Source organism: Acartia tonsa, chromosome 1 (genome assembly GCF_053477335.1).
Source record: "Acartia tonsa isolate MP-2025a chromosome 1, ASM5347733v1, whole genome shotgun sequence".
NCBI classification, from domain to species: domain Eukaryota; kingdom Metazoa; phylum Arthropoda; class Copepoda; order Calanoida; family Acartiidae; genus Acartia; species Acartia tonsa.
Window position 1 is genome coordinate 28,946,748 of NC_137260.1, and position 71,480 is coordinate 29,018,227.

At 30.2% G+C, this 71,480-nt stretch overlaps 6 protein-coding genes across 8 annotated transcripts; 4 read left to right on the forward strand and 2 right to left on the reverse strand.

The window, feature by feature from the left end:
* The first annotated feature begins 3,225 nt into the window (after window positions 1-3,225).
* Window positions 3,226-6,425, forward strand: LOC145317078 (uncharacterized). Its single transcript, XM_080157967.1, has 3 exons — window positions 3,226-3,352; window positions 3,869-4,009; window positions 4,471-6,425. Exons 1-3 carry the CDS (start codon window positions 3,227-3,229, stop codon window positions 4,606-4,608), a joined length of 405 nt encoding a protein of 134 aa, XP_080014093.1. The 5' UTR covers window position 3,226; the 3' UTR covers window positions 4,609-6,425.
* A 2,314-nt stretch (window positions 6,426-8,739) lies between these two features.
* On the forward strand, window positions 8,740-15,244 carry LOC145317084 (tektin-B1). Its single transcript, XM_080157980.1, has 11 exons — window positions 8,740-8,963; window positions 9,199-9,316; window positions 10,237-10,362; window positions 10,527-10,613; window positions 10,981-11,081; window positions 12,019-12,150; window positions 12,545-12,635; window positions 13,226-13,449; window positions 13,784-13,870; window positions 14,156-14,257; window positions 14,737-15,244. The coding sequence occupies exons 1-11, from the start codon at window positions 8,752-8,754 to the stop codon at window positions 14,768-14,770; spliced, it is 1,314 nt and encodes a 437-aa protein (XP_080014106.1). The 5' UTR covers window positions 8,740-8,751; the 3' UTR covers window positions 14,771-15,244.
* On the reverse strand, window positions 15,160-20,995 carry LOC145317088 (dnaJ homolog subfamily B member 9-like). Its single transcript, XM_080157993.1, has 6 exons — window positions 20,873-20,995; window positions 18,615-18,730; window positions 17,785-17,859; window positions 17,469-17,547; window positions 16,796-16,921; window positions 15,160-16,449 (listed from the first exon to the last, which is right to left on the reverse strand). The coding sequence occupies exons 1-6, from the start codon at window positions 20,942-20,944 to the stop codon at window positions 16,222-16,224; spliced, it is 696 nt and encodes a 231-aa protein (XP_080014119.1). The 5' UTR covers window positions 20,945-20,995; the 3' UTR covers window positions 15,160-16,221.
* Window positions 20,996-26,110: 5,115 nt separating this feature from the next.
* LOC145317098 (putative N-acetylgalactosaminyltransferase 9) lies at window positions 26,111-36,025 on the forward strand. The gene is made up of 18 exons (XM_080158005.1): window positions 26,111-26,395; window positions 27,432-27,533; window positions 28,005-28,102; window positions 28,269-28,363; window positions 28,604-28,744; window positions 29,059-29,158; window positions 29,616-29,707; window positions 30,091-30,174; window positions 30,576-30,693; window positions 31,005-31,065; window positions 31,379-31,493; window positions 31,782-31,942; window positions 32,239-32,292; window positions 32,696-32,759; window positions 33,014-33,114; window positions 33,497-33,644; window positions 33,891-34,031; window positions 34,540-36,025. The coding sequence occupies exons 1-18, from the start codon at window positions 26,271-26,273 to the stop codon at window positions 34,771-34,773; spliced, it is 2,034 nt and encodes a 677-aa protein (XP_080014131.1). The 5' UTR covers window positions 26,111-26,270; the 3' UTR covers window positions 34,774-36,025.
* A 246-nt stretch (window positions 36,026-36,271) lies between these two features.
* On the reverse strand, window positions 36,272-42,136 carry LOC145317108 (dynein regulatory complex subunit 3-like). Its single transcript, XM_080158015.1, has 17 exons — window positions 41,897-42,136; window positions 41,412-41,491; window positions 41,042-41,089; window positions 40,819-40,908; window positions 40,387-40,502; window positions 40,111-40,203; window positions 39,811-39,950; window positions 39,515-39,615; window positions 39,295-39,374; window positions 38,975-39,056; window positions 38,530-38,623; window positions 37,974-38,080; window positions 37,820-37,898; window positions 37,481-37,591; window positions 37,168-37,254; window positions 36,723-36,817; window positions 36,272-36,497 (listed from the first exon to the last, which is right to left on the reverse strand). Exons 1-17 carry the CDS (start codon window positions 41,990-41,992, stop codon window positions 36,389-36,391), a joined length of 1,608 nt encoding a protein of 535 aa, XP_080014141.1. The 5' UTR covers window positions 41,993-42,136; the 3' UTR covers window positions 36,272-36,388.
* A 2,893-nt stretch (window positions 42,137-45,029) lies between these two features.
* LOC145317118 (uncharacterized) lies at window positions 45,030-50,878 on the forward strand. 3 transcript variants are annotated; one of them, XM_080158022.1, is made up of 8 exons: window positions 45,030-45,169; window positions 46,334-46,423; window positions 46,838-46,897; window positions 47,252-47,350; window positions 47,577-47,638; window positions 48,573-48,631; window positions 49,228-49,265; window positions 50,551-50,878. In XM_080158022.1, exons 1-8 carry the CDS (start codon window positions 45,086-45,088, stop codon window positions 50,611-50,613), a joined length of 555 nt encoding a protein of 184 aa, XP_080014148.1. In that variant the 5' UTR covers window positions 45,030-45,085; the 3' UTR covers window positions 50,614-50,878. The 3 variants fall into 3 exon arrangements, with proteins under 3 accessions (XP_080014148.1, XP_080014154.1, XP_080014162.1); XM_080158028.1 differs by having other exon boundaries at window positions 47,577-47,618; window positions 48,571-48,631; XM_080158036.1 differs by lacking the exon at window positions 46,838-46,897.
* The last annotated feature ends 20,602 nt before the right edge of the window (window positions 50,879-71,480 follow it).

A 71,480-nucleotide genomic window follows, 5' to 3' on the forward strand; every position in this document is an offset into this window, starting at 1 on the left:
GGTAACTAGGGGATGACGAAAGTGTTGCCTGTACAACAAAATACAATAGGCCATTTTTTCATTTTGTATTTTTTCACTTTTTTTCAATTTTGCTTACAATGGATTCATAATATTTTTCTGATTCTAAAGGTATATATGAACCCATATTTTTTTTTCCTGTGAAATGATAAAATTAAGTTCAAAGTTTTTATTCTCGTGGGTTTAAAAAAATCAATTTTTTCCATAATTACCTGACAAAATTCAAAAAGTAAGGTTTCAAATTAAAGATCTTACTATTTTTGTTTATAATGGCCATTTTTTTCCTTTTTTTTGTTGCGTTTTAGTACCTTAAAATCGACTTAATTTTTTTAAAAAAACTTAAATTACTTAAAAAATAAGAGGTCTACAAAAAAACCACTTGCATATCTGAATTCTATGAAAAATTTTACATCTACTACTTACTAAAAGAACCGGCTAGCTATCTTAAATAAAAAGTGAAAAAGTTGATACACCTTCTTTAAAGACAAACAAAAACATTGCATAATTTTTAAGCATAAAAGTAGGTGACATCCTGTATCTTATGCACCTAATGAATCTACCTTTAAAATTTAGATGAATATTTGACCTTGGCAATAGAAAGCATTACATTACAATTACAAAGATAAAAAAGTCACAGAAAAGTGGGGAGAAAGGGAGAAAGAGAGAGAGAGAGAGAGAGAGAGAGAAAAAAAGAACAGAAATATTGATACCATAATGATATAAGGATGAATAAAGTGAAAAAGATACAGAGAGACAGTGTGAGTGAAAATAATAAATGAAGGAAAATAGATAAAATTAAGAATTCTAAATGAAATGAAGAAAGAAGATATGCTGGAGAAATTGTAAAAATAGCTTTCTCTCCCTCAAACATTCTTACTCCTTTCAGGTATTTATTCAAAATTACTTTTTTTTCCTAAAATAGCAGGACTCAAAGACTACTTGAATTTCAGGGAAGATTTTAATTTGATCACATAAATTTGTGTGGACCTTTAAATCACTTAAAATAATATTAAACATTAAGCCAAATTAAACATTAAAGGATGCAGCCAATATTCTTAGCTGAAGACAGACATAGTTATAGGGTATATGTACTACTAAAGTGGCTATATATTAATTCGTTGTTTTATAAGAATTTCAAATAGAAATATAATTTTGAAGGTCTTATAAACACTATTACATACATTTCTTTTCAAGTCTCAAATGCTTTGCTTTCTGCTACTACGGTCTACTTATTAGTGAGCTTAGCTCCTCTAAAACTAATAATTTCCTTTCACTCCTAACCTGTTCCAAATTGTTTGTTATTAAGTCAATATAAGTATGTAGTTTTAAAGTCATTAGACTATCAATATGTTGATATTATGTCAGCCATATAAAGCTATATAGTCGACATAAAACCCTTAAAATTGCATATCGATTAAATTCCAACATCTTTGACATGGTGTGTACTTTTCGGAGAGGGGGGGGGGGGGGTAGGAGGGGAGATTTTACTGGACATACATATCAATATACATTCTGTGTCACTTCAGCAGATGAGATGAATCGAATAATGTGCGCTTTAGTTAACTTTCAATTTAATGTTTTTGTGACGACTTTTAAATATTCATTCTTGTTTTTAAAAATTCACAGCTCAGTCATATTTCCAAAGAATTCACATTAAAGATAGATAATCGGTCCATGGATACAAAGATAGACCCATAAAAGATAAAATAGGTTTTCCTATAATTTTTATGTTTATAATCTTTAAATTTGATAGATTAAAGTTGTAGGAAAGAAAATTTAGCTGCCACACCTCTGCGTCTCTGAGATCTGATGGACACTTTTAAGTTAATTCTGTAAGAAAAGTTTTATCTAAAAGAATAGTTATTTGGCCTTTGGCTAACAAAACTGCTATCAATTTTATGATTTTTATTTGAATATTCGTGGGAAAATGTCTATAATACCATGCAATATATAATTTTTTAGTAAATCTGATAACCAGTTCTAATCCAGCGGATACTAATCTGTTTCGAAGCCATACTGGACAAATTGTTACTCTATAGTACTGTGGTCAAATTCCTTATTCATTAGGTATAAGAGGAAAGTCATAATGAAAAGAAAACATTAATTGTAATTGTAATAAACGACTTTGCGCAGCTGTAAGTTTATTCAATTTATCCTAAAGGGGCTTAGGCTTAGCAAGGCTGAGGTGGTTTCGGTTGAGTGTGGTTTAGGCTTAGTGAGGCTATAGGTTGCTGCGGCCTAGGGTAGCTAAGTTAAAATATGCCCTGAGACAAAATTAGTACATAGAAGGTAAAACTAGATAAAGATTTATTGAATTATATGAGGAAAAACAGTATTTCTGTCTTTATAAGAGAATCATAAAAAGAGAAAAGAATAATGAAATTAAGGCCTTTAAATTGACCGTCAATTTAGAAGTATTTCTGTCTGTCAAAAATCTGTCTAACCGCAAGACTTGGTTATCCTTAACATTCAAGATTTCCCGAAAATAATTTTATTGATTAATTCAAGTGGCGTAGTCGTACATATATATATAAAAGAAATATCAAATTATTCAAGCAAAACAGCATTGCTGCGTGCGTCTATTAGTCTAAAGTATCTCTATTGTTGCGCGCATAAATGCCTTTCTTACGTTCACCCACGCACAGACAAAGGCCTACGCACAGAACATTTGGTTTAGTGAGAGTGATGGGGATGGTTAAACCAGTCTTCACATTCTACCTGCTTTGTTTAGCCCATCGTTGCTGCAGCTTTTGCTTACATAAAGTTAGACAGTTCTATTTTACGTTTAACATATGATTTATTTGTTTAAAGTTGCATATGTTTGGATTTTGATATTATTTTATTGGTTTATTTATAGAAATTTGCCTTTAAATAGTTTAAAGTGAAAATAATATAGTTAATTTTATAGTTTGAAAATCTGAAAAGTAAATCATTATCTTATTATATAAAGTAGCAAGATTTTTTGTATGTAGCTTAGAGTTTCAGTTACTAAAATGATTTTTAGGGAAACTTCACTTAGTTCCCTGGATAGTTTTAGGCTATTTTATAATTAGATTTAATCCTTCTTTACTGATCATAATTATATCAAGGTATTCTTTAATAGTAAAACGATGTATCTATTCTTATTTTATCAAACGTAGCAATTTTCTTTATTTGCAATAGTTTATTTATATGCCAATTAAAGCAACTTTGTGTTATTTCAGCAACAATGTTACCCCTAAAATTGTTAGCTCCCCTTGTATTGGTTTGTGTACATACTTGTTATGGCGGAGATTTAAACAGACAAGCCATTATATTCAACGAAGGATCCCCTGACGTTTTTTACTGTCCACAGGTTATATATTTAATATATTTATTACAGCTAACGACTAAGCGTCTCTATAACCTCTACAACTAAGGTATGTTTGTATATTCGTTTTTGTAATTTATGTCAATCAAAAGCTGAATTGGCTTTTGCGTATATTCTTGTTTAATGCAAATTGCTTAATCTTAAATGAGCTATCTACAAAAATAAATATTTAATAATTTAATGAAATCGTCTGCCAAAAATTGACTTGTATGAGCTTCGTTTTTTCTAGACTTAAGCATCATTGCTTCTTACTAATTTTAAAGTAACAACAAAATGTTCCTACTTCTGCCTAAACGTGAGTCGGTAATATTAAGAGAGATTTCTAGAGATATCCTGTAATCAATGAGTTGTATGTCGTCTGTAGTATGTTGTCTAATATTAATACCAATGAATGTTTTGCTACATGGCCTGGCAAATCATTGAAATATAACTGTGTGTTCCTATCTGCCTCTATATATTATCCATTCATTCATCCACCAACCTAATAATAATATATTACAGGAGAAGCCAATCTCGATAGACTCGATGATAGTGAAGAGTAGAGCTATGAAGAAGTTATGTGAGTATGAGGGAAGACCTTTGCCAGATGATTACAAGTCTGACTGCTGGAATGACGTCGATGAAACCGAGTATGCCTGCCAGGTAAATAGTTTTTTTTTACACAAATTGGATTTAATTGTTATTTTTTTATACTGGAATAGTTAGTTATCCCATCGTATTATAACAGCTTTCCGCGGATATGGAAATGAACAATTATAAGATTTAAACCAGTTTTTATAAATGTAGAAAACTGGATAAAATACGACGCAATGTATAATTTTTCAGTATGGCTGATAACCGATTCTAATCCACAGGATATTAATCTGTTTCGAAGCGATACTGGAAAAGTTTTCAATTTATAACCTGTTTATTAGGCCGTTTATTTATCTAACTTTACAGGTATATATTTGTTTTATCATATTATAGTAAGTATTTTTTTAATTGTCAAATAATTATTTCCTAAATCTTAACTTTTAAATTTATAGGAAGTCTGTCTATTTATCTTCATAAAATAGTTTTATGAAATTAAATAAAACTTATTATAAACTATAATATTTGTCTAGGAAAAGAAAAGAATTGAGCTAAGATTGAAGCCTCCTGGTCACGAGAACGCTATAGTGGACAACTATGTCCCCATCTACAGGGAGGGCAAGTTCAAGATTAGAAAGCCAGAAGATGTCGAGTTATCCAAGATTTTCTAAAAAAAATTGTTTGGATATATAATAGTTACTTAACGCATCGTATTATTGACAGTTTTTCCGCTGATAGTAAAATGAAATATTTATGGGATTAATTACAATTTTTCTAGCCCGTGTGGGCTCCTTTCTTTTTTATAGTGAAAAACTGTGTATGATACGATACATGATTTTTTATTGCAAATTCCCTTAAAACTTAAAGATTTAAAATGTATAAATGTTTCAACTTTTAGCAATTTCCATGTTGTTGATAATATATTTATCTAGACAAAACAAAACAAGATAAAAGTGTGTTTAGAAAATCTATTTACCAATATTTCGTTTATAGGGTCAATCTGGTAAATATTTTCCCCCTAATATGTTTGCTCTATATTTTTCTGAATACTCATTAAATCACACACAACAAAAGCATAAACGGAATTGAATTTTAATTACCGAATTTTTTGTCCTAATTGAGATATAAAGAAGTTTTGTCATGCCTCGAAAACATTTTTACTCGGCCGCTATAAAGCCTGTGTAACAAGGATTAAAACTTTCATTAAATAATTCGGGATAAACAAGTTTTAGAACAAATACAATTTTTATGCGGATTTAGATCACGAATGGTATCGCTCCTTTCTTCGCCTTTTCAGATGACACCTTTAGACTTTTCTTCATGACTACTATATAAAAAAAGATAACTTTTATATGTCAAAATTTACAATTTATTGCACTAACAGACAGATAAACACACCCTAAGTATAGAAAAGCTTCGCTTCTAACAAGATTAAGGTTAGCAAAGCAAAGAAAAGAAAGGGCGCAAAAAAACAACTTGTTGTTCCTCCCAACATTAATTTATGTTTTTCTTTAGATCTCTGAAAGCAAATAAAATTCGTCGGCTTATGGCCGCGTGTAAATAATACATTTTCTTTAGGGCATTTTTACCACGCTCTAGTAGTGTATTTTATTTTTAATTGTTCTGATTTTTTTGCTTGTGAAAGTTAATCTTTTATATGAATATGAAGAAAATACAGGAGATGGCTGAAAGATGTAAACATTTAAAGTGTATATTTCAAAGAAGGGATATCACATCTTTAGAAAAGGCGTTTTTAGTATAAGAAAATAATTTTGTTATGTTTTACAGAAAAATATTTCATTTTGATTCTCTTACAATTTCACATGTGACTAGCAGACAAATTGGGGAAAAAACTTTTTTAGTTGCATATCCTTACAGTCCATGTTGACCTAATGTTGTTGTGTGTAGATTTTGTTAACCTAGATAGTATTTGCAAATTTATTAGCATTTTTTATCATTTAAAAACACAAGGTTTAATCCTTTTTATGGCAGAAACTGGGCGTGTATACATTTTTGGAATTGTCCTAAATTCCTGGGAATACTATCTCTTATCTTACCTTTAATGATTCAATTGAAATGGTTTATTCTTTTTTTTTAACTCACGTAATTTATATTCTTTCCTTATTAAATGCTTTGTTTACTTCAAATTTTTGCTCAAAATATTTTCAATGTTTCTATAAATTTTGCTTTCTTTTTTATATTTTGACCTTGTAGTAAAGTTAAACAATATTCGTTTTTTACACACTTTTAAGTCAAATTATATTTTAATGAACTACTTAATTTTCATATTTGAAATTTTTTTTCTGTACTTTACTTACTCAATTATATTTTATGTTAACTTTTACTAAATTGTTTGTAAATAATTTGTTATTAACCTATTAACTAGTCATATTAATTTTAGTTAATTTACTAATTTTAATGTCTATATTTGTATTGAACTTACCATTATTTTGTAACTGTGATAGAATTAATAAAAATAATTAGAATACTTTTTATAATTTATTTGAGGAGCTACTCTGCAAGTCACTTGGTTGGTCAGTCAGTTAATTTTGTTTTTCATACTTTCATACTTACGTTACAAAATAATTTTTCCGATAATTGTTAGCTTCAAAACCTTTCTAAAGGAAAGTTTTTCTATAATTAAGGTCGGTCCGTCCGTCAGTAACGGTTAGCTCTTTTCGTTAATTTAAACAGGTTATGATTGTCCTATCGATTTCACACTTTGCATGATGATTCTTATCAGTTAGGAACGACCTAGAAAGCGCTGCAACTCTTTAATCGTTACCAGAAAGTCCGTGCGTTCCGTAAAGCATGCTGACTTTTTACTTTTTAACAACTAATTTTTCTATGATAAAATTATCTGATTCGTCTGATTTTTTGTATACTATTTCCTATTACAAGGTACAATGCTATAAGCGAAGCATCTCTATAATCAAGTCCTAAAAGTGTAGGTATATCCTTAAACAATATTATGTATTTGCAACTTCACTTACAAGGCCTTTTGTATATTATGCATTAATTCTGCTTATTCAGTTCAGACACTCTAAAAGTATTAATGCTCGTTTGTTCTTCCATCTAAGAGCTTTGCTTTTATGGATGTTGTCATCCATGTTTTTTTTTACTTTTTCTTTTTTTTCGTAATAATCAACCATTTTGAGACTGAAGATTGTCCAAATTAAAACGGCATACTAACTGGTGGCGGATGTGGCTGCCAATCCTTTCTATTTAGTCTATTGATGAAAGTTGCTTAAAGTTAGTTATAGCAAGTTTAGTATTATTAGAAAATCAAGGATATCATACTAACATGTTATAGTGTTAACAAGGTCAATAACATATGTTATACAAAACCTATCCCATAATGAACAACAATCAGATATTAGTCCAAATTGAATTTCAGGGATAAATATTGCATAACAGCTTAATATTCGTTGTATTGTGTCAGCACACAAATGTCAATTATGTGGCATTCTAGTAGAAAGAGTGACTATTTTTGACTCATTATTAGCATGTTGTAATAACATCTAATTTACCTCCTATTTTCTTGTTATTATCACAAACTATTACTATGGTATGTTTATGGCCTTGAGAAAGAAGATTCAATTGACAAACGTCATAAAGGAACCTGATAAACAAAAGTTCTAATGGTATAAAAGACATAATGGTAAAAATACCTGATGTAACAAGAGATCTAACTATGCATTCTTATCATAATCTTATGTAAATATTATATTTAACAGAAATAAAAATAAACACATTAATTTCTACCCTTAAAAAACTATCCTGGAAATGTAAGGGATATTTTATTTATCAACAGCTGAGCTGTAGAACAATTGCCATGGAAAAGCCCATTGATCAAACACTCTAAACCAATAAGGGGAATATATTTCTCTTTAAAAAGAATTGAATAAAAGAAGAAATTTTATCAAACATACTATTAATTAAATGATATGATATTTATAAAAATTTGAATTAAAAATATATTTAGAAAATAAAATAATTGCAGATTGCAATAATAATATTATTTTAATGGTATTTTGACGTTTAAGCAATTAACATTTAATAAACAGTCATATTAATACAGATTCATTAATCGAAGTAATATGGTAAATATTTACCAAGCATTTTGTTGAGTAATGTTTAATAAAAAAAAGACTTTGATTGCACGACCTTGTTTAGTAAACCAAACCATTTGGAAATTTCGAATTAAGTTGTCCGTTTATCGGCCTGGGTATTTCCCCATCATTCTACAATTAAATCCCAGCTTACATTAGCAGCAGTTTGCATCACTTAACGTAGAAAAACATAAACGCGACAACCCACCGATAACAGACATTTTGTCCTAAGCTATTTTATATAATTGGTTTAATTGCTGGAACGCAATATTCCATTTTTGTAAGGAATGTTCTAGTTCTTGAGAGCAGCAGACACTAGAGCAGCCATTTTGACAAAAATTTTAGTACCATTCAATTATTCATTTATTTTATACATTTTGATGTACTTTTCTGTCATTTTTATCATATTTTTTTATAGTAAAGTGTACAGTTATAAAAAGAAACCTGTTCGCATTTGTTAAAACATTTGTGTTAATCTATTTTTATTAATATTGATGAAATAAATGAATATAAATCAACATGTTGCTAAAGTCAAAAAACCATTAAAAATTTATATTTCTCACATTGCATTGAAAACAAATAAACTTTTAAACAAATTATAATAATGATCTAATGAAGTAACTTAATTAATAATGGATTTAGTTTTAGTACTTAATATTTTTTTCTTTTTCTTAAATTAAAGCTTTTTAGAGAAGCCTGAATATGTCAAGTACAATTACCCGCACCGTGGAGCGTCCTGTTGGCCGCTATGCACCTCCAGACTGGCACGCCAGGAACAACAAGCTTTCAGATGTGTCGAGGAACACACGGGACTACAGTCACGCACTGCGCCAGGAGGCTAAGCAGCTTAGGATCGATGCAGAGGCCAAAACGAAGTGGTTCAACTATGAGAATAATGTCAAGCTTAATGAAAGGTGAAAATAGAATTAGATTAAGATAACCCCAAAAAAGGAAATAAGTAGTTTAGTAGAAAGAAGAATGGGTTTATATATGTTAGGTATATTCTTTTTTCCTGAAAAACCTATTTCGCCTTTGAATTTTCGCTAATCAAAGTTAACACTTAATATTTTGATTGTCGATAGTCATTCATAAAATGCAGGAAATTTAAGGAATTAGTGAAAATAGTGGTTACAGGAATTTATTTTTTAGAGTTCGGAACATTACTGAATGGAGAGACAAGTTAGATCAATGTTTGAGAGATTTGAACCTGGAGATATCTGTACAGAAGGATGCTAAAGAGGCCTGTGAACGGGCTCTGGAGGCCAAGGTAACCTGAATTCTTATACCTAACTTGCAATAAGACATACTATGTCATTAAAGATTATAACATTTATGGTCTTATGTTAGAAATAGGTTATCAAACCAAGTAAAAGTTAATAAATCATAAATATCAATTGTCAATAATGGGGTCATATACTATGAAGTACATAGTACATTCCCCTAGTCTCCGGCCTATAACTGCAGTTGAAAGGTAAAGAGTTAAAAAGTTTGAAACTAAGGGCTTAAAAATAGTCTACAACCTGGTAATTCGTAAGAAAAGCATTGTATTATAACCTTCTCCTTATTAAAATAATGAAATATGTAGTTAAAACAAGGATGACAACATCCATAAATGCTAAGCTCTATAACGGTATGACAGCCGAGTTTCAGAACTGAATATACAAAATATAAATATATAAGTTTTGACAAAATTCTACGTAAATATGTTGCAAAACTTCTTAAATACAGAGTACTGGTTAAGGACATACTGTCATTTTTTGGACTTGACTATAGAGATGCTTCGATTATAATATTGTACCTTATTATAATAGGAATCAGTACTCCAAAACTCAGATGAATCGGATTATTATATCACATAAAAAATTGTTATTAAAAAAGTAAAAAATTTACATATTTCAAATGGACGTGAGGAACATTCTGATAACGATTACAGAGTTGCTACGCTTCCTAAATCGTACCTAACTGCTTCAGGAATCATCATGCAAGGTTTGAAATCGATAGGACAATTCTAACATGCCTAATTTAACAAAAACAGCTATCCGTTACGGACGTACCTACCCTAATTATAGAAGAGCTTAGCTTTCAAAAAATAAAAAAAAATAAAAAACTCTTCGGTTTAGTAGACATATTTCTTTGAATAAATCTTTTTTTTAACAACAAAAAATCACTAAACAATTACCTTTTCAGAACCTGCCACTTGAAATAGCCCTGGAGAATATCAACACTCGCGAGGAGAGACAAGAGTTTGATGTGGTTAAAGATGAAGTTGAGGCTCAGCTTAACAATGAAGTTCAGCTCATTGAAAATATCAAGGTCAGCATAAACCCTGAATACTTTAGTTTCCAAATTAACGTTACCTATAACGAAAAGAAAAAACTTAGAGTGCCTTTTTTTATACACAATGTACTACATTACATGCTTTAGTTCATCCATTGAACAACATAATACCTGTGTAACATTTTTGTTCTTGTTATTAGGATAAGCTGAAGACTAAATGTGAAGAAGCTTGGGACTGTTTGGCGAGGCTGGAGGAATGCAGGGAGGTTGTAGAGCTAGATCTTAAGGTAATCACATTTGGAACCCATTTATAACATTATTATCTAATTGAAGAAGTATAAAATATAAATTAAATGAAACTTGAAATTGCTGAAAATTAGGATAATTATGTAATAAAAAGTTTGGATAAATTTTTTTTGTATGTAACCTAATGGAAGGGGCCTCGGGGGTATGAATGGAGAAAAAATAGTATTCCTAAAATTGAAAAATGAAGATGAAGATAAAAATGAAATGTTTATAAAAGTAAATTTTTGTTGAACTAAATAATTAATTCAAAATAGACTTAGTGTCTCCTTTTGAACTAACTTGTTCAAAAATGAATGAATGTTATTATTCTAATTTAAAAACACCGAAATTACTTATTGATTAATCTAGGATAAAAACGATGCCTTGGATATAGACATGAAGCAACTTGACCTGACAGAAGCATCTGCAAATATCAGCCACAAGCCAGATGCAACCAGGATTCCCAAGGGGTCAGTATTGATTTGTATTTTGTTCAACCTTTATTTTTTAGTTATTTTATCCATTTTTAAGGTTTGTATTATGATATTATTACTTTAAAAGACTTTTAGCTACTATACAAGTTTTGAAAATTAGTTGGTTGGTATTTCAGTTGGAAATATACATTACATTATCTATAATACAAAGTAGCTCTCCGTCCGTCTGAAGCTTAAGATCTCAGTAACCACTGAACCGATCGGATTTTACTCTTCAGGGTATATACCTAATGGTCCTATGGTCGTTTTAAGAAATTTTCTTTTGGGGGGGGGGAACACCCACAACCATCCCAAAAATGAAAATCCCCCCCCAAAAAAAAAAAAAATTCTGGGGAAACTACTTCACATAAAATTAGCAGTACCAGAAATACATTTTTTTTCAATTACCTCATGGGGCAAAGCCCCTAGAGGCTAGGGGCGAAGCCGCTAGTAGGTAGATAAACTATTAAACATATTACTTAATCATATGTAAAGACACGTGAATGTGCATTAGAAAACATACAATTCAAAGGGAACTTAATTATGAAATTGAGTTTCTACAAACCTTTTGATTTGAATATAAATTAAAATTTTATGGTGAAATTTAGGAACTTGGCCCATACAATTTTAAATTGCTTACACTTTTCATAATGTGTACAATTTGGTGGAAGCATGAAAATTTATTATCAGGACCAGGTCTGTTCAATTTTATCATAAAAAATATTATAGAAAAATACACATGCTGCTCAAGGACATTCAAGCTTTTTTGTGGATCGGTGGGGCGGGAGAGTAAAATGGCTCGAAAGTTTCAGACCCCTCCTTAAAATTTAGGGTTTTAGGGACCTTGGGATAATAATATCTAGCAATTTTAAGGACGCCCTTTGTGCTACTGGTGAAAAGTAGGAAAAACCCAGTTAATTTAACACTTCTTTAGGAGTGTTATGCCAGAGACTTGGTTCACCCACTCTGAGAGCAACAAGATGAAGGCAGAGGCGGCCATGGCGGAGAGCCAGAGGCTCAGGGAGATGATCTTCCATACCATTGAGCAGACAAGCAATGATCTTAGGTATTTCAATTCTATTCAGCAATCAATATCAATTTCACAGAAAAACTTGTAAAAAGATTTATGATATTTTGGATGAAATACATTTAAGAGTATTCTTAGATTAACAAGGAGATATAATAATTTATTCAGTTTTCTTGCATTTTTATGTTACAAAATTTGATTACAATCATATTTTAATCTAGCTTTTCGGGTTCTTGGCCAACTATCTATCTATCTTGGCCAAATTTAATAAAATAAAGATTTTCTCTGTAACAAACAATTTCATTTATATTTGGATCTAAAATCTGTACTTTACATATCTTTTTTAATCAATAATTGAACATATACATTTATAAAAACTAAATGAAAACTGTGATAAATTAAGCCAATGCTAAATCTTAATATTTTGTTGTAGAGTGCAACAAGATGCCACCAACTTTGACTTCCGTAAGCGTCATTATGAGATGAAGAGAGCTAAGGAGGAGCTAGAATACCAGATGAAGACTGTAAGTTTTAATTTTTTAAATCAAAGTTTTTTACACTTAAGTTTCCTCCGTTTTTATACCCACGTCAATATCGTATTGCAATAATGGATAATTTAGAAATTTTAGAATTGTTAAATAGATTAAAGACTTGATAAGATGATATCTGTAACAGTGCATCAACTCTACACATATTATCAATATTGATAGAAAGTCGAAGTATTCTTGGGAAGATTAGGCAAAACGGTATAAGCTAAGCCTTTTTATAAACAGATCTAAATATGTACGTATTTCCAGTGGTTTTAATAAATGTTGTCATCCTTGTTTTATAATTGTCGAAGCTACCCTGTTACTTGGGAATACGCTTTACTTATGGACATAATAAGCATTCAGATGGTAAGGAAAGAAAAAACTTTTTTGTAAAGATTTTAGACAGTTAATTCAGCATATGTTAATGCAGCCTTCAATTTTTTATCAAGCTTCAGTAAACAAATTTCATGACACTCTAGAACATAAGGGTTTTCCTTAACAGCTTTGATTCAGTTCGTGCCGTTATAAAAATTTATGATTTGTAACTATTCTCTAAACTAAGCATCATTTTTTTTAAATTTCAGACACGACAGGAAATAGAGGAGCAGGAGAACAACATCCGAGACATGGAGCTAGCCATCAAGGCCAAGACCAACCCACTGAAGCTGGCTGAGACGAGGCTGGAGAACAGGACAAACAGACCCCACGTGGAGCTATGCTCTGATGAACCTATGCATGGTCTTATTCAAGAGGTTGAAACACTCAAGGAAACTATTCATAGGCTCACTGAGAAGCTGGACCATTCTAGGTAATATAATTATATAGTAGATTTACTGTAATTCAAAATTGTAATTTTAACAAAAATCCACCCTTTGTAGATTTTAATAATTGGTGCAAAAGTTTAGACACTAATAATCAATATATTATAAAGATTATATAAGTTTTTTAGCCATCTAACTAGAAAACGTGTCAATAAAACTTTGAAGACTAGTATAATTTAAAGTCTAATGTACTCTCCCTCCACTTCATACACTCCCTCCACTTCAAATTTGTTTCAAATTGAACAGAGAAACCCTTCCGATAGAAAATTAAAGATAATAAAAAAATAATGAAGTTTAATCTATCTTAACCTATTTTAACAGGGAAACCTTGACAGAACTTGAAGCTCATCTGCACAAGCTAGAGGAAGATCATAAGAACAAGCAACTTGCTCTAAGTCTTGATCAAAGGTAGCAATTTCTTGGCTAGTCTATAATTTACTTTGTCTGTCAGCCAGTCTGTCCGTTCGTATGTCAGTTAGTTATCCGTCACCCAATCAGACCGTAACTCGATAAAGAGCTGATTTTTTCAGTAAAGATTTCTATGGCCATTGTTTTGTCGTTCATGCTTCTAAAGATATGGAAACTTATCTTATCATAAAGGATTTTTAATTTATTTTGCAAATTTTTTTTTGACAACTAAACATCTGCTATATGACCCTGTCATGTATATTGTGACCCTGGTTTGTAATATAGATGCATGGATACAAGAAAGAGGCTGAGCAACCATGATAGAGAGATCAAATCTCAGTTTGATAACAACCAGAAGTTGACCGGAATTCTTAGACAAAATACAAGGTAATAAATGTTTTAATTTTAGAAGCGTTACTATTCCAAAACTAATGTAATTTCGTCTAATGTTTTTATTGCAGCATCAGCAGATAGAATAGTAAATTGAATAATTTCGTTACGGCCGCAGATTTTTGATTTCTCTCATTCTGTTTCTGATTAGAGTCAGGTATAAAGTATAACCAACAAGCGAAATAAATCTTTAAAAATATTTGGGGGGAATATGGAATTGGAGAGGTCATCATTTTTTATCGACTACGAGTCATCAACTTTATTCCATTTGAAATTATCGAAAATCTGGATATTTTATGGGGGGTAAAACTTGGTTTTTGTTGTATATGACCATGGATGATCGTATGCACCAATATCTAAGGACTACATTAGCAACCTAAATTGACGACAAAAAATCCCTGTCACAATATCAAAATATTCTATATCCTTATCTATATAGTATTTCTAATTAAACTATGTTTAATTTTATTTTTTAGATTCTTGGAGAATTCGAAGCATGCTAAATATTAAAAACAGATGTTAATATGATAAAAATATGCTATGGTCATATTCTTTAAACAGACCAGAAGCCATATTCACAAAATTTCCATTCTTATTAGGAACAAATTTTTCCTTCTATCTTGTCTTGTGATTACAAATATTCATGAAAACTGCGTTTAGAATTGCAACTGCCATCTTTGATTCTTTGTACATTTTCATTCATATTATAAGTAGTAGTAATTACAGTTCATTTGAACTGGAAGTAGAAATGCTATATCAGACTTCAATCAATGTCAAAGCACGAAAAAAGTAAAAAGTAAAAATTCTGATTATTCCTACTTCCCCTTCAATTTCACTGTATAATGTATGTTTTACTGTATTTTACTGTAGTTAAGCATTCGGGGTGATAAAACAATTAATTGATGAATAACATTTATTATTGTATGTAATTGTATTTGTGCTTTAAAATCAAAATATGTGTGAATAAATACTGTTTTTAGAAAATAATAATTTTATTGCAATTTCATTATTTACAAGAATATCATTAAAACTCAATTTGGTACAAAAGACAGAAGTTCTTTAAAGCAGAATTGGAAGGATATTCGTTTTTTTCATTGGGTGCGGCGTTATCCTTAATAAATCTGCAAAAAGTCCTTATTCTATTTTGATTTAAAACCAAATTTTAAAATGTTAACAGATGCTTATCAAATATGACGACATTTAAAATAGAAAAACTGATAAAAACAACATTTTTTTATTATGCTAGTAAAGATTGATGGGTTAAAATGTTTCTTCTTTTTATTTCGAAGGTAACTTAGTTTCTATGGATTGTGGATAGTTTCTATAATCAAAAATAAGATTAAACCACGATGGCTTCATTACTTTCATGGGTCTAAGAGCCAATAAACTTTGACTTATTAAAATAGAAACTTTAAAAAGATCACACATTCTAAATTTGAAAAGGCGAATTCATAATCTGCAATTTACAATCTTTAGAAAAAGACCAAGTATCTTATGCTGTTTAAGTAGAAAATTTAGATAGGGTTGGATATGCAAAGGAAGATATTATTTTGATCATTTTTGATGGCTGCTTACTGGCAAACGACTGGCCGAATATCGTGGATTTGCGTGAACCATAGGGCCGTAAAAAAAACAAAAACTCTATAAAGCATATTTTAAAAATGATAAAACGGCGGCGTAATTAAGACACGTTTTCTCCAACAATGTGCTTTCTGTAAATTATTAGGCTTTAAAATTATAAATTATTTATAAACCAGGCTATGCCGTTTGTAACAATGACCCGAACTAGGCGGTTTAATTCGTAAAGAGATAACAAATACCTTCCTTCGTATATTCGACTTGATCCAAAAATTAAATATTTAAAATAAAAACCAAAGCAACAAAATGTTTAGGTAATTTCATCACAGCGCATTTAGTATTACAAAACTTTGCGTATAACAAGCACAAAATTATCCAGAGGTTCAAAATTCGATATGGGGATGTTTCCCATGACCCCCATCAATATTTGGATTGTGTTTGTGCACAGTCTCGTGTTCTTCAGTACACTCTGTATAGGTTGTCACAGAGTTGCCAACTTTCTTTGTAAAGGTTTTACATTTCTTGCCTCCCTTGTTTTCGGTAGCTGGGATGTCTTTTAGTATGTCGGCTCCGCGGGTGTGGATATGCTCGTGCAAGTTTTCTACATCATCCTATTTAAATAAATGTATGAAAAATTATAACAAAAGCTTGGATCACATCAATGTGTAGGTATACCTGTCTTCAAAATCTATCACAGGTATACCCAAACTTTAAATAATTTTAGTTTATGACAGTTAGAGCGACTTGCTGCCTTATTTGACAAATAAGCCCCACTAGCAAGCGTAGGTGGATTGCCTCTCCCCTAACACAAGGGTAACTTATTACCATGCACAAGTTAGGATATCTGACAATTGTCATGATACCGAAAGATTGGTTGTCTGCTATTTAGCATGCTTCATAGTTTGACTTAAAATCTAATTAGTTTCTCTTCGGGTACAAAATCTCTATCAAACTTACCCCTATATTTATCATATCTTCAAAGTTGATATCACTGCCAAAATTAAAAACTCCGCCATGCATTTCTGTCTGAATTTTGTGTTGGGCAAAATGCTGCTTGAAAAAATCCTCCATCGGTCCAAATTCCTGAAAGTAAATGTTTTTTTTTTTTATAATGGGGAACATAAATATATAATGGCTTCGAAATCGATTATTATCCGCTGTATTAGAACTGGTTCTAACTTCTAAGCCATACTGAAAAATCAATATTTAAATGAAAACAATAAGATAAATATCAGTTATGTAAGCCCGGCCTTCGTCCCCTCGGGGCTAACAAAACTTGTTTTAAAATCTTATAATTTTTAGTTTTAATATCCGCGGAAAGCTGTATATTATACGATGCGATAAATAACTATTCCTGTACGATATTTGATGTCTGTCTGTCTGATCTAAAAAATGTATTATGTATCTTAGCACTGATTTGATGCTCCTTTACTTAGTTTTCTGGATACTTTTTAATTTCTTGAAATTAAAATTTAATTCTGATCGGGAAAAGCCTCTAGTGAAAAAATTGCTTTTAGAACAAATCAAATAAACTAATTTTTTAAAGTGGAATTTGAGCATATTTTAGCGTAAAACAAAGTAGTTGAAAGTAGGCATTGATAAAGCCGAACTTTACCAAACAAAAACTTACCTTGAACAAATCTTCAAAATCTTTAAACAAATCCTTGAAATCTTCAGTATTAGGCTGATAACCAGTATTGGTGTAGAAACCTTTGGGCAAAGCAATTATTCTTTAGGATTAGATATCATTGTGAGTTTGGGGTTTGTATAAGAGAATAGGAAATTTCTTTTATATTCAAACGAAACCAGATTATGCCTTATGTTGTTAGGTTTGATTTGGAAAATATCTATGACTTGAAGCCAACTTTTTAATAAATTATCTAAAATATGCGGGGAAACACTAGTTTTTAATTTTCCTTAATGCATTCTAAAGAATAAATCAAATTCCTTGATGCCCCATTTCTTCATATTGTTTCCTTCTTACAGGATCTCGTAGAACTTCATAAGCCTCAGCTACAGTCCTGTAAATATTTTTATGTAGGTCATGCTACATTTGAAGCAATGGAGTGCACAGCGATTAACCAGAGAGGTTTGAAACAACTAGCGAGTGAAAAATTGGTAAAGCAAGCCTTTCTAATTTCAATTTTAAGAGGGTCTTTGACATTACTCAGCACGCCTCTAAATTTTGAAGCCAGAATAATTTGTTGGACAGTACAGAGAATATAAAATTAAACTCTGTAATAATCCAAAAGGTTTTTCTGATTTATCTCCTTTACAGTGTTAGGTATAACGAAGTTAATAAAATTGGATTTACTTTGTCTTGATTATCTTAATGCAGAAAATTAATTTGACACAATGACTTTGATTGAAATATGATATGAGTCTAACATCCTTACAAATTTATATTATCAGAGAGAATGATGAATTGTAGCGTAAGTAAAGTTGATTATGAAGATAGGTGCTTTCACCCAAACCTATTTTTGACCACTAAATCAATCCCAATTTTTGAAGAAAAAAAAAGATATTTCTAATCCCAACAAATAGCCCTAACTCTGAGGGGCACTATTGCTATGAAAAATTTCCCGGGGGGGGGGGGGGGGCACTTAAAACCTTTATTTGACCTAACCTTAAATAAGAAAAAAATATTAAAATAAATCAAGCTGTATAAATCCTATCGACACTGCAGGTATAAATAAAGAAGACCCTTTTAAAAATTAAACTAATACTTATAGTAGCTGGACTATAAAAAAAAACATAAAAACTACATATATATTACCTGAATTTGTTTACAGCATCTGGGTCTTTACTTTTATCTGGGTGGTATTTTAATGCCAAGGATCTGAAAGCCTTCTTGATTTCTTTCTCTGTAGCACCACGTTCGAGTCCCAATACCTGTAAAATATGGAAATTAAAAATTAAAATGACCATTCAGGATAATAAATGATAATTTAAAGAAATTTTTATCAATGTTTATTAGGTAGGTTAACTTTGACGATTATATTTTATGTTCCTTAATGTAAAGTAAAAAATAGACTGATATAAAAAATAACTATTTACTTATAATAACTTATAGGTCACTTTTGTTGTTGTTTTTACCTGAGTACAAAAATAAATAAAACTTAAAACTGATAATAGTTATTTCTCGTATCGTATTATAAACGGCTTTCCGCGGATATAGAATGTACAATTATAAGATTAAAACTAGTTTTTTTAGCCCCGTGGTGCCGAAGGCACCGGCTAAAAAAACTAGTTTTAATCTTATGATTGTACATTTCTATATTCGTAGAAAACTGGATATAATACGATGCTAGACATAGTTTTTTCGAATGGATGAGAACCGGTTCCTATCCACCGGATTCGAATGAATACGAGAAAAAAAAACTTGTATTAAACTGTTTTTAAACTATTTTTGAATGGGGGGTCAAAAATATACTAGAACACCTATAGAATCAGACTGCAGAGCCCAAATTTAAATTAAGTCCCCAATAAACTTTTTTGGGGGGATTTAAAAATTAATTTTTACTGTTGCTCTGGTCATTTTTATCAGATCAGAAGGTCTTTTTTTACTTCGTGTAATATTGTAACTTAGTGAACAATTTTATATAATTCACTTTATACCTACTGATACAATAAAAAAAACATTACTCTGTTCAATGGAAATATTTTTTTTTTCTAAAACAATTAATTTCATTGAAAAATCTGACATAATACAATAAAAAACATAATGCTGAATTTAAACCAATAAGAAATTAGAATTTCCGAAAGAGTGTTTTCACAAAGTGACTTATTTCAAACGTAGTTAAATAATTTTATTCAATAAAAATGAAAAGAATGAAAACCCTACTTATAAAAGATACATACTTTTTAAAAATATTTCTAAAAATATGTTTGAATAATCAATAAAGGTACTAAGAAAGAGAGGGAATGTCTGATTGAGCCAATAGGAGAATCGCATCGGAATTTACATTGGATCTCATTGGTTGAAATTATGTACACATTTTCCTACGAAGGCATGTTTTTTTCATTTCATACATACATAAAAGTCAGCTGTCAACAGTATATTTTCTTAGTAGAAAGCTTTGCGGAATCAAAATTAATTGCCCAAAAATTTCGTTTACAATTTGAAAGCTTGAAACAAAGTTGGATTCTTAAAAAAAAAGTTAGGCTGGCAACTCGCTGGTGAGGCAAAATTATTTTTGTGAAAAATCCTCCAAAATCGAATAAAAAAATTTACAAAAATGAAATAAAATCTTAAGAGGGTTATTAACATATGATTTTGTTTAATTTTTGTAGATTTTTAATGTGCTTTTGGATGATTTTTCACAAAAATAATTTTGCCTCACTATCGAATAGCGAGTCTATCATTTTTTAAGAATCTACATCAGCTTGAGTCGAAAGTAAACAATACTTTTGTCTGCTAGGAATGTTCTCTCTTAGATTTGACGAAAAAAGGGTTCAGAATATTCTTCTACTCTCCTATTTCTATTGAATAATCTTATTTTATATCATATTTGTATATGTGACAAAAATAAATTTGTTGTATTGCATAAACATTTGTTGTCATCTTAATTTATTTAACCCTTTACAGCCAATTTTTATGTGTTTTAAAATATAATAGACATGAAACATTCTTATGTTAATTCATTGATATATTGTAAAGAATTAATTTTTAATTAGTATTGATAGATAAAATCAAAAGACCTAAATTTACAGTATACTAGCATACAATATTTACGAAGCAAGACACTCTAAAAGCTGAGCATTTTACCTACAAAGGGAAGAAACATCACGATTCAGTAAAAATTATTTAATCCATAGTAAAAAATAAACTTTAAAATCATAATAAAAATTGATGTGGGCAATTGTTCTCATTTTTGGCTTTGCAGTATGATTCTACAGATGTCAAAGTATATTTTTAATATACCTTTTAAAAATAGTTTAAAAACAGTTTAACTGTATTACGAAGGTATCAAATCAAATACTGATATTAGTTGTAGTGCAGTGTAGCTACACTAATAATAAATGTAAAATTACCTTATAATAGTCTTGACCCAAAGTTGTATGCAATATGGAACAAAAAACATATATCAATATATCTATTTTCATTTTTATTTATTATCTTGGAATCTGCAGAAGAAAAAATATTAGCAAATTTTAGAAAACTAAATGTAAAACTCACAATTATTAGATCAGAAACCTTATTAGTTATTTATAAATTCAAGAGTTTAGGTTTGGTGTCTTTGTTAGGTATTAACTTTCATGAACTAAAACTTAGAAACTTTATTTATCTAGTTAATTTACATTTTTCTAACTGGATACAATTTAAAATTACAAAAAATCATTTATAGAAAAGAGATGTCCTACAGGGCAAAGATTGTTTGCAGGACATAGGGGAATTGTTAAACTGCGCAAATAATAAAATTAGTAAAAAGTTCAATTTTTAAATTTAGACAAATGATTATAGAAATGTTAGAAAATATTTAAATACAACCGTAATATGTGACTTCAGTTGTTAACTATAAAAAAATACCATTGTCAAAATTTAAAAGGTAAGATAAAAAACCTGATTAAATAAACGTTATATTCAGTATTAATTTCACTATGCACCGATAAACAAAAACTAGAAATAATATTAACATTACGTGTGTTAATTTCTACATATGATGACGTGGTATTCAAAATTTCTAATTCACTTTAAAGTTTTTAACACATCGTAAATTATCTTTATTTTCACCCATATGAAATAAACTCAAAAAAAAATAACACAAATTTTTTTGCTATATCTCAAATTCCGTTTATTTTGTTATTGTTATGCTTTTAAAATGCTTGTATTGTCCGCTAATATTTTGGAGAAACTTTTTTGTCTGCTAATTTTCACAAAGGGCTCTGGATTGATTAAAATAATCTCCACTTTTTTTTGTCATTGTCAAATAACTTTCTTGGTAATATAAAAGGTATATTTCAAAATTTAGTATTTAAGAATTTTTCTTATAATCCTTTGTTTTAATAATTTTTTTTTAAATGTTGATAAAACAAGATTTGTGAAAAAATAGAATTCTCGGGTCCAAAGGTAGAAGCCAGCTGTCAAATTTGTAGCAGACAAGACCATCACACACACACACAGTCTGTGACCTGTGTAGTGCCTACTATCTCTAAACATACACACACACAAACACACACACACACACAAACACACACATATGCACTGACACTTGAAGAAATTATCATGAATTTAAAGCAAAGGTGTGTGAAATTGTATGTGATATCGAGGTGGAGGGTATAAAGGTGAATAGGAAAGTAATAACTACATATTCAAATATATATCATAATATCATACATGTGTATCTTACTTTACCACGTAACAATTATGGTACAAGCAAATATTTATTAGTTTCAAAGTGAAAGCTGTATAGAATATTATGTTTTATTACTTTGTGAGTATTATATGTTATGATTTGTTGTGCAGTTTTTATTGAAAATCAATTTTACCAACCATTATTTATGTATACTGTATAGTATGTATGATGGTAATACAACTAATATCCTCACTATCAAATCTAATTCAACAATGTGTTGACATACATTTTTATTTAGTTAATGTATTTTAAATAACTAAATATATGGCATTTAATTAAGTGTTAATCATGTCTGACATACTAACGAATTAATGTTTTAACAGCTAGTTTGCCAAACACTTAAAATACAAAATACAACTAGAAACCTATAACTACCAGAACGACTCTTAACTGCCATTGACGGCCTTATAAATATAGCTTTACGTTTTTAAAAAATAGCTGAAAAAAACTTTACTTGGGTATTGCAGCTATAAATAAAGCCGGCATTTACAAATAAGTTTTTATAAGGCAACAATTGTTTTAAATCCTTGGAGTGAAGAGGTTTTTTACTGCTTAAAGTTTAGTGTAATCAAGTTAATTTTGAGGTAGCTCTTCGTAAAATCATATCAGAATATAAATCCAACCATTTATTTTATTTAATATTGTAATTTAACAATTAAAAGCAAATTCATTTTTTATGTGCCAGTTGCTGTATTTTTTAAAATTCTTGTCTTATTTATGGTTTTTTCTGAATGTTTTAAATTTTAATACCTGTTTTCCTGAGATTCTACAACTATTTTTTTGTTCTTAAAGTTTTCGGCCATTATGATAAAACTTATAAATTGTATTAAAAAGACATTTATTTTCATTATTGGAAATATATAATAGGCTTATCTTTTTCCAAACGTGTGTACGTTATGTTGTTAGTAACATTATATTCACTGTAAAATATTATTGTTTTTTTTTCTTGGACTATATTTGAAGTGGATTAAACTAATATTTTCTAGTTTTCTCTTCAAGAAAATTAGTTATAAATAATGATCTTTATATAATAGTTCGATGGGTGAATATTAGATTATCAAACGTATTTAAGTTTCTTAAAGGCTACCTTTTTAACAGTATGTAAACAAACATTTAAAAAATTAAAACAGTCATTACAGATAACAGCTTCTAACAAATAAAAATCCTCCATTTCACATATATGTATTTTTTATGTGTGTATGATCATTTTTAGTCACCTTTCCATCACTCTAAATGAGGTTTAAAAAATATTTTGTATACATTTTCGTCCTTCTGTCACTAATGACTTGGGTGCTATCGTAGAAAGAATCAGAAAATGCTTCAAAAATTTAATTCTGACAATTTACATCCCCTTTATAATTCACTTGGTACTTCGATTTTTCTTTTATGCCATGAGGAATGTGGTATATACAGTGGGTTTTTTTATGAGATCTTTTTTGAAAGCAATTTTACCCCACTTATAGTTATCAGAATTTAATGATTAATGGCTTATTTTCTTCGTTTTTTAATGCAATTAATAGAACACAAAAAAATATTTCAGTTTTTATTTAAAAAGTACAGTAAAATCTAAAATTCAAAACTTAGGTGTCAACGTCTAAAAATGGTTTTAGCGCATTTTTCTTATGCTCAAATATTCAATCTTTTGCAAGAATGGCTGCTAAACACTTTAAAGTTGAGATATAGAACTAAAAATGCATACAGATACTATTAGGGACATGTACTAGAACATATCAAAGTTTGAAGGTCACATCTCAACCAGGGAGGGAGTACTAGCCCCCCAAAGTCGACTACAGAAAATCCAAGGGTAGAAGATTTAGGTATATGAAAATGCGCTAAAACCATTTTTAGATGTTGACACCTAAGTTTTGAATTTTAGATTTTACTGTACTTTTTAAATAAAAACTGAAATATTTTGTTGTTGTTCTATTAATTGCATTAAAAAACGAAGAAAATAAGCCATCAATCATTAAATTCTGATAACTATAAGTGGGGTAAAATTGCTTTCAAAAAAGTTCTCACAAAAAAAACACACTGTACAAAATGTTATTAACTCAACTGTTGCATCATTTTTTTTGTGACTCTCAAACTCAATGTGTTGTACCTACTGAATTTGTTGTAACTCTCATTCTCTAAATAAAGTTAGGACTCAGATGCACAAGGAGACTGGAAGTGAGAATCCATTGGCCAATCATAGATTGGCAAGCTTCGCGCACAGCTGATTGTATTCTATGTAACACTACAAGCTGACCCGCAATTCTCGTGGAAGCTACTCAATTATTACATCAACCTGGCCTAGAGTTTTGGCAGGTGTTCCATATAAAGCCACCCTAATTAATGGCACTCTCGTACGAGGAGCATGGACGAGGGAAAGCATGGTTAATGCTGCTTGATTGGTAGAATCCTAACTTCCTACAAATCTCCCTCCTTACAATCTTAGGGCATCTCAAGGAGGGTTGCGTGATCATAATCTGACAAATTGCGACAGCATTTGTCAACCAAGTGCAAAGTCTATGTGGTGACTTGAACTCGGTTTCTCCCCACCACAGCGTGTTGCGCTAACCACTACACTATGGGACACCCTTAGAGAAAAAACAGCCTTAAACCAGCCCACGACATTAGCCTAAAGGTTATAATAGCCTAAAACCATCGAAATACCTAGCTTCTCTATAATGGAAACACCAATCGGTTAAATAGTTTCCCAGATCTTTAGCTTCAGACAACAAATATTATTACATTATAGGATTTCAAAATGGTCATTTTTTATTTCTAAATTCTATGTTTCGCTGCCAATGGATGTAGTCATCCTTATTGTTTGTAATTCTAGCGGCTACACCCCTGGAGGACTCTAGGGGCACTTGATGGAAAAAATATTTTTATTTAGAGAATTTTTTTATTTTAGTTTGAAAAAAAGTTTAATTTGTTCTTTTTTTCAAGGGGGGGGGGGAGTGAGAAGGAATATTTTTTCTAAGGGCATTTTCTTTTGGGAATGTGGCGGTACGCACCCCAAAATTAGTTATGAACCTTCCCGGGACCTATGAAAAGCTACCCTGTAAAAGAAACCATAGCATTCAGCGATTAGTGAGATCATTTGGTACAAACAAACAGACAAACATCTTTTTACTTTATTATAAGGATTATTCATTAAGTCATTGATTTAGTTCAAGTTAAAACATTAGAAGAAAAACAAATATATTAAATTACATTTGTTTCATCGGAATTATTTATACAAATCTGGTTTTTATCAGGAATCTAAAATATGTGTTATAACAGATAAAATCAAATGAGAATTAACATATTCTTCTCCAAAATTATATTTTTTGAACAGTGTACTAGGTGTCCGAAAAATTTGGCACCCTATTTATGATTTTTAACAACCTTCTGAACAAGGACGTCCAAGGGGGGGGGGGTAAAGGGGTGATTACCCCCCTCCCCCATTTAAAATTTACCCCTACCTTGGGGTTCGCGCGCATTTTTACACCTAGATATTTAATAGTATTTCATTATTAGGTAGGTACCTTTTTACATTATTAAATTACCCCGGTGGTAATTTTTATTTTTTTGGGGGGGGTAAAAAAATTTACCCCTGCCAACAGATTTCCGGGGGTGTAATTATCCCCCCAAGCAAATTTTGGATGGTTAAACAAAATTTGCTGCGAGCTTCGCGCGACATTTTACCCCCCCCCCCCCCCGGCCCTGCCTCTTAAAATCAAATTGATGATGATTTGTACGCCTCTGGTTTAAAATTCTGTCACAAACTTGGTGAGTGTTTTTTTTCAAAGCAGGGGATGATTTTATATCTTCCATAAATGAAATATTATTTCAGCAGTTTTTTCTTTAAGCAAAAACAAAATTCTATTCTCGTTTTTATATCCCTGTATCATAATACCTATGTAAGTGTTTAATTATTTGTATTTTCAGACACAATGTAGAAAAAAGTTTTAGAGAAAAAAATGTATAATTCTGAAGCACAGTAAATTTTAAGCACACCTGTTAAAAAGATGAAATTATAATATACCATAATAATATACATCCAGTATTCACTACATTTTTTACAACTTACCAAATAAATAATAGAAATGTTGTCTAACATAAGACTGAAGTTTTTTGGGCTGCGGCAGCGATACAACTTTGGGTTCATCCGGTTATTGCTGGTCTTTATCTATGTGATAGCCATGCTCCTCATAATATTTTCATACTTGGGGTAAGTTATATGTTTTTTTTTTTAAGTTGCAAGGCTACTCTGCAAGTACTTTAAGGACGTCTTAGAGAAGGAGGGGGGGGGGGGTAATGGTTTTAATATCCCACTGTATTTTTTTTCAAGAATATATCAGGTATAAAATTAGATAATTTAAGAGACATTAAGCAATCTCAACATCTTACCTTCAAGGATAGAGTGACACACGAACGGATTATTGTTATAAAATAGCTGTTCTTATGATAAAAAAAATGTGTTTAATAATGTGTTTTTTATAATATGAAATAATATAGTAGCAATTGAACGCATATAACATATGAGACGCACGCAAACCACTTGTGGTAATATGTCTTAACCTAGCTAGGGTAGACTTAAGTTATTTAGATTTGTAATACAAATTTTACAACAAATAATGGAAATCTTTTTAAAACAAATTTTTTGAAAAATCTAATTATAAATGATATTAAAGATTTTATTTTGAGGGGGTATTCAAAGATTGGAGGGGGTAATCCAATGTATTTCTTAAAATTTTGAGGGAGGTAGGGGTTCAATGTTTGAGAGGGTGGTAAACACCCCATTGCCCCCACCCTTGAACGTCATTGTTTAGAATGTGTCCATTTCGTTGAAACAAAATGTGCATACACTAAAATTTACCAGAGCTGGATCTTTAAATCATTTCAATGGTGCGCTAAATTTTGCGCATCCCGATTTAGCGCACCATTGAAATGATTTAAAGATCCAGCTCAGTGGGGTATTTTCCATATTGTTTTTTTTTTAAATAGGCAATACACAAAGAACTCTCCCGTCTACCCTACAATAAAAAAATATAAAGTTGATTATTTGCGTGTTAAAAATGTTTTAACTTAAAAGAGCAAACGTTCTGCAAAAGCCTAAAAAAATGACAAAAATATTAATAGAAATAATACAAAAGGATGATTGCGTTGTTTTTAAAAAATGAATACTTTTGTTAAGCATATATTTGTAATGGTTTTTAGAGTAGCTTCATAAATAAAAACATCTAATAAGTTATTATTTATTATAGGGGTAGCGCAATGAATGATATGGAAGAAATAGAATTAGATAAAGATACAGTTGATGTTATAAACAATATTAATCCTCCACAACATTTCAAAGCAGATAGAAAAGGAAAGATGTTTTGATAAATTGATAAAGTTGAAGCTTTTCAATGGTCATTTTTTCCCTTACTTACATGACTGCATCTTTTGATTTTGTATTATTTTTTTATTTGATATCATTGTTTAATTAGCTGATAATATAGCTGAAAATATTTTCGAATATTGCATAATTTACGCTAAAATAAATTTTATAATTTTATGATATTCTTACATGCTTTTCAGATACTCTTTCAAAATTTGGCAATTTCACTAAAAGTTATTTTTGAGCACAGACCCAGACCCCCCCCCCCTTATTTTGTAATTATTCTTTAAGTCAGGTTAGGTTAAATTATATTGGGTACAGGGAAGTCCGTAGGTTAAGAGGTTGGCGTTTTCAGTACCCGATAGACACTATAAGAAAAAGCTCCCACAATTTCTCTAAAGTTTTCTCTGGAGCAATAGTCTAAACTTTTTAAAACAATCTTCAAAACATGCATCTTAGATTTTGTAAATCAAGTAGAAGAAAATGAAGTTTTTAACCCTCGAGATAAAGATAATCTTGTTGTTGCTGAAAATAGTTGGATTAACAAAGTTCCAGGTAAAACAGATTTTTACAATGGTCTTCGACCGTACAAACGGAATTTGCACAACGGGGGGCACATTTACATTAAAATAGTATTTGTAATCAACCCCCTAAAACCCCATCCCTCAAAAAGCTTTTATTTAGTTAAGTATAGAGTAATAAAATCCATATTTTTATTTAGATAAAATAAAAGAAACAGTGCCTGGCAGAGAGGATGGAAAATTTGTTGCTATTGGGGATTGGAATGGTGACTTTAGAAATACAGATTTCAAACAGGTAAATACAGACGCAAATAAAGAGGTGGTATTATGTAATGGACAATGATATATACATGAAATTAATTTATAATCAATTTAAATATGTAGAAATGAGGTATATGTATCTTTCTTAACCAACAATTACCATTGGAGGATTTTTTGCTTTTGAAATAAAATTTGAAAATAATTATTTATTAATTTTAAAAAGTTATAAACTTTATACTTTGTATCAACATTTATACTTGTTTTACTTTCCCAGGACACTTCCATACCAGAGAAAGTAAGGGCATTTGAGGCTGGCTTTGTTGACGGCCTGGGTGAGAAAGGTGGCGGTGTCCATCTGTCTGCCAAAGACAGGGAGCTGGCACAAGAAACTAAGAAAAGATGGGCTTTCAACAAGGTACTTAGTACACGATTTTCATTTTAATCCTATGATATAAAGTAGTAAGATTTTGTCTGTAGCTTAGGATTTCAATGACCATTGAATCGATTGAGTTTTCCATTTTAGGAAGGCTTCACATAGGTTTTGGGGTGGTTTTTGTTTAATTTATTTTAAAAATTAGATAGTCCCATCTTCTACAGATTCATATATACTAGGGGCGCAGTATATTAAAAATATGCAGTATAGTAAGCCTTACTCTATATCATCTAATATTGTCGCTGAATTTATAGTGATGAATGTAATATCTGTCTAATTTCTAACTATCTATCTAGGTAGCAAGTGATCAAATATCCTTATGGAGAAGCTTGACAGACAAAAGATTATCTAAATGCCAAAGTATCGAGTATGATGATGATTTACCCACAGCTTCAGGTAAAAACAAGGGGTGCTGCCACTTCTACCACGAGCAAAAATACAAGCACTGTGGTTTTGACAAATAGTGGATGTGTTTTTGTCAATTTGTTTTTTGTTGTACTTTTGCCAATTTTTTTTTATAAATGTCAAAATTACACCTTTACCACTGCACTGTCATAAACACAGTTTTATTGTCATTTTCACACCTATGAAATATAAAAAGAATTTTTAAAAATCACAATATAAAATCAAGCAATTAGCAACTTTTTCATCATTCAGTATTTGTTTGTGTATATATTTTTCTTATATTTTGTAATATATTAAGAACTTGTCCCTAAACTCACACAAAGTATACTGAATACTGATATTCATAATACATTTTTTTAATGAATGGAAAATGTATATTTAGAAACATTTATTTTTCTATTGGATTAAGAATCTAATTATCTCAAAATACTAATATATTATTTTTTAGTTATTATAATCTTCAACAATGAGGCCCTGTCTGCTTTGCTAAGAACTGTTTGGAGTGTTTTAGATAGAACAGAACCAAATCTTTTACATGAGGTATGTGTTATATGTATTAATCTCTTTAATATTAAAAATAAGATAAAATAATAATCTAAGAATCCCTTTGAAGTGTGTAACGATTTTGAATTTTAAACTGCTTCGGTACATTTGATAGAAATAAAAAACTATATAATTTATAAAAAAAATCTACATAAAATTAATCAAAAGACCAGAGTTTGATAGTACATAGTAGTGGTACTGTTCAATTAATCACCTCGATGAAAAAAGCAATGCCAATTGAATGAATTACTTTGTAACTGAAAGTATTTCAATAAAATATTCTCCAAGTGTAGTTTCTAGCAATCAATATTACCAATTTTATCAGTTAATTTATATCAAAAATATAAAGTGCTGTCCAACCTTTAATAATATTTTTATAGATAATATTGGTTGATGATGCCAGTAATCAAACAGAAATTACAGATATTCTGCCTTCCTATATCAAATACAGATTTCCAACAAAGGTGAATTTTATATTTAAGTTTAAGGAGTTTTTTAAAACGTTTATCTAAAAATATATTTACATGTAAAACAAACCTTAAATCAAGAATGACAATATTCATAAGTAGCAAAGCTCAAAAATATTAAAATAATTTACCCAAAAAATAGAACGAGGAGCAAGAAACGGAAGGAGTTAAGAAAAAATGCTTATTGTAATATTAAATCATCAAAATTTTTTGTAACAGCTGAGAAATAATACATTGTCATAATCATCAGATTACAGAACGTACATGTAATACATTTTAATTATATCGAATAATATGTTATCCAATATGGACTATTTAAGTGGATATCAAAGTTTATTTAATAAAGATTTCCCAATCGCAACAGGAGTAATTAAATTTCTAGATTGAGTTTTTTTTAGGTTGGTATGGTCCGTACTGCCACCCAGCAGGGTTTAATTCGTGCAAGGTTGGCTGGAGCCAAGGTGGCTTCTGGAGATGTATTGGTGTTCCTAGATTCTCACTGTGAAGCTACAAAAGGTATTACAAAATTTATTTTATATTTTGTATACACAATATTCATTCTTTGGTAATTTTTTCTACATTGAGGAATCAAACCATAGTTTTCAACAAAAGAAAAATTTTAAAAATACCTTATACAAGAGTTTTAAATAATTAACTTTATGCTTACGTTAAAATATATAGTATTGAAATTTGTACAGGCAAGAAATAGTCTGCCCATGTTATGAATTCGTTTTGTTTGAAACATTTACACAAGAAACTTTATATGCCTTTCCACAAGAGATTGGCCCACTTGCTAAAATAACTGTCAATTATATTTATATTTGCAGGTTGGTATGAACCAATGGCCCAGAGAATTAAGGATGACAATACTGTTGTTCAAATACCAAGGTTTGATAAAGTTTTATATGATGAAACATATAGATAAAGAAAAGTTTTTAAAATCATACTTTTTTTTATTAGATGTTTCACAAGAATTAGTTCAGTTAAAATTTTCTAGAATTTTCTTTATTCATAGGAATTGCAGAAAACTGTTGTTGATAAATTTGCTTAGAAACTTAACTTTTAAGTCTAAACAAGTATTTTATTAACTGACGGAAAAGTTAGAAAATTATCTTGAGAAACCACATCTCTTTCTAACTTTACATGAAAATAAGATTGTAAATTTAGTATTGCTTGTATTGATACATGCTCCAATGTTTAGGATTGATGGAATAGATGCTACCTCCATATCCTATTATGGCTCTGGAGGTACAGATGTACAAGTTGGAGGCTTCACCTGGAGCGGACATTTTACATGGGAGTCACAACCTAGACAAGTAAGTCATAAGTAGAGCAGCTACTTCATAAAGGGTTACCATTGATATTATCTTTTTATTTCTCTCTTTTCTCTATCTATCTAAATTTATCACTTTCTTTTTTTTCTCTCTCTCTGTATCTCTCCCCCCTCTCTCTTTCTCTCTCTCTCTCTGTTATTCTTTTTTTTCAGAGTTTTAAATTTAAAGATGTATTGTAAATATTATTTATGTCAACAACTACTTATAACATAATAAACTTACTTGGTCTCAACTAATTTAAAAGTAAAACTAAATAAAGACCTAATTTAGATAAGAGAGACTAGAAAGGTAACAGATCCAGCTCGGACGGCCACAATGGCTGGAGGATTGTTTGCCATGGACAGGAAGTTCTTCTTCCATGTTGGAGCTTATGACGAGGGCATGGCAGGCTGGGGTGGAGAGAATCTGGAGATGTCATTTAGAATTTGGAGGTATCCAGTTTCATTTAAGATTTTAAAATATAAGGAAAATATAAAACAGGGCCGGGCTATTTGGCAGAGCAAATTGGCTCCGGTTTCCTTTATAAAAATTGAAATGTCGGCGGATTTCTGAATTATTATCAGCTTCGGCTTTACAAAAATATAAGCGATTACTGAACTTTTTTATCTTAATCCTAAATACTCTATATTATTTGGCATTCTAGTAGAACATTTCCCCACATTCTACAGATGTTTTTTATCCTTTATTACATTAACAAACTGGTAAAACAGCAAAATCCTTTTTTTAGATGCGGAGGAAGTATGGAAATTCATCCTTGTAGCCATGTCGGTCACATTTTCAGGTATATCTTATATCTCAATTTTTTAGTCAGTATGTTTTATTTTTTTTAAATTTGTAGGTTGAATTAGTATAAAAATTTCAATTTAATTTTTTTAGCAATAAGTAGCAGAACGTGTCTATCCGTCCCAGAAATTTTCGATATTCATGAGGCTAAAAAAAGTCGGCCCGTAGTTTTTGTCAACGGATGAAAAGTGGAAAGTTTGTGCGCCTCTCTGTCCTATTTCAAAAACGATAATTTAATAGTTAATATAAAAATATAAAATTTCCAGTCATTATCTTGGGTATATACGCCTGTATATAAAGTAAAAACTAACTTTATTCTAAACAAAGGGGCAAGTTTAATGGTAATTAAACTTGTATTACGGAATTCTATTCAATGTGAAATTTGATATTTTTTTCTTCAGAGATTTCCATCCATACTTTATACCTGAAGATAGCCATGGAATTAATTCAGTTAGAATGGCAGAGGTAATAATTTCTATATCGTTTATTTCAATTTAGGACAATTATAGAAAGTAGAAAGAAAAAACACCTTAAGACCTAAGCAAATATTTCCGGAAAAATGCAACCCAACTTATACGGCAGTTTTTGCATTAGAAAACAGCTATAATTTTATTTTATTAGGGATAGAAATGAAAACCTCTTTCTAATTTTCAAATTTTGTGCTTTTTTCTTAATTTTGAGTCTATAACTTTTTTCCAAGAAAAGATATAAATATCTAGGTATGGATGGATGATTATAAAAGATTTTACTACATGCATCGACAAGATTTACTGGGCAAAAATGTGGGAGATCTTACTGAAAGATTTCAACTCAAAGAAAGGTAACAATTAATATATATTTTTCCAACTCTTTGCTTAATGGCTAACTTAAGATTTTAAAACCGTCCATTTAAAACCTCCTTACCTTTTAACAATAATAAAAGATTATAAAAGAATTAATTTGTGTGTTTGTAGTATAGATTTATGTTCTCTAACATTTGTTTTTGGCTGCAGTGTATAAACCCTTCTAGCCTCCCGCCCCCCCACATTTTTAAAAAGAAAACAATATTCTAATGGGAGGGGTTACCTTCCCCTACCTCTCTGCCAATATAATTCCTGGAAACAGTGGAACGACCAGTCGTTTAAAAGATCTTAACAAACATGAGTTTCTGTGTGTTTAATATTTTTCTTATCCGTGTAATAACTTGATGATATATACTTTAGACTACAATGTAAATCTTTCCGCTGGTTTTTGGACAACGTATATTCGCACAAATTCATCCTTGATGAGGATGCCATTGCCTGGGGAAGAATAAGAAACAAGAAGGAGGACCAACATGATATCTGCTTTGATCATTTACAAAGAGATCAGGTAGTTTTTTTTATTTGCTTTAAGTAGCTCAGAAACTCTTTTATTTAATTGGCAATAACTTTGTCTAATTTTGTTAATTCACTGGTTAAATTTATAGGAATATTCCTTAGGAATCCTTATATTCATTGATATTTCTTATACTCTCTAAATCATGTTTTCTTATACAGCAAATGATAGTTTTATAAGCTGATTTCAAATAAATCAGTTAAGTGTTCTTAGTTAAAATGGGTGTTTAATTTATTTCAGGCTGGGAAGAAGGTTCAATATGTGCTTGGTGAATATCCCTGTCATAACTTCCTAGGAGATTCTCAATACTTCACTCTCAGTGAACTAGGAGAGTTAAGAAATGAATACATGTGTGCCACAGCATCTACGGATTATGGAAAGGTAGATAGTTATTTCTCTAAAACATGTAAGTGTAACGCATCCGCTCATTGTGGGATAGATGACAGGTTCCAAACTCGATCCGACGTTAAAATGGTTCCTACTGCTACTATGTCAGGTGTGCGACATAATTAGTTAGAGTAGGGAAATGCTTTGGCCCAAAACAGGCGCAACTTATTAACATACATAATTATGACTTCCGGAAACAGTTCGTGCGCTCAAAAGGTTGGTTGTCTGAAGAGCGTTTGATCATATCATCATACACATCAGTATGCAAGATTTAGTTCAGAGGTACTCTATAAGTCAGTACATAATTTCTGTATTGAGGGTGTTTTGAATAAAATTTATAGATTAGGGTTATTATTATCAACGTGTTCGTTACTGAGGCTAGACTTTAATTATAATGCGTCTTATACAGTGGTTAATGTCGTGGTTTAATTTGTTTAGACGTCATTTTTAATATTTTTCTTAGCTTAACCTGAACATAAGCTTACTTTTTTTTATATTTAAGTCGAATAAAGTTCAAATGGTTGCCTGTCCAATAGATGGAGCCAGACTTGGAGAGTGGGAGTTAAACAGGCTTGGGCAGATTTTTAATAAAAAGAAGAATTTATGTATTTCCAGCGGAGAGAGAGGGGCTGGGGAGGAACTAAGCCTTGAAGAATGTGATAATGTTCCCAACCAAACTTGGCATTGGGAATTTTATGGCAACAAATTTCAACATTTCAAACTATCAGTGCCTTAAATTTAAATTTACTATGTATTATTGCAATTACCATTTAACTATTGAAAACTATGTAACTTGTGATAATTATAAGAAAAGGGAAACTAAAGTGTATTTTACTAGCAGTGTGACTTAAATAAAGCATTTAACAAACCTACCAATTGTGTCAAAGCAATCCATAAATGTATTTACTTACAAAAGAATAAATTCAACTTTTTACCATAATAGAGGTTACCTTAACTTTTAGAAAAAATGTATTTTAATCTTATACATTAAGCTCAATAAATTGATATTTTATTTATTAGTTGGACTAGAAACTATGCATAATGCCTAAAAAGCCATTTAGTGAAATAAAATGTACATATCATTTTTACTATTAAAAGCGCACTTGATCTTTCTGTGATCTTTTTTTTTATCTATGCACCTTTTTAAAGCCTTTAGATTTATTTATCCAGTTTTGAGCTAGTTTAATCTTCGAGCTTTTGTGCTTTTTGCTTATTTATATTTGTTATATGTTTTTGTAAATATGCTTTTTTCAATTTTGTTAAACTTTTAGAATTAGTGTATTAAAGAAAATGTACTTAGATTTTAAATCAAAAGAAATTTAATTTTAAAGGAAAGTTCCATAATGAAATTTAAGTTAAATTTAATAATTCTAGTATTTTATTTTCATCAAGATAAGCTAAAAACATAAATTTGCGCATTCATGCACTAAAGGTCCGTGTTAAGCAATGATAACTGATTGAAAATAAGATGTGGAGGGTAGTTTTTTGTTCGTTTGTTTTTACTTTACTTCAGTTCAGGTAAGGTTATGTTGGTTACTAGGCATCGCCTGTAAAAAACCTGCAGGGGTCAGAAATAATAGAATAAACTACCCTTTTAACCTTATGTCCAATTTTATTTTAAGAATGAGGGGGTGTGGTTATTAATACCCAACAGGCACTTGTGAAAGTACCTCAAAATTTTACACTACTTAGTTTTTAAAATGTAATCGTACTGAATTTTAGAGATATATCTAACTCATAAATTATTTTATTATATTACTTTATTTCATTTGATTATATCTTGAACCTAATCTACAATCTAATTGTGGGATAATTTTCTTCAGTAGCCAAACTCTTAAAAAACCTTTTTATTGAACTTTTTCTTTAAACTTTGAAATTTTTATCCGTCCTTTTAAAAATTCTAAGTGTATCTTTTTTATTTTACCTTTTTGTGATATTTCTGTGATACTGTATTATTTAATTTGTTAAAAATAACATTTTCATGTTTTCTTGCTGTTTTAAATGAAGTTTAATAATTAAAGTATGTTTTATAAACTTAGAATTCCCAATTCAATGAACAATTCTTGATGTAATTTCTTTTTCTTGCTTTATCTTTATATCTCTATCTCTCTTCTCCCTCTCTTTCCTTTTTCTTCTCTCTCTTTATGACTGATTCTCCATGTATGACTTCTTATAATCATTATAAAATAATTAAATTAAGTTATAAGCAATAATCTTAAAACAAAAAAATATGATTAGAAAGAATGCAACATCATTTATTCTTGGTATAAAGATATAGAACACAAAACAACATGTTAAAAGAATTACAAAAATAAACCAAACATTGATATAGAAATAGTTATGCAAAAAGATTATACATCCTCTTCATGTATAATAGCTGGTGGCAGAACTTCAATATCCTCAAGTTGCTGCGCTACTGTGTCGGTAAACTGACATATTTCAAGTACTCGAGCTCGCGACCTAAAGTATTTTAAAGCTTAAGAAGAAAGGCAACATACATAACTAAATAAATAATTTATAGCGAAATTTTACAAATTTTATTAAGTTTCCTTTAATTTCTTCCTCGAAAGATTTGAGTTGTTGAGCAAGCAATTTGAGCTTTTTAGCGGTTTGACTCAATCAACATTAACAATGGTTAAATTATGTTGATTGTGGAATTTAAAAGGTTTAAGAAAAATTGTATACCTGTTGAATTCCTTATCTCTTAACTGTTTGAAATGTTCTTCTCTCCATGTATTGACTGCCAGTCTCAGATCTTTTTGCCTGCTGTCTACCAACTCCTTTAATAGCATTTTCAAAGAAATTTTGTATATGACTTAGAAATTTCAAAAACATTTGGGTTTAGTCCCTTTCGTGGCAAGGATGACATAAAAGAATAGTTAAAAACCAAAATATTCTCAATTGTGGTTAATTAAATCCCCCTGTGGATTAATTTATTGTTAAAAAATCTTGGCCAGTGTTGGTTTATACAACCCAATCATGATCAAATAAAATTCCCCAAAGTTTTAAGTCAACAAATAAAAGAACGTATTCAAAGGACTAGAAACTTTTAATATATAGTCTTATGTCCCGCCTCTCCCTAGGTTTGTAGATTAATATATTTATTTTCCACTCCCTTCTCAAGATGTACCTGATGAAAATCATGACAGATTGCAACAATATCCAACATCGAGTCAGCCCTCACACTGGAGGTCATGTCAATTATGTCCAGTAAATTCTAATATAAAATTATTAATTTAGACTAGTTTAATTATGTTCATTTAAATAGCACAGAATCAAAACTCCAGTTGATGATTTCTAATAATTGTTATATTTTATTAAAATAGGCCCATAAGTTTGCTTTCTTTTCAACTTTTCTGCGAGAAAATAAAGAAAATATAGAAAGAAATAAGCTAAGCTTTATAAAAACAAGCTTAGCTTGTAAGACTAGAAAACATACTTACATGGAAATACAAAGTCTCTAGATCCCTGGCTTTTTGTAAAAGATTTCCACAATTATCCAGAAATTCTTTCGTCATTGAGTTCAATTTATTTTCGTAGTCTTCAATCATAGCCTAGATTTTTGGGATACAAATTTAAACTTAAAAAGGGAAGTTTTTCAAATTCAGGTTAATGGTTTTTGAACGTTCAGTTAAGGTTAAGCCTTTTTCCATATGCCAATATGTCCTTTTTTGTTGGGTGGGGGGGGGGGGGGGTAACCCTAACCTACCTTCCACCCCCCGTTGACATCCTATTAATTAAATATTAAGTATTATATCGAAATTTCATTAAAACTTATTTACCTCAATGCTGTTCATGAGTAGTATTTCATTTTCCATTAGTTTTTTTCTCAACATCTTCAATTTTCTTTTGTACTCCTCTCTAGGAATGTAAATAATCAAAAGAAAAAGTGTTTATAACTTATAAATTAGGTTTGCAGTTATACAATTATTTTACCTTAGATTTTCAACTTCAGCTGCCTGTGTTTCAGTGATACAATCAGGATCCATTTCTCCAAGAGTTTCTGCCAGGTCAGTCAGGTTCTCTAGTAGTTCATTCTTCTCCTGAATATAGGATATTAGTATATATTTCCCCAAGAGTTTCTGCTATGTCAGTCAGGTTCTCCAGTAGTTTATTCTTCTCCTGAATATAGGATATTAGTATACTTCCAAGAGTTTCTTCTATGTCAGTCAGTTTCTCTAGTAGTTCATTCTTCTCCTAAATATAGGATATTAGTATACTTCCAAGAGTTTCTTCTATGTCAGTCAGTTTCTCTAGTAGTTCATTCTTCTCCTGAATATAGGATATTAGTATATATTTCTCCAAGGGTTTCTACTAGAAGTCTGTTCTTTTTCTTTAGATGGGATTTTAGAGTTTTCTGTCACTTATCTAAGATGGAAATTATTTAGCTGCTAGAATACAATAGGTAGGTATTTTTATCCAGAATTCCTTACTTATGATGAAAGATTATGAGAAATTTCATTAAGAATTATGAATTTTAACAATTATTCACCTCAGTAAAAGCTTCATCATATTGAATATCATCATTATCAATCTGTTCCTTAGCACCTAAGATACCACTATCTATATCCTCTAATTCAGATTTCCTTGATTAGATAAACAATAGTCAGGATCAAACTATGCATTTCAATTTCTAGCCTTGAGTATTTGCAAAACTTTTTTTACTTTGTAGGTTTGGTGATTATCAATTAAAAAGAAGTTAAGTAACTTTTAAGAGTCTAATTATATACAGTTGTATTTTTGATGCCAATATCTTTTGTTATTTTCCAATTTGGTCCTGGCCAAAAAATTTTGAAAATATGTTATATTTTTTAGTTCCATAGATTATTTCTAGGAAATATTCTATAAAATATTTCATTGACACTAGAATTTGATATTTCTCTGAGCAAACAAGAAGAACTTTTTCTGTTTAATAATAATTAATAATTGTTTAAAACCTTTTCTCTAGTTCTTTTAGACCAAGGTTGTATAATTCATCCATTACTGTCAAAAAATCATCTTCAAACTTCTCTTTTGCCTCTAAAATTATATTTTTTATGGTTTATTTCATCAAACAAAATATCAAATAATCATATTTCTTAAGTATTCATATCAGAAATTTTCCAGGACAGAATATAATCTGTATTTTTAGGGGGAATGGGGAAGTAGGAAAACTATTTGTCATTACACTGAACTTAAACCTATATCCTAACATCAAGAGATAATTTGACACCATTCAAAGCCACTTTATTGCATATATTTTAAATCGTATAACTACCTGGGGCATACTGTATAGCTACAATCTTGGCTTCCTCATCAACATGTTTAGAAAACATCAGTTGTAGCAAATCTTTTCCCCTAAAATGATTTATTTTGAATTATCTCCCATTTCTCTTATGGTTCCTGAAGCCAAAGGTGAAAATTTATAGATAATCTCTTTAAAGAGTTTTGCCTTTTCAATGACAGACAAATTCAAAATAAATTTAGGCTTTCACTACCTTAGTTTCTCAATAAATGCTTCTCTTTCTTTCTGATGAAGCATAAACTCTTTGTGTGCATGTCTTTTCTGCATCTCGTCTTTTTGTTCACTACCAACAACCTACACATAAATTAGTCCTGACATAATACATTCCTGGTGAGTCATTTCTTCCATATTGCCCCCCCCCCCCCTCCCTTTGTGTTCATTGCCCACAACATACAATAGAAGTCATGATTTTAAAAGGGGTATTTAACATGATTGGCATTCTAATTATAAATATCAAGTTAAAAAATATTCACAATTATTTTTTTTCACCTTGAATATTTCTCCTTGGTTCTTCTCAGTGTATGACTTCCTGAGCTTAGCATCGACCATTTTAAATTCATAGTAGACAAGATTTGGGAGGAAAGCTGCTATGTAACCATCTATCTCTTTCTCTTCAGCTAGAGGATTCCCTGATAATTAAAATAAACAAGAACAACAACAAAAATGCCAATGTAAATTACGGATTTCGGAGCTGACTGCATTTAGAATTACAAAGTAGCTTTGACACTCCATTAAGATTTTTTTGTATATTTATATGTGGAATATATCAATTAATTTTGAATATCTTACCTTTTAAACTTAAAGTTCTGAGTGCTTTAAGTTTTCTGAGATATATAATATCGTTGCTGTCGTGGATTTTATTATTTCCAACTCTTAATACCTCTAGAAAATAAAGACTAAATTTAGAATATAGGAATAGAATTTTTGGTGTTCATGTCAACTCTTATTAACATTACAATATCGCAACTAACCAATAACTAGTATATGTAAATATTCAATGCATTGTCCATAAAAATTAAATTAAAAACTTACTAAATCTGCTCTATGGAGTTTTTTATTATTTACCTAATTTTTGCATGTGTGCAATATTTTCTATTTTTGATATTTCATTGTTGAAAACCGCCAAAACTTTCAGGTTTACTTGGGCATCCAAGTTTTCCAGTACTGAGATGCGATTAAAACTAAAAATAGAAATAAAATCAGAATTTTTTCAATAAAGTAAATTTATTCTTTCGTTGCCTCAACACACAAAGACAAAATGGAAAAAAAAACATTGGTTCATACAGATTTGGGGACGTAAAAAAACAAGGTTTACTTCTTTTACAGTTGAATCTCTGGGGGAGTAACCTCTTTAAAGGCAAATTCTCATGGGAGGGTTCACCTACCCTCTCTAAATAAATAAAATCTGTGCATGATCTAAATAAATATTTATAGACAATGAGAACAATTTTCTTGACAATAAGAGTTTTTGCGATGTGTTATAAAAGTTATAATTACCTTAAATCAAGCCATTCAAGATGTACTAAAGACTCAAGTCCTGTTATATCTTCAATAAAATTGTTATCCAGAAACAGATGAGTTAATCCTCTAAACATAATTAGGATTTAATATTTAAAATCTTTTTTTGCATAATAAATTTTATATTCGAAATATGTTTTAATAAACTTCCTAGCTTTATATGATTGATTGCTCTTCAGATACACTAACAATTTGAATTTACCTTAAAGATTCAAGGTTTTCTATCTTTACAATTTTCTTGAATTCCAATCTGAAATTGAAAACCTTATTACACTGTTTAAGATATCTATGGGCGTGGGATAAAACCTAAAGGTGTAATACTATAAAAAAAGACTAATTTCTAATTACGTGTTTTCACTATTATTATAATGCCAAATCCTATAAAATTTACTAGGATTAAGGGTTTGATAAGCTAGCCTACACGATCATATGGGATCTTGCATAGGCTTTTTATCAAATTATTAAAGGTTTTAAATCAAATTGTGTATTAATCTTTTTTGTTTTGTGAAAGTTTGGATTGTAATATGTAAAGAGATTTTAAAGTATGTATTTTAGATCGTAATGACTACTACCTGATAGAAGAAGAATGTTGAATGAAATAATCTGTGTCTTCTTCTCTTTCCTCTTCCTGTAGTTCTGCTGGAGTATCTTCCTAAATAAAGAATAAATAATCTTCTCTTCCTGTAGTTTTAGTGGAATATCTTCCTAAATAAAGAATAAACTAATCTTCTTCTCCAACAGCTTCTTCCATTGCATCTGTTGAAATTTTTGTGCTTTTCAAAAAAGTGACTATATAGTACTATCTGCGCAGTGGTGGTCCCTAATCCTGCGGCGGTGTCCTAACTCTGTGTGGCTCTCTTTATAACATAATTTACAGTAATATACATACAACCAACGAAAACTATCCTTTTAATTCGGAAATATTCCGCCAAAAGTTTTTAAAGTTATCCCCTTTTTATAGGCACTATAAAGAGCTCTTCTAACTGAAGTCTGACCTCGACAAAGCATTTCGAGGGAAAGTTCAAAATTTTTAAACTCTTCTATTTAGTTAGTTTACCTGTACATCAGTTTTCAAAGCTTGTAGAATTAGTTGTGGAGAAAGAACTATAGGATCCTCTTCATCGGGAAGCTTCACGTCTAGTCCTCCTCCCATTTTTATAATATCTAAATAATTTTATTTATTCAGTACAAGTTTCTGCAATCCATGTTAACTTGTTTGCTGTTATTTAATGAACATATGACTAAAGTCATAATAAAACTAACAAAACTGTGTTTTGCAGCTTAACAAGTAAAACTTCATGTCGACGTTTACCATACAATTTAAGCCTTTACCTTTTATATGTGTCAAATGTGTCAGCAATAACTACTATTACATTATGGTCCACATAAATATTGAAATATTTAAACTTTTCAAAGGCTTCGTGAGCTTTATTTTGGCCTAACGCGGCAGCGAAGCCTTGTATTACATATTATGATATATTTTTTACTCAAGTTGAATTCTTAAAATTGATTTAATATAAGTTAATTATAATCATGTTTACATATTATTGTTTCTTTTGTTTTGATTAATACTGACTAAAGAATTATAAATAACCCTCCAAAATATCTAATTTTACAAACTAAAGGAAATATATTCCCTTGTTATTTTGAAGATTCCATGTGGAAAAAATAGACGTTCATTAAATACCACTAACTTTTTAGTATTCAAATATAACATTACTATTTGACACGTCATTAGAATTTAGGAGAGGGTGAGGGGGGTAAAAAATAAGCCAAAAACCACCCAAGGACCTCCCTGAAAAGTACAATAAATTCGGACCACCAGTACCAGAATCTTTAGGTTTAGAAAGAAAACTTTACTACTTTATATTATAGGATTAAAGTCTGTCAATGGGTAGATTTTTAGTAATTCTTTAAAACAAAAAAATTGTATTTCATTTTTTGCGGTTCTGGTTGATTTAAGACATTTTTTTATCATTTTTTAAAAACAAGTACCAGAACAGGCTCGTCTGCAGAATCTATGGAACACCTAAGAATATTGATATAAACAACCTGCCTGAACTTTCAAACATAATAAAACTCTTACTACATACATGGCTTTCTATTTCTACGCAATTCCAAAACGTCGCAAAGGGAAAATTGTATGCAAATTTACTCTACAAATTCTACCACATGGTTTGTTGGTTATTTATCGATTACTAGCGGCTGCGCTCCTTGCATCTATCTTCCAAGGGGTAAGATTAAATTGGGTAAGGAGATGGAAGTAAAATAGCCTTAAACCATCCCAAGATTTAAATCTAAAATAAAATAGCCTAAAACCATCCCGAGACCTATGTGAAGCTTCACTATAACAAGATCCTTAGCTACACACAAAAAAAGCTCTGATATATTGCTCTTGTATAACGATTTCACCAATACGTTAGTTTGGGTTAAGTTGAGTTCTTAAATGCTTAATGTAGCTAGTTAAGCTTAGCTCCATGCAACGATTAGGCTACCAAAAGGTTTATGCCTTCTGCAGGGGCTAGTAGGTCGTTGGCGCATTTTCGAACATAACCGTACCAACAGTATATATTTTAATACAGAGATTAATTTATCTTAAATTATCCAACTCTCCTTTAATAATTTTTTTTGTGAGGTGGGGGGAGGGATTATAGTTTTAAATTAAGTTGCCGAAAAATATGTACTTTAATTCATCTAATAAATAGCTCTTTGATACCAGTAAAGTAATTGACAATCATTTTGTATTTTTAAGTCATTTAAAAAATGAAGAGATAAGTTAAATCTTTTTTTTTTCAATTGATGACAGCATAATATATATCTATCTATTTGTACAGTGTGTTTTTTTTATGAGAACTTTTTTGAAAGCAATTTTACCCCACTTATAGTTATCAGAATTTAATGATTAATGGCTTATTTTCTTCGTTACTAGAACAAGAAACAAAATTTCGCTATTATTTAAAAAGTACAGTAAAATCAAAAATTCAAAACTTAGGTGTCAACATCTAAAAATGGTTTTAGCGCATATTTCTTTTGCTCAAATCTTCTACCCTTTGCAAGATTGGCTGCAAATCGCTTCAAAGTTGACGTATAGAGCTAAAAGTTCATACAGATACTATTGGGGACATTTACTAGAACATTCTAATGTTCTAAGCATTATCTCGACCAGGGAGGGAGAAGTGCCCCCCAAAGACAAGAACCGAAAAAATACTGCCCATAAAATCAGTTCTAGACGACCAAAACCACTTTCAAAGGTATTTTGTGTTCAAACAATTAAATGCATAGGTATAGTTCATAAGATATTTAAGCTTTTTTGTGGGCCCAGGTAAAAATATCAATAGTGGCGAGGTTAATGTATCAACCTCCCCCCCCCCAAAAAAAAAAAAATGTATTTAAAGTAGTCAACTTTGAGGGGGCCAGTACTTCCTCCCTGGTTGATATATGACCTTCAAACTTTAGAATGTTTTAGTAAATGTCCCTAATACTATCTGTATCAATTTTAAGCTTTATATCTCAACTTTGAAGCGTTTTGTAGTCATTCTTGCTAAGGGTAGAAAATTGGACCATAAGAAAAATGCGCTTAAACCATTTTTAGATGAAGAAAATAAGCCATTAATCATTAAATTCTGATAACTATAAGTGGGGTAAAATTGCGTTCAAAAAAGTTCTCATATAAAAACACTCACCATATTTATCGATTACATTACATCTTTAATTGTATTTGTTTCTATTAATTAATTCTATCAAGTAAGAAGGTTTTAATTAGTCAATAAGTGACCGAAACCCCTTGGGAAAATCTATAATATAACCGCTACCAAAGAGTAATTCTGCAAGAATTATAAATTTTATATGAAAACGTATAAATTAATTACAGACTAAAGATCAAAACCAAACTTTTTATGTTGTTTGGTCTTGTAATATGATTTCTGTTACAATAAGGAATAAACTTGAACGCCTACGAATTATAAAATTGTATATTTAAGATGGCGATTTCTTTGATAATACATCAAAAATTTACATGCGAAGCTTCTCTATGATTACGTCCTAAATGTAAAATATGGAAATAAAAAAGAAATAACATAAGTCAGAAATTGTTATATTAAGACAATTAATTTTTTAAAAGTGGCTACAAAATAATGCTTTAAACTACCAAAAAGACATTTAAAAGTTAATCTTTGGTCTTATAAAATGACGTCCGCAAGTAAAGATATAAAAAGATGCAATTGCCACTAAATGATCGCAGTCTGATATGAAACCTCCAGAAAATAGGATCCTAAATTATTCATTCCTCTTAGCCTTTCTATTAGCTGTCAACGCCGCTGGGGCTGCACAGGTAAAGTTTTTTTCAAAATTCATACAAATTATATAGTTATATAAACGTAATAAGATATCTGCCTGCCTGTCTTTGTATTCTGAAAAATCTCGTTTACCGCTGGACAGAATTGGTTCTTCTCAACATTGAAGCTTCTTATGGCTCCATTGTAGGTTATAACTATCCTCCACCCTTCATAAACTCTCCCCCCACAAAAATAATAAAACCCCTTACTTTTTAATTGTTAAGCAAAATGTAAAGTGGAGGTAAATAAGTAGATAATTTAAGACTAAAATACTATGTTGTAGGGTGACCCAGCTGGCAACCCTATGTCGATATCTGAAGACTATAATACTATGTTGTAGGGTGACCCAGCCAGCAACCCTGTGTGGATATCTGAAGATTATAATACTATGTTGTAGGGTGACCCAGCCAGCAACCCTGTGTGGATATCTGAAGAATATAATAATCTGTTGTAGGGTGACCCAGCTGGCAACCCTGTGTGGTGGATATCTGAAGAATATAATAATCTGTTGTAGGGTGACCCAGCTGGCAACCCTGTGTGGTGGATATCTGAAGAATATAATAATCTGTTGTAGGGTGACCCAGCTAGCAACCCTGTGTGGATATCTGAAGAATATAATAATCTGTTGTAGGGTGACCCAGCTGGCAACTCTGTGAGGTAGATATCTGAAGAATATAATAATCTGTTGTAGGGTGACCCAACTAGCAACCCTGTGTGGATATCTGAAGAATATAATAATCTGTTGTAGGGTGACCCAGCTGGCAACTCTGTGAGGTAGATATCTGAAGAATATAATAATCTGTTGTAGGGTGACCCAACTAGCAACCCTGTGTGGATATCTGAAGAATATAATAATCTGTTGTAGGGTGACCCAGCTGGCAACCCTTTGTGGTGGATATCTGAAGAATATAATAATCTGTTGTAGGGTGACCCAGCCAGCAACCCTGTGTGGATATCTGAACTATAATACTATGTTGTAGGGTGACCCAGCTGGCAACCCTGTGTGGATATCTGAAGAATATAATAATCTGTTGTAGGGTGACGCAGTTGACAACTCTGTGTGCATATCTGAAGTCTATTATAATCTGAAGGGTGACCCAGTCAGCATACCTGTGTGGATATCTGTGTGGATATCTGAATACTATAATAATCTGTTGCAGGGTGACCCAGCCAGCAACCAGGAGGATGGCGGTCACATGCATAGGATCCTGCGTGGATATTTAAAGCCTGTAAGGATGAAAAGAGTTCCGGCAAGTCATTTTAATAAACTAAATTTATATCAAAGTTTTTTCATTTATGAATAGTATTAGAGCAAAACAATACATATTAAAAATGAATTAGAATAATTGCATATTGTGAGATATTCTCTCATATTTTGATCAAATGTTTTCCAGTTGACTAATATAACTTTACCCAGCCACGTAGAAAGGATTGACCAATATCTGAGGACTTAATATTAACAACCTAAATTGACGACAAAACTCTCCTGTCACAATATCTACGTATTCTAAATCCATTCATATTACATATGTAATTTAATATTTAAATTTTTCATTATAGGAAAAGTTTCAGGGAATCATAATACTTATGTATTTGAACAAATCCTTATTTTATTATGAAATTTCAAAAGTAAAATTGATATTTAAATTGACTTGAAATATCAGGAATACACATATTATGTAAAAGATAAACAGGTTGATATGCCTGCGGAAACCAAAGAAAAGGTATTCATTTCATTTTTGAAAAATTCACGAAACCTCTTTTTTTATAAATGTAATAAAAGGTTATATTGTGTGTACACTGTACATATTTATTATTGCCCTTTAAATTCTCTAAAACTGATGAAATCAAAATTTTAATTTTAGAATTTCATCATTGAATTATATTTATATTGACAAAGGTATAACGAAAGTAGAATTATACTTCCGTAGTAAGGCTTAATTTTGCTATCAGTTAAAAAATTAGGTTATGTCAACCATTTTCATAAAATGTCATGTGTAGGCGAAAAACGCATTAACATTTTTGTCAGGTTAAACAGAAGTTAAACAGGTAAAAGACACTAAATAAATGTATTTCAGGCTCCCCTAGAGCCAGATAATGATCCTCTCATGATGACTGATGATGAAGCCTTTGATATTCTTAGCGAACTTCAAGACTTCGAGAAAACAGCTGATAAGGTATTTTAGAATTATTTTAGTTCATTAAAGTTTTTGCAAAAAAATTGATACAAGAATATTTCTTTTCATAAAATATTAATTTGTCTTTAACTGTCAACAGAGAAAAACAGAAATAGAATCTTATTAAACTTTCAGCAAAAGCCAAAAAATATCCTCTTATTAATCAGTAAAAGTCTGTATTTTTATTTTCTATCTTTTTAAAAATATCTTAATAAAAATGATTTAGTTGAAGAAGAGATCATCAGTGCCCTGGATTCGTGGCATTATGAGGAACAACAACAGCTTTTTGTGAGATTTTATAAGAACTTTTTATATCAACGTAAAATATTTATAACTAGCGGCTTCGCCCCTAGCCTCTAGGGGCTTTGCCCCAAGAGGTGATCAAAAAAAAAATTAAGGTGAAATTCATAAGAGGACCAAGGAAATCTCCTGCAAAAAAAAGGATCAAGGAAATCTTCTGCAATAAAAAAATGGGGGGGAATTTTTTGGGGGTTGCCCCCCCCCCCTCCCAAGAAAATATCTTAAAACCACCACAGGACCAGTAGGTATATTCCCTGAAGAGAAGAGCCCATTCGGTTCAGCGGTTACCGAGATCTTAAGCTTCAGACGGACATACATCATTCTACTTTGTATTTTAGATAACAAAAAATACTAAAATGCAAAAAAAAATACATTCATAAAAGCGAATCTTGATTGAATTAAAGGCAGATATAGACGTCATAATCTTAGTAACCATAAAAAATAGATATGCAGACGATTTGTTTACAGTTAAAGATTTGCTTTGCTACAAATATTGACATACAAAAACCCTTAATTAAGAATGCGGCGAATTATTTCTTCAATTAACAAGGATTACAACATCCATAAAAGAGAAGCTCTAAAATCGGATGGAAACACAAAAGAATAGTAACCAAAATGTCAGAACTTAAGCATAACATAATTTTTAACTCTGAACAAAATTGAACATACAATTGTAGCAAAATTGCATAAATATAAGATACTGTAAGAGGAAATACTTTCATTTTTAAGTTTAATTAAAGAGATGCAAAGATTGAAATTAATAGGATAATTTTAATGTGTATAAATTAACTAAAAGAGCTGTCCGTTACAGCGGACGGACCGACCCTATTTATAGAAAAGCTTCGCTTTTAAATATCTTTATATGTCGGACAAATAAGTAATTAAACATTTTAATATTGTCACAAAAAATCTGGTTTGTTAGACAAAATAAGAACTTACATCTGGAAATTCTCATGGAGGCTCTGAACGCTAAGATGGCAGGTAATTATCCTGGCAAACATTTATCTTCTATATTCTTTAGTAGTTTAAGTGTTCGTTAGGTTCTTTAGTAATATCTTTGTCTAGAAAACTGTAGTTTAATGATATGGTATTTATGATAATACCTATTATTCTTTAATAGATGGCTCGCGTTTCTTACTTTTGTTTTTTTTTAAAAAACATTAGATTTTTGACAAAGAATTACCAAAGACTATCAAGACGATAAAAGGTCTCTACTAAATTTTAAGACTAAGCTGTTCATCTTGTTCTTTAGGAATCAACTTTATGATTTCTTGTCCGTATGTATGTCAATAATGCTACGGTGGAGATTTTATTTCTGTATGATACAGTATTTTTCGAATTCTATATTAAGTACGATTCTGTGATTTCTTAATTATTATATAACTTACCTCGTCAGTCCGTTTATTTTACTAAATGATTATATAGGTTGGTACTTCGCTACGTATTGATATTGTAATTCTTGTTTAAATGTATATTGGTTCTGCCATAGCATCGGCCTACAAACAGGAGTAGAAATATAAACAAGTTAATGTTCTGTTAAGTGATAACACAATCATTAAAAAAAATGTAATTTTTAGATCTCTGGAAGAAAGGACAACTTAAAGCATACATACAGGTACAAAAATACATAGTTTTATTCTAATGTTTTTTTTTCATTGGGAATTTGAGGATTTAAAACTGATAACCTATGATCAAATTTTCCTTGCTAAGTATAATTGCGATTTTTCTTTTCCTTTTTTTAGTAGCGAAGCTACTCTATAATTCACTTTGTCCGTCCGTCAGTCAGTCAGTCCGTCAGTCAGTCCGTCAGTCCGTCAGTCCGTAACGCTATGGGGGAAATGGGATTTACTCAGCTCCTATAAAAGATAAAAAGCTGAAATTTTTTGACAACATTCCCATCATTAAGGAGCACAATTAACTATAAAACGTCAATGGCGGTCGGACGGCTTTTTAGCAGGTTTTAGGCTATTTTTTTATTTTCCACATTTTTCCTCATATCTTTGGTGTTTATGGTCCGATTTTCAAAATTTTCTCAGTTAGATATATCAAAATTAAATTTTCCGTCGTTTGGAGAACCAACAATAACGGTAAGACTGCCTTTTTGCAGGTTTTTGGCTATTTTTATATTTTTTACATTTTCCCCCATATCTTTGGTGTTTATGGACCGATTTTCAAAATTTTTTCAGTTAAAGATATCAAATTAAATTTCCGGTCATTTGAAGAAATCAACAATGACGGTCAGACTGCCTTTTTGCAGGTTTTTGGCTATTTTTATATTTTTTACATTTTCCCCATATCTTTGGTGTTTATTAATCGATCTCAAAATTTTTTCAGTTAAAGATATCAAAATTAAATTTCCCGTCGTTTGATGAAAACAACAATGACCGTCAGTCCCATCCACGAAATTTTGTGCTTCGCTACTTATGGATGTTGTCATCCTTGTTAGTATATTCTTCTACCATGTATTTAAACAAAACATACAAATTAAAATCGTTATTGACAAATACTTCTTATAGTTTAATCAAATGAAATTCATTTCTCCTTCTCTCTTCAAAAAAGAGCCCGTAGACGCTAGGGGTGCATCCGCTGGTCTTAACGAAAGTAACAGCATGTTTTCCTGTCTGTCAGACTTGGTGTCTGTACCCATAGATCTTGCTTATTGGACATAATTGGCTCTACATTGCATTGAAGCTTTTTGTAAATCCTGAAAAGGATTTTATCCATTATTGGATAGGTTTACTCATACCATCCCTAGAAAAATCATCCATGTAAAATAACTACCAACCTCATCACAAATTTTTAAAAACTTAAGTTAAGGTGACTGGTCAGCTTCCCCCTTACATTTTTTAAGTGACCCTAGAAGCCTTTAGCGCCAATTATAAAACTAAATATCTCTTTAGGATCCTGCAATAATGAAGGCAGTACAGAAAGGACTTGGACACAATTCAATAATCACAAATTAAACAACATTTCCAAACCATTTTTTTAATTATCATGTTTTAAACAGGCTATGAAATCTATCCTCATGTAATATTGTAGATTTTAAACTTTTATATTATATTAGCTGAAATCATATAAAATATACAGGTATACCATATTTGTTAAAATATAGGTATACCTTTATTTGATGTAATTTCACCTAATCATATGTAACCATCACTTGACCCCTGCTGGATTATTATGCAATTATTAAAAATGTTGATATTGAAATATATAATATTCCTCCTCCTTATTTGTATTATTCTGTTTTTACTTTTATATTCAATTGAAGTTTCATTACTTAAATCTCATCAACTTTTTAATGCACGTTGTTTATTAATCATTCAAATACTAATAATGAAATCAAAAGCATAATTTCAAAGAAATTTTTAGTTATTTCTTGTAGTAATCTTCTCAACTACCTGTTAATTTTCTTATCCTTCGCATAGGTCCTGGTTTATTATCTTATCAGTCTACTATATACATTGAATCCTTGGATATAATTGATTTATAATTTATTCATCCATTTTCTATGTACTCAATCTACATAAAACTAAATTAATCATTATTTTTTACACACTTTGGGACAATAATAAAAGGTTAGTCATGTACACATACTTCAATAAAAAGACAAACAACATTGACAACATCCATAACTGAAGCTCAGTGAAGTATAAGAATATATGTAAGAATATTGTAGAAGTTCAATTTTTAAGATATCTATTTTTTATAGCAGCCAAGATATTCCAATTTCTTCCATAGAACAACTATACCCACCAAACATAAGATATTTTGATATATGTAATAGCATCAGAAATAAATCGTGGTTTTACCAAAAAAATTATGAATATACTAGGATAATATTGTATATTTACTGACTTGCACTGTCCAAATGGATCAGTACTCTGTGATTTCTAAAGTAAAGTGTATATATATGTAAGTAAAAAGCAGGGCTTGGCAGCCGCGCGTAAGCAAAATTGAAAGAAATTATTATAAGCCAAATATCATAACTTTAAAATTCAGCTGGACGTTTAACCTGTTCCTAAGCAGACAATCCATCTTTTAAGAACTTTATTTTTACACACAAGTAGGTTTAAATTTAAGGCTTATACGCGGTTGTGGCACGGCTGCCATGCCCTTGTAAATAGTAAGTATACTTTTTAAAATTAGTATGCACGACATTTTCCTACAAACTTATTAAAGCATTTTATTTCAACAGATTATTTGCCTTTTAATAATAAATGATCTGTTGATCAAAGAGCAAGATCAAAAAAGTAGCTACACCACATAAAATTTTTTCTAACATATTAGTTGAAAAGCCGTTTTATCAAGATCTTTGTAAATTCTGAAAGACAGACCTGTTTTTTAAGTAATAAAGTCATTTTTGGTATATTATAGCCACAACAAACGTCATTAAATAATTTGTTGACATTTATCCAAATTATCTTGAATATATGCGAAAATTAAGTATAATAAATTTGTAGCGGTTTAGTGAGGATTTAGAGAAGTTTTTTAGCAAATAAAAATACACCAAAATTACAATCTTAAGATTTTAATTTATGGCTTTAGCCACCGTATTCTGATACCTTGAGGTTTACAACAGCCAAGGTCAAATTACCATGGTAAAAGTATTTCAAGTCTAGTCTGTATGCTTTCTTTTCAGGTGTCCTGTCAATCCTACTTAACTTAAGCACCAATAAAAAAATTTTGTCGCAAATATAACGTTTGCATAGTTACATTTAAAAAAAAAATCTTTAAAAATAAAAAAATAATATGTCCTATTTCGTTAAATTACTTTATTCTAGTTAAAAATAATAGTAGCAATTAGATCTATTATTGTCTGTCTTTCTCATAAGGAAATATTTTTTTCTCTAATGTCTTTTATTTGTCTGTCTGTCTATCTTTCTGTACCGTAAGATCACGCTAACCGGTTAACCGATAGCGTTCTTCCTTACTGATTTTTAACTGGTTTGGTGGAAGGTATGTGAAGAGTTTTGTTGCTGTCGGAATAAATTTGTGGTCCTGATACCTTTGACAACTCAATTAATCTGGTTACAATCATTTTGAATCGTTGAGGGTTTTGTTGAAACACTTTCTTTCTTTTCTAGTAGAAATAATTCATATTTGTATTTAATTTTGGTCAATATGTCAACATAAAAAAATATGTGAATATTTTTATAATACGTTATTGACATTTTTACAGTGATTTTTAAGTTTAAAAGGCTTTGTATTTTATATTTTGTATTTTATATTATATATTATATTGATTCATGTAAAGACAAACTTTGATTATTCCACATATCTACTTATATAAAAAGATATATAAAATGCTTCCTATATATTAACAAGTATTAAAAGGCTAAATTAAGCTTAATTTTCGCAATTAATCCTAATTTGCGAATAGTTATTTATCGCATCGTTTTAAAGACAGCTTTCCGCGGATATTAAATTAATACCAGTTGTGTTAGTCCGGGCCCTCAGCCCCTCTAATTAGAAAATATAGATACATGAACAGACAAAGGAATAGTGAACTTTTTACTTGGGCATTTTTCAAATCATCAACTTAAGAATATTGTTACGAACTTTGCCTTTTAATATTCTGTGGAAAAATATTTTTTTTTTTATTTTCGTATCCCTGTATCCCTCGTAAAATGCACAGATGAAATACGATAGTCACAAACTGAGAAAGAAATAGTAAAAGTCAAGTAAAAACTTATAGTTGGAAATAAGGGGATGGATGTGTTAAAACAAGGAAAAGTTTGTGTAATGCTCAGTGGTTTAACAACACGAATAAAAACTTTAAGATTAAGCTCTGAATTTCTAAAGGGAAAGATAATTTTAAGACAAATTCAAGTTTAAAAGTGTTATATTCCGTTGGCATGCAAATATAATTTCTGTTTGACTTTAATAAAAATGGTTTTAAATGACATATTGTCCATTTGCTTTTAAAGTTTCTGATATTTACGTTGACAGTGTATAAAATATAAAATATAAAACGTTTACATACCATGTATATAATAGTATTTAATATAAAAAATAGTGGTAAATATCATGCGTAATAATTATTACCATTTTTTTATAAAGCATAACAGTTTTTCTATTTTGTATTTCCTTTTTAAGGACTGCAAAACTAAATTTCAAAACCAAATTTAAGTTCTTCTTTTTAATGAGTCATCGAGTAGCTGTAAAATGCTAGTTGGCAAATACAAGAGAAGGGGTTCAATACGGGATTCAAAGACAGGCAGTCGAATATAATATTTCCTACATATTCTAAAGTCGAATATAATATTTCCTACATATTCTAAAGTCGAATATAATATTTCCTACATATTCTAAAGTCGAATATAATATTTCCTACATATTCTAAAGTCGAATATAATATTTCCTACATATTCTAAAGTCGAATATAATATTTCCTACATATTCTAAAGCCGAATATAATATTTCCTACATATTCTAAAGTCGAATATAATATTTCCTACATATTCTAAAGTCGAATATAATATTTCCTACATATTCTAAAGTCGAATATAATATTTCCTACATATTCTAAAGTAGAATATAATATTTCCTACATATTCTAAAGCCGAATATAATATTTCCTACATATTCTAAAGTAGAATATAATATTTCCTACATATTCAAAGTCGAACATAATATTTCCTGCATTCTTCTCCTGATCTATCCCCAATGTTTAAAAGCCTTATAAAGGCAGAAATTATGTTTTTATTTATTCCAAGTTGACATTAGAATCTTGGGTTGTTGATTATTTTTCATTTACCTACCCCTGTATTTCTAGGTTCTTAGATTGAATTACGAGTCAATGCACTTTGCCTTTAGACAAATCAATATCAACACAACCATGGTATACCCTAAATTTGGTGGAAGTAAGTCGGTTTTATACGTGTTACTTTATATTTCTGGAACTGTCAGATATAGATACTAAAGTTACTTCTTATTTTTCTTGGTCAGGTTTTAATCGTTAAATAGACATCAATCTACAATCCCTTTTGTAGTTAAAGATAGACAAAAAAGCAGCTAGTTGTGTCAAATATCTCATAAAAGCATGGACCAAGGATGGCCCGCGAAATTAAGGCAGCCAAAAATATTATTATCTTGATACTTTAAAATCAAATGGGGGATTTGTATTATTAAGGTTGTCCAAAAATATCCATTCCTTTGTGGCGGTTTTATAGGCTACGGGTACAGCCACTTCAAGTAGTAAAACTAGCTGTACATTTATTCGCAATACTATAAATCAGTAAAAATACATTGCATAAGCTACAACAGATTATTTGTCACTCCCATTTTTTTCTAAAGAAATCAGCAGTCACTTCTCATCTTGTAATAAATCAGAAAAAAATATAAATTGTCTAATTTTGATTTTTTTTATATTTTCTTAATAAAACAAAAAGATTACAATTGTTATGTTTAATTTAGAATAAGAGTATTTGCCTTTAGTTGGTTGAAATGATCAAATGAAAGGCGACTTGGAAATAAATCAACGGTAAAAAAGTTCAGATAAGGAGGAATAAACTTAAGGAATATTTTTTTTAATTGGCAAATGAAAACATTGCATAAACTCTCAAGAAGCTTTTTTGGCTCTTTCATAAGACTTAATAATTTCGGTTGAACAAAAAAGAAAATTAGAATTATCAAAATGATGTTTTGATATCTACTTAAAGATAAATTAAAACCAAATGTATTTAAAAATCGTGATAATACTCGTTGTTAAAATAAAAGCGTTACAAATTTTCTCTTAACCCCTTTTATCATCAGAGGTTAACAACCTTTTAGTTCCGTTTTATATCAATTATATTAAAATAACAGTATGTTTGTCTGTGTGTCTGTAGATTAAGATCTCTCTGCTAGACCAATATGGTTTTTCTTTACAATGAAGATTCTCTAAATGTAAACTAAAATTGAAAGTTAGGGTCAACTACACCCCCCTCCCCCCCAATTCTCTCAAGTAACCTTAAAGGCCTCTTGGGCGTTGCCGATAGTGCATTAATAAAACAAGGATGACAACATCCATAAAAGCGAAGCACTGAAACGTTAGGATTAACGGACATTAACACTAGTATAGTGTCTAAACTGAATTATCAGAATATAAAAGTATAAGAGTCGAAGCAAAATTGTAAGTAAATTTGTTGAAAAACTTCTTGATACAGGATAATGTTTATTGAGTTTATGGACATACTTACATTTTTAGGATTTGATTATAGAGTTGCTTCGCTTAAAATATTGTTCTTTGTTGTCCCAGGAATCAATATACCAAAAATCAGATCAAACGGATAATTAGATCACATAAAAATTTGCTGTTAAAAAATTAGAAAAATCAACATGTTTAAAATGGACGTACGGACATTCTGGTAATGATTATAGAGTTTCTACGCTTTCTAAATCGTACCTAACTACTACAGGAATAATCATGCAAAGTTTGAAATCGATAGGACAATTCTAACATGCCTAAATTAACGAATAAAAGCTATCTATCTCGGACGGACGGACGGACCGACCCTAATTATAGAAAAGCTTCGCTTTTAAAAATGTTGTTTTATAATCTCTCCTAGGTCAATCTATGTCTATAAAGAACTTGGCTAAGAATTCCCCTTGTATACAAAAAAAGTATATTGAATGATACTTATACCGTAATTTTGCCGCACTACTGAGAATAATTTCACCCTTGTTTCATTAACTTTTCAGACTAATTTGTTAGAAGATAAATTACATATGATTTGTTAGTTTTGTAGAATAAGATTAATTGAATATTTTTTTTATAAAAAAATTCAACAATTATAGTACGGATCATTTAACTTATAAATAAATTTTATTTTTATGATTTAAATAAGTTATCACTAAACCTATCAGTAGTTATTTATTGTTTACTAGTGGTTACGCCCCTAGAGACCTCTAGTGGCACTTTCAATGTTTTTTTAGAATAATACGTTACCTATCTATGTTGCGTTCAAGTCTCTGCGAATATTAAAAAAAAATTTCGATTTTTTTTAGATTTCTCTTTAAAGGGTGGTGGTACCCTCCCCCGAAATAGTTATAAACTTACCGGGACCTATGAGAAGCTACCCTGTTAATGAGAACCCGATGGGTTCAGCGGTTAGCGAGATCCTTTGGTACGGACACACAAGCAGACAAAAACACATCCTGTTACTATATTATACGGATTGTAGATATTAATTTCCATTGAAGATTATGAAAAAGGTTATAAATTTAGGTGCTATACGAAAATACGATTAATACAAAGCTTACCTGAATATTACAGACTAATAGGTTCAGTGGTGATAGAAATATGAATTAACACCAGATCCTAAAACTTTCTGTTTTTAAACCTTCCATTTGAAAGTTTCATAAAGAGGCACAAATAATGTTCAGTATAAAGGATAAGTTTTTAAAACAAATTAAACTGTGGTACAATTCTTTTTGAAGGCGTATTGTTTTCCTATATAACTAAAATAAAAAGTGCTGTTCAGATCATCTTTGTTTTTGAGATCAGAGTGGATTGACCGAAACGAATACTCTATAGTTATGAGTATTTCAAGTGGTCCAATAAGATTTAAAGGGGAATTGTTTGGCTACATAACTTGGCTAAAGAGCTGTTAATTAAAATAAGTCCCAGCAGGATATTTTCTTCAACCAGAACTAAAAACTCTGTGTAAAATATATTGTCTCACTTAGACTTTACTTTTTTGATACTTTGTTCTAAAACTTTTATACCTTATAAATATAGGTCTGTAAGTAGCAAAGTACGAATTTTAACTAGACGACCTGAATGATCAAGATTTAGATTCAGCAGGCCAAGGCATTGCCACCATTGCTATAAATATTTTAATCCTGACTAGATGGAATTAACTTGGGATGTTCATGTTAATCTAAAATTAGCAATGAGACCACAATTCTAGTGCATATTATTATTCATGGGCTAGCTTTATTTAGGGTTTAAAATATATTTGAATGAAAGAGAAGTTTGATCTAATAAGCCGTAATTGAATCGTTAATACATAATTGATTATAGAATAAAAGCACATTACAAAACTAAATTATTAAATAATGAGAAAAGAAGATGAAAATAAAGGCTTGGAAAAGAATTGTTAAATAAATATAAAATATTCTCAACAACCCTTTTGTCTTAATTTTCAGCCCGGTCTTTTTCTTGTGCACACAATCCCATAATTTTTCAGGAAACAACCAAAATGATCCTACCCTTAAACCTACAGGGTCTTTCTTAACTGCGCTTTGCCAATATAACTTGAAACAAGGTGTGGGGGAGGGGAGGTACATAAAAGTCGAAATAAGGTACTTTGCCTAAATCTTTTTGGTTTGTTGTTTTAAATGTAAAAGTCACGTCTGGTGAATTTTGCAAAACTATGTAACCAACTTGCGTTGCAAACAAATGCTACAGTTTAATGCATCTTTTCTAACAATTAAAAGCAAAAAGTAAGAGAAAAAAGGCTCCAAATTAAAAAAATTCGGCAAATGAAATTATTTTTCATTAACTCCAAAATAGGAATTAAAAGACACTAATCAGTAAAATATTGTGTCTACCTGCAGCCAAATATCTCAGAAAGTTTGAAAAATAGACAAAAAGTACAAAGCTTAAAGAAAATAGCAACCATAAGCCACTCAAAGTTAATAAAAGAAATATATATGATAATTTAAAATGGCAACCCCAATCCACTGAAAATTTGCATACTTTTTCTCTAGCAGTGTTTCTGACAAATACAAAAATAGTGTATCAAAAAAAGCAGCCTAAGGATTTAGTTTTATAAAGAGAAGCTATCCTACAATTCTTTCTTATTTCTATGACGTTAAGATATTTCAAATTAGTTTCAATTTGAATTACACATCATATTAAATTCCAAACATAAGCACCTATAAGCCATAACAATCATAATAGTAGTAATCCGTAATAAGGAGGAGATGATGTCTTATTGGTAAATTTGTTTAGAAGGATAACAAATAGTATGACTCTTTATTAGTATTAAAGGGCTTTTTCAAAAATTTTCACAAATTTGAAAAAAGGAGCCTTTAAAATTTTGTTTTGTTCTGCTGATATTATCATGTATATAATTTGTTGTATTGTATAAACTGGTGCTCACTCTAGGTGGCTCAAAACAGAACATTACATTTCAAACTTTATGGTTTATAAATAATACAATATTGGCAAGATGGATCAGGTTTATTTTGTAACGAACATCCTAATATTTGAAATTTGGCCGTCTTTTACTTTAAAGTAAGTTAAGTAAGCCCATAAAATTACAATTATGTTAGGACGGTAAATTGTTGTACATTTATAATAATCCTTATTCAATTAAAAAAAGGCACAACTTTTAAGTCGTTACTTTCTTTGACTGATGCATGAATGATTACTCTATTTATATAATTATTTTGCTTTGTAAATCGCTTAAATTTAAATTTCCACTATACTCATACGAAATCATCCTTGTAAAAAATCTAGATTTAAAGAAAGGCCAATGCTACAAAGTTAACATGATCCAAGTCTAAAAATATAAAGATTGAATCTTCTTTGTGCTACAAGACAAATTTATTAACTATGAAACTTCCCATTTAGAAACAGGCGGATTCGCCAATAATTTATATCTTATTAATAGCATTTCAGTTGGAATAAGTTTTGGTTGAATTTTTGAACAAAAATTTGAATAAACATTAAGTTGTCTTTGCATTTATTTTCTCATTGATTTCTCACTGTATCTCACTCAGTCACATAGATACTTTAAATCCTGCTCAACTCCCACTCTCTCTCTCTCTCTCTCTCTCTCTCTCTCTCTCTCTATTAATCTCGTTGAAGTTTAACTTTCAAGCAGTTTTAAGCTTTTTTCCCCTTATAAAATGATGTTGACTTTTATACTAATGGAACTAATTGTTCTTGTTGGCTTACCTTTTATATTACTGGACAAGTATATGAACATTTAGTTAGCAATTGCAAGTTAAAATTTTAATACGAATAGTAATAAAAATCACTTCTTAGGCTTAATTACTTGAAATACTGGCGACCGAGAGACATACAATAATTCAATAGTAGCTGCAGGAAGGAAAAATTTTGATTTCCAAACTTCTATTGACCTGATTTACTAAACCCTCAACTCACAGAGCAACTTTGGTATAAACAACATTATTACCAAACCCTTTTCTTGGCTGAGTAAACATTTATTTATAATTAATTTGAATTAGATTAATGTTTTGTGCCCCCTATCATCTGAATAATCACTAGTTTTTATCCCTGTCAAATGAAACAAGTCACACAATATCTATAAAAATCTTAGAAAACTAAAGAATACAAAGTGGTCACGCAAAAAGAAGAAAAAAGTAAAAAACAAATAAAATATAAAAGTTTAGTTAGATGTCATACCTTTCTTATAAGTTTTAAAAGGACAACATTGCTTTTATCTACGTCCGTTAGCGGGTTAAGACATTTCCTTGGTTTACTTGTTAAGTTAGGGAAGTTTTCATTATTATCATTAAGGCTCAGATCATTTAGATTAAAACCAGTGCAGGTCCATAATATATGTATCGGATCGATAAATACCCTGACAATTTCGATGAAAAAAGAAAAGGTTAGTTCTTTTTTGTTGGCCCGGGTACCTGCTCCACAGGAACATCAAAAAAAAATAAAAACATCTGTAACAAACTGATAAAGACAACTTAATTATAGATGAGCGTTAAGTACAAATTTTATCAAAATTTTTGTAGCACCCCAGTACAAAAAAACTCGTCCAATGGTGTGAAATTAACCCAGTTTTTATATCATGTAACAAACTTTATTTATAGACTGCGTCGCATTTGAATACACTTCTGTGTTCTTATGTGAGTAATAGATTATTTACTTGTTTATTTAATATCTGATTACATTAAATACCATTATCTATTGGATCTCAACCGGGAAGATTATCTTATGATGTTATAGAAATTGTCGAATAAAATATTTATAAGATTATAGGATTAATCCAATGTCTTTATTATTTTCGTAACCTTTGACAACTCTTCATTTTACAATAGATATGTTCCACAAGCTAGGTTTTTTATTTGAATAAAAAAAACGAGCTTTGATAATGAAAACACAAGTTGACACATAATGACAGCTCTCTCATTAATTATATTTATTTTGGTTGTTAAAAAATATGAAGGAACCCATTATCGGCGCTGCTCCGGTAACATTAATGTCCAAATATATATAAAATCCGCGTCTAATTGAAATTCATCTGGACAAAAGCTGGATGTACAAAACATTTTACTTTACATGATATTTATCATTATAAATTCATTTATCACCAGAGTCATTTCAATAAAAGCAATTCCTTTATACTCTAAGTTCCCATCAAAACCTCAAGAATTGCAAAAAATCGTCAGAAAAAGCCGCCGTTAATGAGGTAAGGAATGTTAGAAGATGATTTATATATGTACATAGTACATACATCCGGGGATGGGGGATAATAAATAAACTTAGGCCCTTATATCATTATCACTCTATTATGGCATCTGACAAAGCAGCAGTATGCCTGGTTAGGCAGAGATTCGAACCCATCATATGTATGGAATTAGCGCGGCTAATATAGATCATATTCATACTCTAAAGTTTGGTGTAATTGTTCTCATTTAATTTTTAATTTCTAATTTGCACATTGGGATGTCATACTTGTTAATTAAGGATTTATTGTATCTCAATTAAAATTTAAATGTTCAATATCCCTAAATTGATGGATTTATTACCTTGTTCCAACTTTTAATTGACTGTTTTGAGCAAATTAATTACAGATTTTTTAACAAACAAGTCTTAGGTGAAAAAGTTAAGACGAGAAAAAAAGTTTCGTTTTAAGACATAACTTCGATAGAGGAAATTTATAATGTATGTCTTGGTTTTAAAGTACAGTAAGTGGGGTGGAATGAAAAATTGAAGAAAAAGAGTAAGTTTGCAGACCAAGTATTGAATTACAGTGTAGCTTTGCTACTAAAAATAAAAGACTTAAATTCATAAAATCTCACTTATTGTGTCTTAATTGAGTGTACAATCATTTCTGCATTGTTTCAAGGAATCATAATTGCAAATTATTACAACAGCACATACTGCCCCTTCTTTCATTTTGCACCACTTATACCTTTAAACATCCTCTCTTATTGATTTGCTATCGGAATAATATGTAAATATGAAAAATTATGGAGATCCAGTATTATGCGGAAATTTATGCACACCTCTCCCTAATTGTCCTCATAATTGTAAAAATATTTTTTTTGTTTTAGTTAAACGAAACCAAATGTTGAAGTTTTATTGCTTAATTTATATTTCTGTCTGGAAAAATTTTGCATATTGAAAAGCCAGAGGTAAAGGGAAGGTTATTCCTTATATAAAAGTAACAGGATGTGTGTCTGTCTGTATGTACAGAAGAATCTCACCAACAGCTGAAAAGATAAGTTTCTCCTTAACAGTGCAAGGAAAGTTTTAATAAATGAAAGCTGTGGATAGTCGACTTACCACCCTAGAGGCTTCGAGGGGCGTAGTCGCTGGTGAAAAATATAAAATAATACAATAAGATAACAAAAAAAGTTTATAACAAGATTGATTTTCTTGTAATTCAACATTACTCTCCTATTATTTGAATTTTCTGTGGGAATTTGCCTAATATTCACGTCGAAATTGTGACCAACAATAATCAGAACAATTATGAATTATATCAGCGACATTTTTAACAAGGAAGCCTCTTTCTTACTTCCTTTCCTCTTGAAATCTTAAGAAGGTCATTCACAGCTGAGAACACTTGCTAAATATTTTCAACAGGGATAGCATAATGGTTGCAAAATTAATCTTCCCCCAGATCATAAATGTAAAACTTTTTACTTGCTAACTTTTTACATTTGGTGGAAGATTGTGGTTCAGATTATTTAATCTACCATTGATCTCTACGTCCCTGGTATTTTAAACAATACGAATTCATTAAAGCATATTAAGATATTGTTAAACAAAGTGTTAAGTAGACGATATTTTAAAGCAAGAAGGACAATACTCATCGTTATTCACATTTACAATAGCAAATAGAAGACAAAAGAGAATTAGGATGAGAACATCCATGTACTTGCAGACGTGACAGTGGTGCCTATTACTGCTGACGAGCATCTAGTGGTTGGCGTTGGGACAGAACTCAAATGTGGCCCATTTCTCCCGACGCTAGTGACAACACAGATCTTATGAAAATCATGTATTTTCCATTTAATAATTGTTCATGAAACAAGAAAAGAATTGTGTATTTTAAAAATTTCTTTGTTTTCAATCATAAAAATACAATAATTTATCTTTATTCTATAATAAAAAGTTTAGGGGCAAAATATATTTACCTAAAAAGAAAAACTATTTTATATCTACTTTTTAGCCATGCTAAAAAATTACAGCCATACCAAAAGAATATTAATATTTGATCTAAATACGAATAAGGTAAGAGGCAAAATTGTTTCATTTAGATGAAATATCCGCCCTATGTTTTTACACAATGTTTACCCTTTTAGGCATTGTAAAATATTAGATGTTTGGATTAAATTTAGCAAAAATACCTCACTAATAGCTGATTGCCTGGCTAGTAGCTGATTTTGTAAAAGTACAACGAGGGGAGGCAAAGTACAAATTTTTCATTTTAAAAGCGCAAAGCTACTATCCTTCAAGTTTTTTTTCAGGCTTTAAATGTTAAAGAGTTTTTCTCATGGTATTTAAAAATAGAGCTGGGTTGATTGGTAAACTCCAATGATATATTTGACAAAAAAATATAGAAACAATTAAATATCATTTTTCAAATTTTTAAACTTGTTTTTAAAAACTTAAGTTGTGATTACAAAAATATTTTTTTTCCGTTTGACACTCTTATTTAAAACAAATCTTTTTATAATTGGGGTTGGTCCGTTCTACTGTTACGCATTTTCTGTTAATTGTGATTAAAAAGTTTAAAAATACTAATTTCATTTTTATGCAAAATATTTGTATATGTTAATTGTTGTCCAATTGACTAATTTTATTATTGACTAATGCTTCTATGATAAGGAATAATATAACAAGTTTATAATTTTTTAGTTGTTTATGTACGTATGTCCGACGTCTGATTTATCAACCATCGCTTTTTATGTATGTTGTCAACCTCTTTAAAGACAAGAAGTTTGCAAATCCCTTTCTTTCCGCCCCTATTTATATTCTTCCTTGCTTTATCTACTTTTAATATTAATTAACTCACTACCCATCCCTTGTCTCTTTCTTAATCCACGGGAAGAGAATAATAATAAAAGAGGAATTTAGATTAAAACAAGGTTGAACACGGTTATAACGTGGATTGTAATAAAAATTAATGAAAAGCCTAATTTTTAACAAGAATGATACCATTTACAAAGTGATAAAGCTCCTAATGAGAATTGAGAGTTATTCATATGATAATTGCGAATTGTTTATAGAAATCTTCACAAAAAAGCGAAATTCCCTTTATTGAATATTAATTGGTGCAATGGAAGCAACAGACAAACAAAGTAAGTTTTAGAGCAAATAGTCATTAATCATGAAAATATTTAAAATTAAATACCAGTAGTTTTTTTTATAGATTGTAAGTCCTCGCTCGCTGCTATACAAGAATGCTTATTATTCTAAACAGAGACATTTTTATAATAGTTTGCTAGTGAGACCAAATTCAGGAAAACTAAATCTTTTTAATTGACCTATTACTATTAGACATATTAATTTTAAACTCCACTGCCCAATCACAATCTCTAAGATGTTGTGCAGTCAGAAACGAGCGATGTAAAAAGGGCCCGCAAATTGCAATAAGTTCATGAATGTCGTTTTTGACCAAAAAATAACCGAAATAATTAATAGTTTTTAAGTAATTTGTTGTTTTTTTTATGCTGTTTTAGCAGAAAAATGGGATGTAAACATACGGGAGAATACGAGGGGTTAAATAAAAATACCATTATTTGTCTAAAATTCTAGTCAACTACCCGTTTAAGAGATCATAATGAACACACTCGGGGACAGGTGTTTTTTTTAATTTGATATTAAATTTAAACAATATATGTATATGTCTACAATAATGAAAAATACATTTGAAGTATTGATTATTACATTTCAATCTATAATACAAAGTAGCTTGATGTCTGTCTGTCCGTCCGTCTGTCTCTTAAGATCTCGGTAACCACTGAACCAATCGGACTACACTTTAGGGAATGTACCTACTGGTCCTGTGGTTTTAGGCTATTTTCTTAGGGGGTGGGACACCCCCCCCCAAAAAAAAAAAATCCCCCCCCAATTTTTTAAAAAGAAGTTTTACGAATTTTGCGAATTCGCCATTTATTTATTATAAGATGTAATTATACCTCTTTGGGCAAAGACCCTAGAGGCTAGGGGCGAAGGGGTAAAACAAACGTTTTTGTGGGGGGCATTTTTTTCTTCTATATGTGACTTTTCTTGGGAGGGGGTTGGTAATGTCCCCCTAAATAGTTCCACAAAGAAATGATTGCTTTAAAACATTGTCAAAGTTTAACATACAAAAAGATGTTTGAATTTTTATTTGAAATATATGTGAGACCGTACGTGTATTTTATTAAAATTTTGAATATTTTAATTATTTATTTGCAAATTTAATATTTAATGACATAATTACCCCCTGTGGAAGATCCAAAAATTTTATCGATGACGCACAGTTAGATTTCACATATTTTATCTGCAACTAAAAGCTGACTTTTTATAATTTTACAAGTTATTGAAACGAATATGTATTTTTTTTTACAGTAGGTCCTATATATTTGGTATATTTTGAATTAAACTAGTTTTTCGCCACTACAGAGGGGGGGGGGGGGGGTTAGAAAAAAGCCTAAAATAACTTAAAGCTTCCTTGAAAAGTATAATCAATTTGGACCAATATTTTAAGATTCCGGCAAAATACCATACTATTTCATATTATAGAATACTATTTGCAGTTTTTTTCCCTAGTAGTTTTTAGAACGAAAACATTCTTTGGATGATTGATCAAGATTAGGTTGGGTTATATAAAGTTTGAATAGCACTCAGGCTAAGGTTTGACGAAAAAGCTTTCCAAAAAGAAGAAATATGCGAAAAATACATGCCTAAAAATCTTCATCAATCAGGGTTAATTTATTAATTAGGATGATCAATAAAAGCTTGCTGTTGTTTTGAATATAAAGGAAAAAATTCTTTCAATCAGGGGTTATCGTCCTAACAGCAGTGCCGCCAAAGTGCTTAGCTAGAAAAAGGTGCGAAATTGCAAAAAAAAAAATATTTGGCAAAGCCATGTCCGTCTGATTGTAGCACAAATAATTGGAATATGAAAATAGAGGGACAATTATGAGATTAAAAATATACAACGATATTTGTTTGTCTTTCTTAAATAATCTTGGATATCAAATCCGATGATACAATACTTATTATTAGGAAGCTTTGGACTAATCCTGGATTGAATTTAACCAAGTTTAATTCTGCCTAAAGTTATACAATTTTAAAAATCAACTGAAAGTCTTTAGCCTAACTCTAGAGTCTAAACCTGACCCAAATATGACAAATCCTCTTTTCAAAAATATTTGCAAACCATTCAAACGGGTGTAAACGCGCAGCTGCCGATCCCTGAAAAATAACATTAAAAAGAACAACTACCATCGTCCATAATCTAGAAGTCAATTGCATTTTAATGAGTATTACTGGAGTATTCCTCTATATCTGGTAGCTTTGAATCAAGTGTGGGAAATTGTTTGAAGTTAAAGCAAACATGTCAAATTTTTGTCTTGACTTACATAATCACTTCCCCCACAGGGAGGGAGGGGACATTAGACATTAAATTATACAGGCCCCCAAAGTTGAAATATTATTTATTAATGATATTACTATTAAGTACCTTTTCTCATTCATTAGCTTAAAATCGTTCAAGCTTTCATTAATCTTTTGATTGGTTGGTTCAAACTAGCAGTGTCCAAACTTTTTACAATTGATTTCAATCAAAATAAGAGGTAATTTTGATTTCATCATTGGAGATGTAAATTATATTTCTATTGTCCTATCCCTTAAGATCCCTGCTTCCCCCCAACATTGGGTTAGTTTTATAAAGAGTATTTCACATTAATTTTATCAATATTAATCTACTGGCCTGTAAAAATAACTAAATTTGTTTAATACTAAACAGCTTCTCTGAAATTAAATCTGAATTTTCAGTTAGTTTTAATAAAACCTATTGATTATCAGAGGATATTTGTAAAAGTTCTCAAAAAAATTATGCCTTAATTTATTTTTATGAAATGAAAATTTACATTTGTTTGTTAGTGTCTAAAACTGATTTGATTAACTACAATACATATACAAAAATTAAATTTGATTGTTAAGAATTTACACCAGCTAAGCTTTTTTCATAGAACTACTCCTCTAGCAATGTGTTTATTTTTATAAATCTTTGATATCCCCCCATCAAAGGTTAACTTTTGATAGTAAAAAAGTAGTAAAATTTGAATGTTTTGACTAGGTATTTACATTACTTTAAATTAGGATTATAGTTGTTGATAAAATAAGGATTCTTTAGTAAACATCGTAAATTTTAATTTCGCTGAAAATTAAGCAATTGTAGTTCACTTCTCACCTACTCCTATTAGAAAAAAACAAGATTGGTCCTCTAAGCCATTGGCAGTTACTTATGGAAATAGGGAAAAAGTTGGCTGTATTTAATCGTTTTAATGACCCTTCTCAAGTGCTCAACCTTGTTTGAAATATAATAAAAGAATTATTTTAAAATTTTTAGAAATGATTGAAATAAATACTTGCTAGCTTGCTTTTTATGTATATAATACATTTATGTTGTCATTCTTGTCAAATGTTGAAATATGATGCAATTCTTTTTCTAAAAATATTCCTGGTTGGAGGTTAGGAAATCTTGCAAGAATTTTCCTGACCAAATTCTTTTCTTTCTGATGAAATAAACACTACTTGTGGCTTGCTTCTTCCCAAGAAGGGTAAAGGGTTGAGTCGAGTGGGGGTCTCATGTTGTTACCAGTAGGTATATTGTCAAAAAAGCAGAGTTGAAATGTACAGAAAGATAGATAGGTATCGTTCAACTTAGTATTTTAGATAATACATACACTTGATTTTTTATGGTAATTTTTTAGATTTGAAGTTTATATAAATAATCTTTTCGATTTTTTTTGTAGCTATGCTTGTATTTCCTTTGGATCATGTTACTAATGAAATCAAACAAACCCACTCAAGGCTAGGGTCATCGCAGCTACTGAAAAGGAAAAATTACTTTGTGTTTTAAAATAAATTTCTCTCAAAAAAAATTCAATGCGGCTTATTACTTTAGGTGTAAAGTTTCCTTTATTAAGATACTAGAGTTTGCTCGATATAACTATCTCCCTATTGGCTAGTTTTCTATATGCATATCTATTTCTCAATAAATCTATTTTCCTCACCCGGCATTACTATTTAAAGAAAGTAAATATTTAATAATTTAAATAATTTTAAAAAGATTTTTTAAATTATATTTTTTTCTTTACAATACCATCACCAAAGGGTTAATATGATTACTACAATTTTAGTTTAATATTTGAACACACAAAGTGTCGCCACAATCGAATTCTTTTAAAACAGAGTTTTCTTAAATTTATTATATTATAAATTTAGATTTTCTTTTTCATGATTAGAAATTAAATACTTCAATATAATGTAAATAGCAACATGAAATGAAAAAAATGAATTTATTTTTAATAGAGTAAAATAATGGGTCTTATCGTTCTGGCCAATGGGATTTTATTATGGATTATTGGAGCACTATAAGTTTTAAACATATATTCCTTGGAAGACTTGAGCTTATTTATAGACATTTATTTCCTATATAGATCTGACATGGATCTTGATGCACTACAGCAGGCCGTTTTGTACATGTTAAAAATTAGAAGATTTCATTAAATAAAAGTAATCGCAAATATACTTAGTAAAAAATGATTTGTAGGTATAATATTGCTAAGGAGCTATTAATACCGTCAACCCTTTATTAAACAAGGACAAGTAGGAATAAAAGCAGCACAGCAATAAAAAGTTACAGTTTTTTGTCGTCGCTTGAGCACAAATGGACAGACAGACGGATCTGACGTACTTATGTATCCCCCGTGCTTTAAACAATATAAATATGTTAAACCATACCTAGCCTAGCCCCCCTCCCCCCCCCCCTCCTTAACCAGTACCCTCCACCTCCTGTACACGCCTATGCTCCTAATTGAACAAGATATCACCATATTCAATTTCATCCCCTGAAAATTTGTGAGAAAAATATGTTGAAATGAATTAGCAAATCAATCAAGAAGAAGTCATTACAAACATTTTCGGTTTTCTTTTACTTTCATTCTTATCTTTCCTCTCCTATCATTTACTGCTCTTATTTTCAATGAGCGCAGATACTATATGGTATGACTTTCCATAAGTCTGAACGATACTCTGGGAAAATATACTTTCTCTCTCTCTTTCTTCTCTACCCCTTTTTATATTTCATTATCTATCTTTCTAGCACGCTGCTAGTACTTAGTTGCGTTTTACAATATTATACAATCAAGCTGTTCTAAATATTTCAGGGATTTTTTTTAGTGATTGTTGTTTTATCCCTGAAATTTTATTTTTACTTAGAGACTCAATTGTTCTTGTTCAATTACACTTCCTCTCTTTCCATTTATCCTTTCAAGTTTCAAAGTTCATTAAGATACTTCCCCTTTCATACCACTTATCTTGCAATAATATTCCAGATTTAGTTCAGAAATAAAGATATTTCAATAGTAGACTTATAATTCTTAAAACTTTTTGTAACCCGGAACAATGTTTCTTTTTATCATATTTTATGTAACTTTTAGATACTTTTGTCGTCTGTTAGAAAATATTTAAGTGTTAAGGTTTTAAGTTTTTACAATCAAGGCGTTGTTGACTGAAAGGACTCTTTAATTTGTCTGAAATGAAATTTTCGTCTGAACTCCATTGGGTTTCCTTTACAGGGATACCCTGGTAAGGTTCTATACACTCTGATAATCAAAATGGACTCTGAAGGGAAAAAGTCAACTTTTGAAAAGTAAGGTATTTAATGGATTACTATATGACTTTTCCTTATATTAAGAAAAAGTCTAAAATTCTTGAAATTGTGTAAGTAAAAAAAAATGAAAAGTCTTGTGGATATATCTCTATTAACATAACTCTATTATGTAAAATATTTAACCCTACATATCTTATCTTATGTTTGTTATGTATGGACTTAAATGAATGAATTTCTCATCCCCTAATATTTATGATACAGATGTTTTTCTATAACTTTTCCAGTTGGAAGTTGCAAATATCTTTAAATTATTGAATTATATTATTTAAACTTAAATAAGAATATATTTGTTCTTTTTGCAAGGATCTGTAATTATTGATGAATTAATTTACATCTCTATAGAGTGACCAATCTAATTTACAGCCCAATTTCCACTCCCTGTCTAGTTTTAAGCCGAGATAACGACAATTATTTATTTATTTTTTATATTAAAATCATCCAGTTTAAAAAAAGATTTCTTATTGTAGGGGAGAAAATAGTTTCAACCTTTCAACTGTTTCCAATTTGACATTTTCCTTGCCAATAAGCAAAAAGTTATCACTCTAGATAACTTTACTCAGTTACGGCATTTCTAATAAAAGATAAACAGTCGCAATTAAGTCAGTAGTAAGCCGTCCTGAAAATTTGATGCACTTTTACACTCTCATGCAAATGCATTACTTTAAGAATCCGACCGTTTAGATTTATTACATATTTTTTTCTCATTGTTCTCGAGTATATTTTAAAAAACAAAAAAAGGCATAGACGTTTACCGACAAACCCCAAACTGTCCCAGTTTTGAGCAAGACGATTCCTGTGACGTTATATAAAAAGGGAAGGGGAGAAGAAAATATCTTCCCTTTTCTCCCATATCTTTTGAAGAGATGTTCTTCCCCCCTTCCCTTTTTCTTTCCCGAAACGTATATGACGTCACTGGAATCGTCTTGCTCAAAACTGGACAGTTTGGGGTTTGTCCGTTTACCTTCCTCGAAATTAAAAAAAATACATTACATTCCCTTGCTCAAACCTTTGAAAACCCTAATTTTACATAGAAAATTAACCATATATCAAATTTATTGGATCATTTTATTATTGGGACCAGCGAAAACAACAATTTACTAATAGACTAAGCAAACTTATGTTATATGTAGACTTTATATTTTATAAATAATTTGTTATATTTTTATGAAAGCAGGATATTCCTTTATGTTTTTATATAAATATGACATCATATATTTCCTAACATGTTGTCAAAGTATTGAATTGCAGGTCAAACTAAGATGACCGCTCGCTGTAAGTAGCAGCTGCATGGGAGATGCCTGGGAACAAAAATAATGAATCACCACTCTTAGCATTCCCCTCATTTCTCTTCCTCTTTTCATTACCCGCCCATTTCTACATTTGGTGTTTTGACAAAACCGTCATATTTCAGTCCTAACTTAATACATTCATGCCACCTAGTTTTTAGTGTGTCAATTGTTATATTTCAAAATGTTTATAAACCTAAAGTTATTATTTTTGGACAAGCTTTATTTTTTCTGCAAAATCATTATTTTTGTCAGGCGCTAGTAGGAAGCACAATAGTTTTTTTTCAGTTCCAAATCGTGACTATAGCATTTATAATAATTGTTATAATCTACATGTAAAAGTTAACATTAATGGATGGACACCCCCTCCCCTAATTGGTCTCTTCGTATGATATATTTAGCACCCCGCGGAAAGAGTTATCTGATCACTTCCTTTAAATATAGCGA

Excerpts from the sequence above, each read along its gene's own strand:
- LOC145317078 (XM_080157967.1), top strand. The coding sequence starts at position 3,227 with ATGTTACCCCTAAAATTGTTAGCTCCCCTTGTATTGGTTTGTGTACAT. Across the intron at positions 3,353-3,868 it reads ACGTTTTTTACTGTCCACAG|GAGAAGCCAATCTCGATAGA; the intron begins GTTATATATTTA and ends AATATATTACAG. Across the intron at positions 4,010-4,470 it reads AAACCGAGTATGCCTGCCAG|GAAAAGAAAAGAATTGAGCT; the intron begins GTAAATAGTTTT and ends ATATTTGTCTAG.
- LOC145317084 (XM_080157980.1), top strand. The coding sequence starts at position 8,752 with ATGTCAAGTACAATTACCCGCACCGTGGAGCGTCCTGTTGGCCGCTAT. Across the intron at positions 10,614-10,980 it reads TTGTAGAGCTAGATCTTAAG|GATAAAAACGATGCCTTGGA; the intron begins GTAATCACATTT and ends TGATTAATCTAG. Across the intron at positions 12,151-12,544 it reads CAGACAAGCAATGATCTTAG|AGTGCAACAAGATGCCACCA; the intron begins GTATTTCAATTC and ends ATTTTGTTGTAG.
- LOC145317088 (XM_080157993.1), bottom strand. The coding sequence starts at position 20,944 with ATGAAAATAGATATATTGATATATGTTTTTTGTTCCATATTGCATACA. Across the intron at positions 17,548-17,784 it reads GAAGAAATGGGGCATCAAGG|TTTCTACACCAATACTGGTT; the intron begins AATTTGATTTAT and ends TTTGCCCAAAGG. Across the intron at positions 16,450-16,795 it reads AAGATATGATAAATATAGGG|GATGATGTAGAAAACTTGCA; the intron begins GTAAGTTTGATA and ends TTATTTAAATAG.
- LOC145317098 (XM_080158005.1), top strand. The coding sequence starts at position 26,271 with ATGTTGTCTAACATAAGACTGAAGTTTTTTGGGCTGCGGCAGCGATAC. Across the intron at positions 29,708-30,090 it reads AACCAAATCTTTTACATGAG|ATAATATTGGTTGATGATGC; the intron begins GTATGTGTTATA and ends ATATTTTTATAG. Across the intron at positions 32,760-33,013 it reads ATTCAGTTAGAATGGCAGAG|GTATGGATGGATGATTATAA; the intron begins GTAATAATTTCT and ends ATAAATATCTAG.
- LOC145317108 (XM_080158015.1), bottom strand. The coding sequence starts at position 41,992 with ATGGGAGGAGGACTAGACGTGAAGCTTCCCGATGAAGAGGATCCTATA. Across the intron at positions 41,090-41,411 it reads CAACATTCTTCTTCTATCAG|ATTGGAATTCAAGAAAATTG; the intron begins GTAGTAGTCATT and ends TTTCAATTTCAG. Across the intron at positions 36,818-37,167 it reads TCTGTCATGATTTTCATCAG|GAGTTGGTAGACAGCAGGCA; the intron begins GTACATCTTGAG and ends ATGCTATTAAAG.
- LOC145317118 (XM_080158022.1), top strand. The coding sequence starts at position 45,086 with ATGAAACCTCCAGAAAATAGGATCCTAAATTATTCATTCCTCTTAGCC. Across the intron at positions 46,898-47,251 it reads CTGCGGAAACCAAAGAAAAG|GCTCCCCTAGAGCCAGATAA; the intron begins GTATTCATTTCA and ends AATGTATTTCAG. Across the intron at positions 47,351-47,576 it reads TCGAGAAAACAGCTGATAAG|TTGAAGAAGAGATCATCAGT; the intron begins GTATTTTAGAAT and ends AAAATGATTTAG.